Here is a 69,287-nt window from a genome sequence, read left to right as displayed (position 1 = left end):
ACCCAGCCCCTCCAGGGAGCGGCCACTTGGAGGCAGTGACCCAAACTAGCATTGCTCAGGACAAAGCTAGCTCTGGGCAGGCCACCCCCTCCCAGATAATTCTCAGACTGAAGACTGGGAGGGGTTCTGAGGCTCGAGTGCACGAGCTCGGATGCCTAGTGGAGCCCAAGCAAACAGGGCACCTGGCTTCCTCCACCATGAAATCCTTAGGTCTTCACAGCATTTAAAAATCTGTTATAACGTTGAAGGGAGTCTCAGCTGCAGAGCACCCAACATTTGCTCTTTGCTCAGTGAGCGCCCCGTGATGGAAATGTTTGAGGGCCACTGGCCCAAGCTTGCAGATACAGACCAACATAATTCCCCCTCCATCGGAGAACAGCATCAGAGTGAAAAAACACAAAATCAATCTTCTTTCCCCGTTGCTCAGCTAAATCAGTTACTTTCGGCTTCCCTGGTGGCGCAGTGGTTGGGGGTCCGCCTACTGATGCAGGGGACACGGGTTCGTGCCCCGGTCTGGGAGGATCCCACATGCCGCGGAGCGGCTGGGCCCGTGAGCCACGGCCGCTGAGCCTGCGCATCCAGAGCCTGTGCTCCGCAACGGGAGAGGCCACAACAGTGAGGGGCCCGTGTACCGCAAAAAAAAAAAAAAAAGAAATACAGTAGGACAGCCAGAGTGTAACTTGGAATAACCTTGGTACACGTGATGTTCAGACGGTAAGAAGGAAGAAAGGCAAGGAGAGAAAGAGGATGAGACATGGAGAGAAGGGTGGTGAGAGATTGAGAGAGGAGAGGGACGCTGCCTGTATGTTATCTATGAAAGTTGTTAGAGTAAATGCTAAGAGCTCTCAACACAAGGAAAATGGTTTTCTCTATTTCTTTAATTTTGCATCTATATGAGATGGTGGGTGTTCCCTAAACGTATGGTGATAATCACTTCATGATGGATGTAAATCAGATCAATATGCCGTACACATATACAGTGCTGTATGTCAACTACGTCTCAAGAAAACTGGAAGAAAAAAAGAAAAAGAAAAAGAAGCAGAGAAAAGCGAAAAAGAAGAAAGATACCAGTGGTGGTGTGAATACTAGTGTGAATAGCTCTGGCTGCAGGCACACTGGGGAGACGAGAGTTGATGTCTACCCCTGCCCCTCACTCTCCTCACTGCGGACAAGAAAGGACTTTCCAGAGCGTTCCAGATGGGCATCTTTATCCATTTAGAAGATGCCCACTCTGTAGCAGTTTCCTATGGACAAGGGAAAGAATCAAAGCAATGCAATTTCACTTGCAGACATGTCGTTTATTTGTTTTGAGTCCATGGGGAGTCTTCTAGTTAAACTGAAGATAGATTTGGAAATGGCCGAGTTCTCCAAACTGAGTCTTGCTGACTTGCAAGAGTGTGCAGGCAAAGTAATGCCTATTCCTGGCCTGTTCTTTGGCCTTTTTGCTGGGTGAGAGTCCCGGAAGTCTCCCAGCCGGCAGTAGGGGGCAGAAGTGGCCTGTGGCCTGACTGAGTTGTGCCACTTGGAAGCAGAGATGGGCACCAGGTGGCGGCAGCACTCCAGGGACGGGTGTGCAAAGCGGGCTTCTCCAGACTGGGAGGACCTCCACCGAAGCCATGCGCCTGCCTCTACTCAGGACCACAGATACTGCGTTCATGACAAATGAAATTCTCTCCTGTGTTCAAAATTTCCTGAAAAGTGATTTCATTTTCTTATTATGTTACTCCTTCATGGTCAGAGCATTTCTTTTAAAAACCTCATATATCTAATTTGTATTCGCCTTGCTGAATTCTAACTCACTGACCCCCTCACCCCATTAGATTTAAGGGCAGGTCTCCACCAGGGCCATTTAGCTATTTCTAACTTCCTCCATATGGCTTTTTTGGGGGATGAAAGTAAACGAATCATTAGAAAGGATTAAAAATAACAAATATCACAGATTGGATGAGTCCATAACAAATTGTAGGCTTGAAACCCACAGTGTGGTCAGGAGAGCTAATTATTTTTTTTTTCGTAAACCACGGCGGGAGGAGAACTTAGAGACCCCAAATTTTCATTCCTGATGGTTTTAGGTTAGGAATGGACGTACGCTAGCAACCCTCCCCCCGCGCCCCCATCCCTCTGGGAGTATCTGTACAAGGTATAAAGAAGGCTTGCTCTCAGAAGAGTTGGTCGGTACAGAGCACATCTGGCCATGTTCAAGGGCAGAGTACCCTGCTGCTCTCAGTGCCCTGGCTACTCTTGGTGGTCCTGCAGTCTGGGCCCCAGCCAGCCTCCCCTGCCACTGGATGGGGTAGAAGCCCCAGGAGAGGGGAAGGCTGCACTTGAAGTTAGGGCTGACCAGCAGGAAGTGTGGTGACCAGCTTTTAAGCTGTCCTTCCTGACACCACAGCCTCTGACCCAGAGCGACAGCCCCATCGTGCTGCTCCGAGATAAGCATGCCATTCGGAAAACTCTCACTGCCCTGGCCTTGGACCACAAGCCAGAGACCGTCCAGCTCATCACCCGGGACATGGTCCGGGAGCTCATGTGAGTACCTAGTGCCCAGAGCCTTTCCGCTGAGGACCTCTGCGTAGAGATGGGGAAACCCACCTGGTCTCATTCTGTCATTGCGGACCCCACCTCTTTCCTATTCATTTCCCCCCTTTTGTTTCTTGGTTCTCCTTTTTTCTCCAGTTTGGTTTCTTTTGTCTCTCCCCACCTTGTATCTATTACTGCCATTGCCCTTGATTCCCAGCTTCTTTCTCTTCCCTTTCTTCTGGCTGCCGTGGGTCCTATGGGGCTGGTAGAGGGGAGTTGCTTAGGGGTCCTCTCTGAGCCCCCATTAGTGCACTTTCCCATTGGTAAAGGGAAATGTCCAGATGAGTCACTTCCCTTTGGCTGCATCAAGAATAGGAAGCAAAGGGAAACTGACCAGATGCCTAATTAGCCCCTTGGCTTCTTCCCAGGCTCTGAGGCCAGAAGAGGAAATTCCCAAGGGCTCTTGGGTTCCTTTGGGATTAGCTCAGCATGGCTTCCTGACTGGAGCAGCCCCCTTGCTGGGGCCCCTCCTGTGGGGTTTAGGCCCAGCTCAGCCATGTGAAATGAGCCAACACCATCACTCAGTGGTTTAGCTCTTGTGCTAGTGCTTCATTCTCCAAACCATTCTTCCTACTCTGGCTCCACTCACTAAAAACTTGAATTCCCAGAAAATGCAGCCTGTGTCACAAGCTGGGGAGGCACGGCTGGGACACAGCTCCAGGAGCACTGTCTGGTCAGCTCTGGCATGAAATGGCCAGATGTGGTAGCAGCCCTGCAGGTACTCCTGGGGCCCAAGAAATGTCTCCTTCTTGGACTGGTCCAGTCCTAAAAAACACGTTGGAGGTGAAGTTGCTGGTGACTTGTCAGGGCTGCTGAGAGCAACGTGAGATGCTGTCTCAGATTTAGATCATTTTTTGTTATTCCAGATCCCAGATGTTTGGGGCCACGCCACCCAGTGAACCACAAGATCTTGGCTAAGCCTCAAGTCCACTCGCTCATTTGTCCACCTCCTGGACACCTCCCCTACACCAGTTTTTTTTTTTTTTTTTTTGCGGTACGCGGGCCTCTCACTGTTGTGGCCTCTCCCATTGTGGAGCACAGGCTCCGGACGCGCAGGCTCAGCGGCCATGGCTCACGGGCCCAGCCGCTCCGCGGCATGTGGGATCTTCCCAGACCGGGGCACGAACCCGTGTCCCCTGCATCGGCAGGCGGACTCTCAACCACTGCGCCACCAGGGAAGCTCCCCTGCACCAGTTTTATTGGAGGAAGTTTAACTTCCTGCCCCCTAGCCATGTACCTGTTAAATCACCTCACCCAGAAGCATCTTTATCCCCACCCCTCTGCTCCATCTTTAATGTGTGTCATTTGTTTGTAATCTTTATAATTATCTATTGGTTTGTTGAATGTGCTGGGCAGTTAGAAATGTCTATAGACATGTCTCTGACTATTGTTGATCAGAGAGTTTAATTAATATTTAGGGTTCAAAGCTTCTCTCTGGGCTGGATGCACAGGGATGCTTTTGTTTCTCACTGGCATCCACTTCATCCTTGTCTGGCATCCCCTTGCTCTTTTTATGTCATCCTTGAGGAATCATCTATTTTAAAATTTCAATTCAACAACTTTATTATGAGTCCTCAGTCTGTGCCCAGCACTGTGCCAGACTCTGGGCTGCCTGTGGGGTTAAGACAGAGTCCGTATCCTGGAGGAGCTTGTGATCCAGCAAGGGAAACAGAAGTTGCCCACAACACTGGCAGGGAGAGCAGAGGGAAGGAGGTGGTCTATGTATGTATACATGGGGGAGGGTCATACATGGCGACGCAGAGAAGGTAGCATATGAACTGGACTTTTAGCAAAAGTCCTTAAACTGTCCCTTCTTTAGCCCGTGACGCTACTCCACCCTTGCCTGGGACCGCTTTTCCCCAGTGGACCCGTTGCGCAGTTGGCTGTCTCTCCTGCCCTTGCCCGAGTCCCTGCAGGCGGGTGGGCAGTGATGAGGGGCGGGGAGGAGAGCCGAGCAGCCTGCAGTGTGATGCTGAGAGCTTGCCCTTCCCTCCCCTCCCCTCCCTAATTTTGTTCAATCCTTGTGTCAGCATCCCCACCAAGGACCCCTCCGGGGAGTCCCTTATCATGAGCCCTGAGGAGTTTGAGCGGATCAAATGGGCATCCCACGTCCTGACTAGAGAAGAACTCAAGGCCAGGGAGCAGGCCTTCAAGGAGGAGAAGGAAGCCATTGTGGTAGCTACCCCCGTCCCCCATCTATGCAGAGGGGGGTTGAAGAGAAGGGCTGGGGAGAGGCCAGCTTCCCACAAGACTGGGAGCTCTAGTTAGGGGACCCTGAAATGGGGCGTGAACGTGCTAAAGAGGACATGTTGTAGAATTAAGAGTGGGTGTGGGGAGGAACCGCAGGGTGGCGGGAAGGGTGAGGAAGCCAGGCTGAGAAACCCCTGGGCTCTGACAGTGCGGTGGGGTGAGGCGAAACTCATCTGGGGTCAACCGTGGCAGCCGGGCTAGTGCCCAGGGCACAGAGCACAGGGAGTAACCCCCCACTAATCCCGACGTGGCTCCCATAGGACGCAGTGACCACACGCAAGAAGATCATGAAACAGAAGGAAATGGTTTGGAGGACCAGCAAGAAGCTCAACAATCTGGAGGAGGTGGCCAAGGACAGGGCCCAGAACCTCCTTCAGAGAGCCAGGCAGCTGCGGATGGAGCAGGTAGAGGAGCTGAAGGACATGAGCAAGGTGAGCTCTCCGTTCTCCCTCCCTCCTCCTATCTCTCTTTCTCTCTCTTTATTTTGTTTTTTTAATTTAATTTATTTATTTTTGGCTGCATTGGGTCTTCGTTGCTGTGTGCAGGCTTTTCTCTAGTTGCGGTGCTTGAGCTTCTCATTGCGGTGTCTCCTCTTGTTGCAGAGCACGGGCTCTAGCCGCCCAGCTTCAGCAGTTGTGGCTCACGGGCTCTGGAGCACAGGCTCAGTAGTTGTGGCGCACGGGCTTAGTTGCTCCACGGCATGTGGGATCTTCCCGGATCAGGGCTTGAACCCGTGTCCCCTGCATTGACAGGTAGATTCTTAACCACCGCGCCCCACCAGGGAAGTTCTATCAAGCTTCCTTTTTTTTTTTTTTTTTCCCCCCGTTGGCCGTGCCACACAGCTTGCGAGATCTTAGTTCCCTGACCAGGGATCAAATCCATGCCCCCTGCAGTGGAAGCACAGAGTCTTAACCACTGGACCGCCAGGGAAGTCCTCCCTCCTCTTATCTCTTATTCACACACCTGACAGCATGGGCTCCAGCTGGAGACAGGGTGCAGGGGTGAAAGGTCAGGGTCTGGCCTTGGCAGGGGAACGGGGTGGAGAGCTGCACTTGCCACGTGCCTGCTGTGTGACCTTCGGCAAGTCACTTGCCCTCCCTGAGCCTCACTTCAGTTGTAAAATGAGGGTGGTGAAACTACTTAGCAGAATTATTGGCAGGATTAAATATGCTAATATATGGGAGAGGCTTTGCGAACTGTGGGTCGATAAATGCATGTGAGGATGTTACTTGTATCTTTATCCTGCTAGTTCAATTCTGGCCACATATGGTGGTCCCAGGCAATTGGGTTCTTTTTGTCGTGTTCAAAGTGCTTCCCTTAGCTGAGAGCGTAAAGACCAGAGGCTCATTTGGAATTCTATTGTGTAACTCAGTTGCATGTGGCTCACTTCCTGGCCAAATGAAAAATGCTGACTCCCCAGCCCCTTCATCTACAGTTTCTGTCTCTCAGGTAAATCTTCTCTACTTCCTTTTATTTTCCAAAGCTTTTACTCCATAGTTCCTATTGATGGCTCATGGTTTTTCATTCCATTATGTGTCATGTTGGGCTCTTCTAGTTTAAAAAACTAGTGGCTTGGCCTCTGCAAGAATGTTTGTTTCCCCGAAGTGTAGAACAGCGGGTCTTCACTTGGGGTTCATGGGTCTCTAAGGGGGGACCATGAACTTCTGAAGTTTTATGGAAATTTTGTGTGTACAGATGCAAATGAATTTTATGGAGGAGAAAGCCCATAGCTTTCATCATATTCCCAAAGCGTGATCCATGACCCTCCAAACACTAAGATCCAATACCCTGAAAGACGCTATTGTTTTGTTTTGTTTTTTTTTTTGCGGTACGCGGGCCTCTCACTGTCGTGGCCTCTCCCGTTGCGGAGCACAGGCTCCGGACGCGCAGGCTCAGCGGCCATGGCTTACGGGCCCAGCCGCTCTGCGGCCTGTGGGATCCTCCCAGACCGGGATACGAACCCGTGTCCCCCGCATCGGCAGGCAGACTCTCAACCACTGCGCCACCAGGGAAGCCCCGACACTATTGCTTTTCTGGGCTTGTGAGCACACTCAATAGGATTCTGCTCCCATTTCTCCCCGCTCCCACTTCCATATCCCCGTGATGCATTCCCGCCCCCATCCTTACTCCCAGGCCTAGTACCACAACTTTATTTCCACTCCCCAGATCATCCTCAATGCCAAGTGCCATGCCATCCGGGATGCCCAAATTCTGGAGAAGCAGCTGATCCAAAAAGAGCTGGATGCAGAGGAGAAACGGTTGGATCAGATGATGGAGGTGGAGCGGCAGAAATCCGTTCAGAGGCAGGAGGAGCTGCACAGAAAGAGGCGGGAAGAGAGTATCCGGTAAAGAGATGGCTTTGGCACCTTCCTCTCTTAGTCATTTCCATGTGTCTTTAGGTCCATATAGCCTTGCAAAGGGGGAAGACATGAGAAATGGTCATTATCCTCCTCTGTTATCATCTCAAAACCTTTATGGAGTGATTCAGAGAACCACAGAACTTCTTAAAACTTATTTCCAAGATCACAACAGGTGCTTCATAATCTGGCCCCAATTCAGCCTCATTTTGCACCATTTTCTGCCATCCATTCTATGAGGCTTTCCTTCATTTCCCCCAACATGCCAGGTCTTGACAAAAGCTCATGACTTTTGTTGTTTCCTCTCCTTTGAATACCCTTCTCTTTCCTTTCCCCCCGAAAAACGCGCTCTCATCTTTTAGTATGTAGCTTTGCCGTCTCCTCCCCTGAGAAACCTCCCTCACTTCACCTGACAGGCTTTAGGGCTCCCTTCTCTGGGTCCCGCCACACCCTCTTTATACTCTGGCACACCCCTCCTTGCACTGTGGCTCCCTGACCCTCACCAGGCTGTATGCTCACTGAGGACAGGGTCCCTGTCTTATTCATTTCTGTAGCTTCTGGACCTACCAGAGTGCTTGGACTGTAGTAGGTGCTTAATACGTGTTAGAATGAATAAATTCAGTCCCCTTCATTTTGCAGGAAAGGACAAGTCCCAACGCAGGTAAATTATAGAATCATAGTATCCCGGATTTAGAACGCCAACTATATAATTGAAGAATTACCTCTATAAATAGTCCTTGTAAAAAAATAGTCATTGCACCACACTGAGTGGCAGTTCTTTCTCCCCATCTGTATTCCGTTCTCATGTACCATTCATCTTTGTACTTCTAGTAGGTACCTGGCTCACTATAGCAGGCTCCCAATAAAAGTTTATTTCATGGCCAAGTGGCTCTTCATTTTTTGCATAAACAGTTCCAATGAAAGGAAAATCCCTGCCTTTTCAGCAGCTCTAATGATTTGACCTGGCCCTTATATTGAGTCTAAACCTGCTTCCATGTAACTCTTTTACTCATTGCTCTAGTGTATTTCATCTGGAGTCATTCAAGAGGGCTCTATCTTTATTTATTTATTTATTTGCGGTACGCGGGTCTCTCACTGTTGTGGCCTCTCCCGTTGCGGAGCACAGGCTCCGGACGCGCAGGCTCAGCGGCCATGGCTCACAGGGCCAGCTGCTCTGCGGCATGTGAGATCTTCCCGGACCCGGGCAGAAAGAGGGCAGGAAGGCTGGGAGAGTGGGAGAAGACACAGATTACGATAAGAATCTACGGGAAGGAGTACGAGATTGACATTCAGATAGAGCTCTTGGGATTCCCTGGTGGCGCAGTGGTTAAGAATCCTCCTGCCAATGCAGGGGACACGGGTTCGAGCCCTGGTCCGGAAAGATCCCACATGCCGCGGAGCAACTAAGCCCACGAGCCACAACTACTGAGCCCGCGAGCCACAACTACTGAAGCCCGTGTGCCTAGAGCCCGTGCTCTGCAACAAGAGAAAAGTACAATCTATGAAAGAAAAAAATCAATAAAGTAGACTGCATGAAATTAAAAAAAAACCAAAAAACAGTGAGCCCCAGAACCAGGAGTTCAGACGGAAGAGGACCAACCTGCCAGGACCCTCTGGGGAAGGACTTTGGTCTGGGTTCGTGAAGCATAGCCATGTTTAGGGGGCACTTGTCACATTGTTCCTACGATGCCTCCCATCTTGGGGGTTATTTGGGTGGAGGTTAGAACAGAGAGACACAGACCCTTGGTTTCTAAGACACCGTGGCACTGTTTCTTCGCAGAGGAAGACGGCACATTGTGGAACAGATGGAAAAGAAGCAGGAGGAGCGATCGCTGCTTGCCGAGCAGCAGCAACAGGATAAGGAGCAGATTCGGGCGTATATGGAGCAGCTCCAAGAGGAGGATCTAAGGGTAACAGGGCTGCACAGATAATGCCAAGTTCCACCGGCAACAGCAAAAAAGCCCTCCAACACTGTGGGGCTTGAGCGTGTGGGCTGATGTGCCGTCAGGTACATGCTCATTTCACATCGTCGTCACCATCAATTTTTAATTGCCTTATGAAACATTTGTTTGGCTGTGGAGTCATGCTGGGGGAGGAGCAGTGATTTGGATACCGTCCCTGCCTTCCTGGGACTTGGGGTCCAGGACTGACATATCCGTGTGAATGGACACATGAAGGAAAGATATGGCTACATGCTTTGCACAGATAAACATAGGGATGTTTTATTGTCTTCCCTCAATTATCTAGGGATATTATAGACTTTGTAGGTGAACAGAAGCAGTGTCTTAGTTCTAGACTCGCTGCTGTTGCCTCATCCCAAGTACATTGCATCCCAGTGTCATTAATTGTGTTGAGGAGTCAAACCCTTTTTTCCTGTTAGCCTAACTAAAATTAGTAAGCATATCCATTGCAAAAGTAATGATGACACATCTGTTCAGACCAGGTAGACTTAAACAAATCTTCTTCTATTGGCCTCATCTGATCTGTTGCAGTATACAAAGGCCCCTGGCATAGCGAGGTACATGGCAAGCATTTGGGGCATTTATTCTTTTTTCCCCTCAATTTTTCACTTTAAAAAAATTTTATACACACAGACAAGTTGAAAGAACTGTACCACACCCATCAATGCTTCACCTAGATTTAGTGGTTGTTAATCTACCTGAGCCGCTTGTCTCTTTTAGATGTATATACATATTTTGATATTGTTAAACTATTTGAAAGTAAGTTGCCAGCATCCTGACACTTTGCTGCTGAATGCTTCAGCCTGTATCTCTGAAGAAGGACATTTGCTTACAAGTCAACAACACCTTTATCAACAAAATTAGAATCCAATGATTCTATAATATCATTTCATATTTACTCTACACTCAAATTTACTCAGTTGTTACAAAAATATATTTTCTTTCGTCCAAACCAGGATTCAATCAAGGTTCACGCATTGCATTCACTAAGTCTTTTAAGTCTTATTTTGATCTAGAAGAGTTCCCTCACTCATTCATTTTCATAGCACTGATACTTTGAAGCATCCAGGACATTTGACTTGAAGAATGTCCCACATTCTGATTTGTCTGATTATTTCCTCATGGTGCCATTTAACTTGTGGAACACGTATTCTTTTATTGTTCTCCTCCTTCCCCATGTTTATGGGTGATTGAGTTGTCATCTCCCAGTGAATTTGATGGTGAGGAGTGACAGGGGGCCCTGAAGGATCTCATGGGGGGCCTTGTAATTATGAGGGCTTCTCAAGCACTTGCAGTATGAGGGTCTGTGTGAGGGCTGGGAGGCTGATAACCAGATGGTCAGGGAAGATGAGGGGCAGGCAGCCTTGTGAACTGCTTGAGAAGGGGAGCAACAGGGCCACGAAGACAGACAAGACCTGGCCAAGCTCCTGGCTCAGGAGAGAGAGGGAAAGGGACAGGAAGGACAGGTCTGGGGTAGATATGCAGGAGACTGGAAAATCCAAATTGACTGTGGGGAATGGGCATTGGTGGGTTCATTGAGAAAGTTCCAGGTGTCACTGAGTCAACACAATTACTCCAGTGTTAGGTCATTGTCCTTTTCTCGTCCTTCTAGGCACTCCCTGAGTCTCCAGGAAGTATCATTGGGCAGAGGTAGAAACCTCTGCCTCCCCAGCCTAGAACTGCATCATCTCCAGGTGATGCAAGGGCAGCTTTCCCCACCTTGCTAGCAAGATGGAGAGAGCGAAGGGAGTTTTCTGGGGTTGCTTCACGATGGCTTCAAAGATGAGAAGCCGGGGAAGTCCTTTGGTTTCTTGGAAATGAAATGAACCCACAAAAACAACAAACCAAAAAGTAAATAAATAGGCAAAGAAGTAAGTAAATATATGATTATATGTATGTCATAGATCAGAAGTCAGCAGCTTTTCTAGCTTTGAGGGTCAGTGGGATTAAATACTGCCTGGGGTACCAATGGCACGTGTAAAACTGATGGGGAGAAGGTAGGAAGGAAAGGAAGAAAGGGAAAAGGGGAAAAAAGAGTGTGGGAGTTGGAGTGTCAGGAGGGGAACTGTGGCGTAAGCAAGGAGGCAGGTGCTTGGAGGGTGAGGGGATGCTGGCGGCCGTGACTCAGGCACCACGTGGACCTTGGGGGAGGCACACAGCACTGTGCTGGTCTGGTTCAGGAGGCTTCCTGGAGGAAAGAGCCCTGAACTGGGCAGTGAGCCAAGCTGGGGGAGGGTCAGCAGTGTTGCCTGGGATGCATCAGGGCAGAAGCTGGGCTGAGGAGGAACTGGGAGGCCAGGTAGCGGTTAGTCTTTGAAGAAATGGAAGGAGCGGGAAGCAGTGTGGGAGGTGGGGTGAGTTGATGGGTAGGAGAGTTTGAAGCAAGGAGTCCAAGTTTGAGACGGTAGGGAGGCCACTGCCCAAGGTCCCAGTGCCCCTCCACATTGGGACCTGAGGATGTGCTCAGAAGTGGTCTGATCATTGGGAGCTTTCAAAGGCTCAGGCTCATTCCTCAGAAGGGATCTTGTCACTCAGGGAGATTGGGACTCTGATGTCCATCACTCATTGTTTTTCTCTCTGAGGTTTTTTCTCTATCTCACTCGCCACTCACCTTGGCCCCCTCTTCCCTGCCTCATTATTGAGTATTTGCTGTTTCCCTCTCAGTATTGGGAAAGAGAAGAAGTGTTACACATGGTCCCTGTCCTCTGGCTGGGACAGAATGAACACACAGGAAGCGAATGGGATCCTCACGGCAACGTACGATCAAGTCCGAGGAGGTGTGGCACCATCTTAAGTGCAAAGGGAATTCAGAAATGCAGAGAGAATGAAAACTTGGGGCAATCAAGTAAGAGCTCCAGAGAAGATTGGAACTTTAGTTTAGACAGACCAGGTTCCAAAATTCTGACTCTGGAGTTCATTAGCTGTATGGCCCTGGGCGAGTTGCTTAAACTCTGAGCCTCAGTTTTTCCACCTGTACAAGAAAGATAACAAGGACTACCTTTCAGGGTTTTTGGGGTACATTTAGGTGCTAGAGGTAGGTTATATAAAGTGTCTTATGAATAAAAAGTACTCAATTAGAGCAATACTCTATTTGTTTTTAACATCTTTATTGGGGTATATAATTGCTTTACAATGGTGTGTTAGTTTCTGCCCCATAACAAAGTGAATCAGTTATACATATACATATGTTCCCATATCTCTTCCCTCTTGCGTCTCCCTCCCTCCCAAATACTCTATCTATTTTAATCATCACTATTGAACAGAGACCAAAAGTTTGGGTTTGAATAAGGGAAGGAAATTGAAGGCAGGAGGAAAGCATAATGAACAAAGGATAGGATTTTGCCTGACATGGGGGAGACGCTGAGTAGAATTTTAAGAGCCTCCACTTCCTGAGAGTACATAGAGATCCCCAGTGTCAGGGGCTGCTGCAAAGTCAAGGTGAATGAAGACTGCAAAGGGCCATTTGGCTGGAAGAGGTCATTGATGACCCTTGAAAGAACAGCTTTAATCAAGGGCAGTGACTGGAGCTAGACTTCAGAGTGTGCATCTCTCTCCCTGCCTCCATCTGTGTCTCTCCATCCCGAGAGGCCAGTATCTTTTGATCTTTCCCCTTCTACTCTGATGCTCTCTTCCTTCGGTGGCAGGACTTGGAACGAAGACACCAGCAAAAGCTGAAGATGCAGGCTGAGATCAAACGCATCAATGACGAAAACCAGAGGCAGAAAGCAGAGCTACTGGCTCAGGAGAAGCTGGCAGACCAGATGGTGATGGAATTTACCAAGAAGAAGATGGTAGGGACCTGCTTACCGGTGCCTGGGACTTCTGAGCGGGAATGGGGTGTCTGTCTCAGGGATATGCAGGCATGAGAACTACGCTAACGCAACAGAAGGTAGTTACGTCATCATCCTAAAATTCATGTCCTTAGTTCAAGGGCCTGGCTTCGTTTTCTCTTCAACTTGGCCAGTCCCCTTGTTCATTACCAGAGAGTAGCCTGGAAAGGACACCCCAATTAGGGTATTATTGTCCTTGTTAACACCTTTGATCAGAAGTTGGGGTGAGGGTCAGGTGCAGGCAGGGAAGAAAATGAAAACTATTGGTGAAAGTAAAGTTTTCGTGGATTCCTCATGACCTGGATAATTATATCTTCAGTAATCAATCATGGGTCAGCTGCCCCATAAACTTCTTGTGAAAATTCCTATATTGGGCATCCATCCTATACTGGATGGCTCATCCTATACTGAAGGCTCAGAAAATAGAGCCTTCAACCACCACCCCCTGTAGTACTTATAAGAACAAATGCACCTTGGAACAGGGAGCAATACCCTTGAACAGTTATAGGGAGATGCAGCTCATGAATGTGTGGACTCATTCTGGGGCAAGAATGAGTAATGGCATGATTGGGGTCTGTGAGGAATGGAGGGCAAAAGAAAGCTTTTAGGCATGGTTTGGATGGAGTGAGCATGGATTTCTATAAGAAGAGAAGGAAAGACTTGAGCTGGCAGGAAAGTTATTCAACTCCTCATGCGTGGGTCCTGCCTTCCCTACTAGGTTTGAGGTTCCATGATGATACCATACTTCTCTATGGTAGGGATTCTTAATTATGGGCAGGGGGAGGGTGTGGGTGCAATTGGAAAAGGCATATTTGATATACCTCTATACTGCAAATGCAAACGATAGAAAATGAAGCTCAGCAAAGCTCATTTATTGGCTTTGGCTTCCTTACTGGATGCCAGGGATATGCAGGCAACAGAGTGAGAACGCGAGACTGGGGACACGGGGGTTCCAGCATAATAACAATCACACAACTACCATTAATCAAGCATTTAGTCTGTACACAGGCTCTGTGCTGAGGGCTTTGTGTGTTGTCTTATCTAGTCGTTACAACAGCCTTGTGAACCTAGTCACTGACTGATTGAAAAGATCCCGAATGCTTCAATGTGTGTCCAGCATCAGACAGGCTGAATGTACCTAGAGTAATGCTATGTACAACGTACGGAACTCAGCAACTGTTTCTCTGAATGGGCGAAGGTGGTGATAATAAGCCAGTCACGTGTAGGAATTGGTGAACAGTTTCACTGGCTGCAGCAGACAGTCTCTGGTGGTTGTGATGGGAAACGAGGTAGCGAGATGATGGAGAGCTGAGAGCAGTTGTTGGGAATGCCTTGGATCTTGAGCAGAGCTGCAAGTGTGGGATGATGAGGAATTGCCATTGATTTCTGAGCGGGAGAGGAATATGTCTTGTCTTCATACATGAAAATGTCATTGGCAGGAGAACCTGGGAGAGGCAGGAAACTGGCAAAGGGATCGGGCACTTGGGCATGCCCACAGCCCACCAGAAGAATCCAAGTGTATCACAAGCCCTTCCCTGACCTCACAGTGGTCTCTGTTCTTACAGCCGGGGCTGCCGCCTTAGAGCTAAAGGCAGAGATTGGTGGTGGAAGCCTCCAGAGTTCCCTGCCCTGCCATCTAGGGCAACGTGGAGCAGAGAGACCAGCTTGACACACAGCCAGCTGTGCACAGCTCACAAGCTGACAACTCATTGGGTGCACAGAAGTCTGGAAAGGTGGAACAAGGCTAAGGAGCATTCTTTGTGGGATGATCACATTTCCACCCAACCTAAGCCATTATTAGTCTTATGACTAACCAAGAATCATAGTTGGGAAGCGGTGTATAGAAAGCTTTTAGGGATATGTCTGCTTTTTCAGAGAAGTGGCAAAGGGAGCTAATTTTGATAGTTCATTCCTTAGGTATCTGCTAACCACTGGGGGGCCGCACATCGCACGGTTGGCCATTTGCCCAAAAGGACTAATGAGATAACTTCCACCTCCTGTACTTTACAAGACAGACAGGAAGCCACAGTTGTTATTTCTAGAAACTTGGCCCAGCAGCCTTGCAACTTGGAAATTGTGAAGTAGCGGAGAGAGCATGAAGGCTGGGCTCACCTGCATTTGAATCCGTTTGGTAGTTTACTAGCTGTGCCATCTTAGACAGGACCCTTGAATTCTATGCACATCAGTTTCTTTATAATATCAATCTAATGAGATGTTGTGAGGACCACCGGGGATATTACAGGAGAAGGCATTTTGTAAGCAACGAAGCATCTTACAAATGCTGATTATTTTCATGTCAATGCATTGCTAGTCATTTTGCCCTACCTTAAAAGGAGTCAGGAAGGGGCAGGGGGGATATTGAATAGACAAGGGTCTCAGTTTCTCTCTGCAAGCCTGGGGCAATGGGAGCCATGCTGTGAGGCCTTTTCTTCCTGGCAGGCTCGAGAAGCAGAGTTTGAGGCTGAGCAGGAGAGAATCCGGAGGGAGAAAGAGAAGGAGATCGCCCGCCTGAGGGCAATGCAGGAGAAGGCCCAGGATTACCAGGCAGAGCAGGTACCTATTCAGTCTCAGCTTCTCTCGGCCTCTCCCATCCCCTTAACTATTCCTTTGACAGCCTGTAGAATGGTCTCAAGGGTGAGGGTATAGAAGAGAGGATGCAAGTTATCTCGACTTCAGTAGCTGGAGGACGGAGAGATGGGCCTGCTTCCAAGCCCATGGCAAGCAAGGATCGAGAAGTGTATTACGTGCTTAAGGTCCAAGAGAAAGATTTTGGCTGCCACATAAAGAACTTTCAACCTTAACTAACCACTGAAATGTGTCACCAGAGGAAACTGTGCCATCTCCATCATTAGCAGTCATTAAAGTTAGAAGCAATCGCAGGACAGCCGGGAGGTGTTTCATGTATAGGGAGAGAACTGGAATGAGCTGGGGGTGGGGGAAGGACAAGATGACCCCTCAGGGTATCTTCTGACCTGAAAGTTCTATGACAGGATTCCCTTTATTCTTTCCTAGCATAACCCTGCTGCTAGAGAAATTCGGGGGGCTTCTCAAAGCAAGCTGGGGCAGAGTCCGAAGTAGGTGTCTTCCTAAAGGGACCTGAGGTTACTTTGCATCCTCACTGGTCTCCCCGCCCTCTCCTTTCCCAGGATGCCTTGCGGGCCAAACGCAACCAGGAGGTTGCCGACAGAGAGTGGCGCAGAAAGGAAAAGGAAAACGCACAGAAGAAGATGGAAACTGAGGCCAAACTGCGAAAAAGTCGGCAAGAACAGGTGGCTTTCAAGGAGCACGCTCTGGCCGTTCAGGTGCAACGGGACCGGGATGAGTTCGAGAGGATTCTTCGGTAGGAGGAGCTGGGAACCTCTGCTTCCCTTCCTGGTACTGTGGCAGGGATGGTCCGTACTGGGTGGAGAGGCAATTTCTGGCATGTCCACGGACAGGTGTGCATCCACCTTGACCAGGTTGGTGGGGTCATTCTAACTAGATGGATAATTGAAATATTTCAAAGACACTTGAGCCAAGAATTTTATTAAAGAATTGGAAAATAGCACCTACCTGGAAGTGATTAAGGAATTGGTTATTATAGGGATTATTTCCCCGGGAGCATTAAAAGTGTAAGTAAAGGTATAAATCTGGTCTCTTCTGCCCTCCCCACCTCCATGTCCCTCGACAAGTTTGGGCTGAAACTGCAGCAGGGGAGGTTGAAGAGAGAGGGAGAGAAGAACTCACACGCTCAGGGTTGCGAGTCATCAGAGCAGGGCTTTGAGGGAGGTCTTTTGACAAATATGTACTGAGCACGTAAAGTCAAGGCTCTGTGTTGGATGCTATGGGAGATATTAGAGATGAATAAAACACCATTCCTGCCCAGTCATCTAAGAAGGATGTCAGAGACTCGTATTTGGATGGGCTTCACCTGTATTTCTCCATCTTTCTGGCCTTGTCAGCTCTTTATCCTTTTATTTTTGTTCTCTATGTTGGCTTAGTTATAATTCCAACACATAAGTGGAAGTTAAGTGTTCACATCTCTCACTGTCTGTCTCCCTTCTCCTACCCCAAAGCAGTGAGCAGTCTCAGTAGTTCTACTTTCTACCAGTTAGATCTTCCACCACCAGACCTGGCCCCTGGGACGTTCTACTGGCTCTAAGTGTTCTGGCCTAACTGGGAAAGACTCTCTTCTTGCTCTGGTCCAGACTCTATAACATCAAAAACATTTTTAAAGGAAACAAACAAGGGAATCCCCTGGCTGTCCAGCGGTTAGGACTCGGCACTTTCACTGCCAGGCCCATTTTCGATCCCTGGTTGGGGAACTAAGATCCTGCATGCTGTGCAGTGCAGCCATTAAAAAATAATAAAATTAAAAAAATCATAATAAAATAGGAAATAAACCAAACAAAATTTTAATTAGGGTGGAGGGCTACAAAAATTACAGAAGTTATGCTCAGATAAGTAGAGATTGAGTGAGGCAGCCTATCTTTCTTTTTTTTTTATACAGCAAGTTCTTATTAGTTATCCTTTTTTTTTGTTTGTTTGTTTTTGTTTCTTGCGGTATGCAGGCCTCTCACTGTTGTGGCCTACTCCCGTCGCGGAGCACAGGCTCCGGACGCGCAGGCTCAGCGGCCATGGCTCACGGGCCCAGCCGCTCCGCGGCATGTGGGATCTTCCCGGACCGGGGCACGAACCCGTGTCCCCTGCATCGGCAGGCGGACTCTCAACCGCTGCGCCACCAGGGAAGCCCAGTTATCCATTTTATACATATTAGTGTATATATGTCAATCCCAATCTCCCTATTCATCCCACCACCACCCCATCCCTCTGCCACTTTCCCCCCTTGGTGTCTATACGTTTGTTCTCTACGTCTGTGTCTCAATTTCTGCCCTGCAAATCAGTTCATCTGTACCATTTTTCTAGGTTCCACATATATAAATTAATATACAATACTTGTTTTTCTCTTTTGGACTTACTTCACTCTGTGTGACAGTCTCTAGATCTATCCATGTCTCTACAAATGACCCAAGTTTGTTCCTTTTTATGGATGAGTAATATTCCATTGTATATATGTACCACATCTTCTTTATCGATTCCTCTGTTGGTGGACACTTAGGTTGCTTCCATGACCTGGCTATTGTAAATAGTGCTGTAATGAACGTTGTGTCTTTTTGAATTATGGTTTTCTCTGGGTATATGCCCAGTAGTGGGATTGCTGGGTCATATGGTAATTCTATTTTTAGTTATTTAAGGACCTCCATACTGTTCTCCATAGTGGCTGTATCAATTTACATTCCCACCAACAGTGCAAGAGGGTTCCCTTTTCTCCACACCCTCTCCAGCATTTGTTGTTTGTAGATTTTCTGATGATGCCCATTCTAACCGGTGTGAGGTGATACCTCATTGTAGTTTTGATTTGCATTTCTCTAATAATTAGTGATGCTGAGCAGCTTTTCACGTGCCTCTTCGCCATCTGTATGTCTTCTTTGGAGAAATGTCTGTTTAGGTCTTCTGCCCATTTTTGGATTGGGTTTTTTTTTTTTTTTAATATTGAGCTGCATGAACTGTTTATATATTTTGGAGACTAATCTTTTGTCCGTTGATTTGTTTGCAGATATTTTCTCCCATTCTGAGGGTTGTCTTTTCATCTTGTTTGTAGTTTCCATTGCTGTGCAAAAACTTTTAAGTTTCATTATGTCCCACTTGTTTATTTTTGTTTTTATTTCCATTATTCTAGGAGGTGGATCAAAAAAGATCTTGCTGTGATTTATGTCAAAGAGTGTTCTTCCTATGTTTTCCTCTAAGAGTTTTATAGTGTCCAGTCTTACATTTAGGTCTCTAATCCATTTTGAGTTTATTTTTGTGTATGGTATTAGGGAGTGTTCTAATTTCATTCTTTTACATGTAGCTGTCCAGTTTTCCCAGCACCACTTATTGAAGAGGCTGTCTTTTCTCCATTGTATATCCTTGCCTCCTTTGTCATAGATTAGTTGACCATAGGTGTGCAGGTTTATCTCTGGGCTTTCCATCCTGTTCCATTGATCTGTATTTCTGTTTTTGTGCCAGTACCACATTGTCTTGATTACTGTAGCTTTGTAGTATAGTCTGAAGTCAGGGAGTCTGATTCCTCCAGCTGTGTTTTTTTCCCTCAAGACCACTTTGGCTATTCGGGGTCTTTTGTGTCTCCTTACAAATTTTAAGATTTTTTTGTTCTAGTTCTGTAAAAAATGCCATTGGTAATTTGATAGGGATTACATCGAATCTGTAGATTGCTTTGGGTAGTATAGTCATTTTCACAATATTGATTCTTCCAATACAAGAACATGGTATATCTCTCCATCTGTCTGTAACGTCTTTAATTTCTTTCATCAGTGTCTTATAGTTTTCTGCATACAGGTCTTTTGTCTCCTTAGGTAGGCTTATTCCTAGATATTTTATTCTTTTTGTTGCTATGGTAAATGGGAGTGTTTTCTTAATTTCTCTTTCAGATTTTTCATCATTAGTGTATAGGAATGCAAGAGATTTCTGTGCATTAATTTTGTACCCTGCAACTTTACCAAATTCATTCATTAGCTCTAGTAGTTTTCTAGTGGCGTCTTTAGGATTCTCTATGTATAGTATCATGTCGTCTGCAAACAGTGACAGTTTTACTTCTCCTTTTCCAATTTGAATTCCTTTTATTTCTTTTTCTTCTCTGATTGCCATGGCTAGGACTTCCAAAGCTATGTTGAATAATAGTGGTGAGAGTGGACATCCTTGTCTTGTTCCTGATCTTAGAGGAAATGGTTTCAGTTTTTCACCATTGAGAACGATGTTGCCAGCCCTAGCTTTAAGTTCAATCTCACCTTTTTCTAGGTTAGCATCTGGACCTAGGGTCTCCAGGGCCGTGTGACCACCACAGTGGGCATCTCCAAGTGCTAGGAGCATCTCTTCCATGGCCAGCATTCCAACTTTTCTTACTTCAAGAGCATGGCCTCCTCTATGGCCTATATATGGACTTCCTGCTTCTGGACAGAGGGATGCCTTTAACTGTCAGCCTGTTGACTAAGCAGAAATAGCTGACCTTCCCTACCCAATGGCTCTTAGAAATGCCTGGAAGCTTTCAAAGAGTACTGGTGCCCAGGAGCCAACTCCAGAGATTCTCAGTTAACTGGTCTGGGGTGAGGCCCAGGCATCAGTAGTTTTGAAAGCCCCGAGAGGATTGTAATGCAGCCAGCCTCCAGGATCCCTGCCCCAGCCCTGTGAAATTACCAGGCCCTTCCCTGTTTAGATTTCCAATCGCCTGCCACCCCAGGGGCTCTCTAGTGACACATACAGTTTCCCCATTTCCACCCTGTTTCACATAATGTGAAACAATAAAAAAACCTGTTCTCTATATAGGAAAATAATGGCAAGGCAAGGAGGAGAATCTTTCTGCTTTCACAGATGTGTCCGAGCAGTGGGGATTTGGTGTATAAGTACAGAGGGGCAAGGAAGTCAGCAGTTTTCTTCTGATAAACCTGGAAGGTATAGAATTTTAGGAGGTGTCTACATGGTGTAAAAGAGCTGCTGAGCACCGAGAGGACATGCCATGCATGGTGGAGCTTGGAAGATAGCTAGAGGGAAATGAGTCTGTGAAGTGGTGCTTTTGGTTGGGGTATGAGTGACCCCAGCTGAGAGGTCCTGGCCTAAGGTGATTTTACATTTAGTTTTTGTTTTTGATTACATTGAGGAAGAAAGAAGGAGTTAGCTCAGGATGGCCTATGACTGCATTTCCTCTGAGATGTGAATACATTTCATCTGAGTTTTTTTTCTGGGAACATCTGGCCTACGTTAGCCGTTTTCCTTCTGATGTCAGGGTTCGTGAAGTTTTCTTGTGGAAGAGGCTCCTGAGAGTAGTAAGAAAAATCAGAGATAACAGGCTAAGTTCCTTCTTCTTCCAGCAACTAAGAACCAGCATTGCAGATTTTACAACTTCTTTGAACTTCCTAAACATCCTCTTTGTTGGTTTTGTTAATGTGATTATTATTGTTAGTGGAAAGGAAGGAAGAGAGAGAGAAAGAAAGCTATCTCAGAGCAAGCTGGAGAGGAGTTAGGCATCCTTATAGGAGAGAAGAGTAGGAACAATAGCTTCCAGTGGGTGACATCCTGGCCGTAGGGCCAGTTACAAAATTTGCAGGGCTCAGTGAAAAACGAGAATGTGGTGCCCTTTGTTCAACAATTAAGAATTTCAGAACAGTGACAGCAGAGCCTTAGCTCTCCGGGCCCAAGCGTTGGGCCCTTCTAAACATGCCCATGGCATAGAGTCACAAGCCATTAACCCGGGCCTGGCTGGGATCAGCCTTTGGGGCTGATCTCTGAGCCGCAGAAGTGAAGGGCCTGAGTGTGGAGGGCCTTGGTCTCTGCAGCGTGTCCTAGGACGAGCCTACCCAACAGCTGCCCCAAAGACTTCCCTGGGCTGGGACAGCTCAGCCTAGCCCATTCGACCGTGTCCCTCCTCTAGGGCTCAGAGAGAGCAGATTGAAAAGCAGCAGCTGGAGGAGGAGAAAAAGGCCATGGGGCGCTTACAGTATGCCAATGAGCTCCAGCGCCAGGTGCGGGAGAACCAGCAGAAGCAGTTGCAGGACCGGATCGCCACCTTCGAGGAGGGCCGGCGCCTCAAAGAGGAGGCCCAGAAGTGGCGTGAGCGCATTGAAGGCATCAAGAAGAAAAAGATAGAGGAGCTGAGGTGTGCCGGCATCCCTTCCTGCCCAGCTCCTCTCCTCTTCCCCAGGGAGGTGGGCTGGGAAGTGTGGGATTAAGGGAATGAAGGGATGGTGACAGGGGTGTGGAGAGGGCCTGACTCCAGGCCCACATGGGCTGTGGCCCTCTGAAGGGGGCTCCTGGAGAAAGTTCTGGGATGGGGTCTTCCTGGCTCTCTGGGAACTCCTTGGCAGGATGCTGGAGCCTTGACAGGGATGTGTTTGGGGGATGGATTGGGGGACCAGGGTTGGGGTACACATCCCAAGGTTGTGTAAATGCCTGCTTCTGCTGCCTTCTCTTTGGTTTCCTTCTCTATCCCTACCCGTTACACCCTTTCCAGCCCTTACACCTGTGTTTCTCCTGCAGAGCCACCGGCCTTCCTGAGAAGTACTGCACTGAAGCTGAGCGCAAAGCTAACATCCTACCCGACACCTCTGTGGACTGAGGGTGCCTCTCTGCCCCTCGGGATGCCTTCAGAGGGCAGCTTCCTCCCAGGCTCTCGGTGTCCATAACTGCAGCTAATCTAGACACTTCTGAGCTACAGATTAAATCTATTCTACTTCTCTAAGGAACAGTCCAGCTTTCTTGCTGCGGGGATGTGGCTGCCACGGGCACTGAACGAGGAGCAAAATAGGTCATGGGAGCCCCAGGTTGTGGGCCGTAAGATGCTCAGAGGCAGAGAATGGAAGGATGCTCTCTCACGGTCAGCCCTCCTAAGCCAGATGGTCCCTTTGTCCTGGTGTCTCCTGGCTTTTCTGTGACTCTCTGGGATGCTGTCATCATGTCCACTTTCAGCTCAGTCTTATCTCTGTCCCCATTCCACGCCCAGCTCAGAGGCACTTTAGGGCAAGGAGCTAGAGATGCTCTCTCAGGGTGGGGCTGGGGCAAGGGCTGAGTTGGGTGGTGCTGGGGAAGGAGGTGTCAGAGCTCTTACCGGTTGCGTGCCTGTGACCCAGATCATGAATGTGGAGAGGGCGATGTTTGAACCTGTGGCTCACACTCCTGTCTCAACCCTCTCATGCCAGAGCCCTTTCAATGCCAGGCAGTGTCACGACACAGGCACCCACTCCATCCTCCATCGGGGCATGACCAGGGCCCAACGTCTCACCCTGCCAGCCTGGTCCCCTCACCCAAACACAGCCCCCCGCCCCACTCAAGTGGCCGGCTCTCCTTAGTCCACCTCTCTCCAACAAGTGAGGCTCCCCAGAGCTGTATCCCCAAAGATAAAGATCTGTGCGGCTCCCATCACTATGGCAGCCTCCTTCCCCCTCGGTTTCATTTCCCAAATCCAGAGCCGAGTCTTGTCTCCTTCGGTGGGTCCTGCACTAAGAGGAGGCAGAAGATAGCTGCTGGGCGCTTCCCCAGTGTTTACAATGCCAGGTTACAAGGACCTCCGGCAAGAGTCCTCTTTTCACAGGGCCCAGGGAGAGTGGGCAAGCTGCTTCCTGTGCTTCCTCTGCCTCAGGACAACTGCAGCTTCCCCAGGCACCTTCCTCACCTTCCCCACCACAGAAGACTGCAGCCCCCTTTTCCCCCAAACCAGGTGGGCAGCCCCACCAGCTGCTAGGGGAAGAGGCTTTCTCACCTTCCCTGCTCCATACCCCTAAGCGCATACCTCCTACCTAAAGAAGTTAATCCCTTCCTCCCTAGGGGTCTTGGGAAGATGTGGTACCCAGCCTGGGATGGGAGAGAAGACATGGCAATGCCACTGAGGCAGCTGGCATACTTGCTTAGCTTCTCTCTAAGCATTCCTATTGCACGATTAAGAATACCTGCAGGGACCAAGGAGTGAGACTTGACTTGTTTCAGGGGACCCTCTTCCCAGGAAAGCCAGAAAGGACCTCAGGTGCCTGGAGCTTGCCCAGCTCGCTACTGATCTCTTCCATCTCGGGGCTGAGAGGAACAAGCTCCCTTGGAGTACGGGCCAAGAAGTGGACCTCCCCCCAGCTGCCCCCACCTGCCCTGCTCAGGAACAACCAGCCTCAGACTTGTTGCTAGAGGTTGGACTTTTGGGTGGGCAGTGTCTTCTCCTAGGGATGGCTTCAACTTTCCCTCCTAGGGCTCAAGGGTAGAAATAAACTCTGTGCACCCCTCCAAGTTGCTGAATCATCTTCGGGGTATCTAGGAAGCTGCGAGGTTCCAAGCTGTAGAGCAGCGCTGGGGAAATCTGGAGATAAGTAAGAAGTGCTGTTTGGTGCATTGTCTCTGTTGATGTAAGGATATTAGAAGCTTGCAAAAAAAAAGTGTCCAAGCTACTAACTTTGTCGTTTGTGTACCTCATTGACTTCCCAGCTCCCTTCCCAGTTTCTTGGGTCTTCCGGTCCTTTCAATGTCAGACTGGACTGGTGCAGCCTGGTCTATCCAGTGGCTGGGTGCCACCTTGGAGCACTGAGTCAGGTCTGCAGGCAGCTGCCTCCCAGGAATGTATGCCCCAGCTCCTGGCTGGGCTCCATGCTCTCCCTGCCCATGTGTACGTGTTGCCTGAGTCACGCTGCACTGGGGCTTGGAGGCGGTCTCAGAACCTTTGCACCTGCTGCAGAAGTGTGAGTCAGCAGCCCACCCTGGTGGCCCAGCCAGGCTGTCCCTGACTCAGTGGGGGCCTGGGATGTCCTCCAATACCCCTGAAAGCCTCAACATCCCTGTCAATGACTCGGGCCCCCCGCTGGGCATTAACTGGTTTCAGTAAAATCACTCGGATTAAGCTCGAATGAAAGGGGCTCAGGAGATTTCAAAGCTAATCAGGGCTTCTGGGGTGAGGAAAAGTGGCAGCTGTTGAGGTGACAGTGGAGGGGAGACGCTTTAGTCTCAGACAAGAAGTCTGGGTGTTGAGGCCATGGAGCGCCTCACTGTTTTCTCACTCATCCGACCCCACTGCTGCTTCTGAGGAGCTTGGGGCCTTGGAGAGGACTGCTGGGGAGGGGATGGGTCACTCCAGACCAGAGGTCTCTCCCCAATTCTAGGCTGCCGCCAAGGTGACCTGCCCCCCTTTCCCTCCCCCTCCCACACTCTGAGAGATATCCTGGCAAATCACACCAAGGTTACCCGGAAGAAGCTCATGTCCAACATCACAGAAGTCTAGAGTCCCAGAAAGGGCTAAGTTATTCTTGATTTGACTGGCTTTAAATAGCTTAGACTTTCCCTCTGCCTTAGCTCCCAAAGCTCCCAGCCTCCCAGCTCTGCGTTTCTTCCTGCATTTTCCATGTCCTCTTGGGAGCGGGGTAGTCATCACCTCCCTGCCCTTTGATGACTTTGACGAAGTCAAAGCCACACCCAAACATACACGGTTCAGGATGGTCAATCTTAGCCACCTAGTCTATCCCGAGGGTCTGGTTCTGACCCCAGTGAGCACTCAGGAGGTCCCAGAGGTTCAGTTCTCAAGGATCTTCCCTCCTCAGTCCAAAAATACCCATCAGCTGTCTATCCTGACTTCACTCTCTTCTCTGCTGTGTCTGGCAGGGCCCTGGTTTATTTTTCAAGGACTGAGGTACTCTTCCGGCCACCTCTCTCCACTCTCAGTCCTGCTCGACACATCCTTAGTTATCCTTCAGATCGCCGTTTAAAGGTCATTTCCACCAGGCCAGGGGGTCTTGCCAAATATCACCATAGCTCAGCAGCCTGTGACGAGGGGCTGGTGCCCCTTCCCTCGTCTGTCTCCCCCTCCACACTGGGTGCTCTAGAAGATAGAGTTTTGTTAACCGCTGCTTCCCCAGGGCCTAGCACAAGGCCCCGTTGGTTTGTTGAATGAATGAAGGATATGGTTGATCTCAGCCAGGTGCAACATCTTTTATCTTCAGGGTCTCTTAATTCTTCTTCAGGGATTCGCATACTCTTTAAAAGCAAATTCTTCTTTCCTCCACGGTTCCCTTGATAACAGTTCAGTTTATAACATTTAATCAGCCGCCCTCTGCTAAGATGCTTTGCTGATAAGGTAGGTTAGGCCACTCCTTTTAGGGATGGCAACCATTTCAGGGCTGTTTGCTCCTATGAGTCTGGGTCAGCTCCAGGATATCATCACCCGCTGGGAGAGAGCTGGGCATATCCAGGCTCCCTCGTAGGGTCCCCCTTCTTCTGAAGTGGACCAGCAGGAATCACCGAGGCTTGGGAAGCCTAAGCCGAGACCCGGGGAATCCCTGGGTCTCACGTGTCAGAAGCTCTGTCCACTAGCCTTGATCTGGGCCTCAGTCCTTAAACCCCAATCCCATTCCTGAAACTGAACCCCACACGTGGATCTTGTCTTTCTCTCCACAGCTAACTGTAACCCTTCGTCGTCTCAACGCAATTGCTCCCATCACACCACCTGTACCACCTCTAAGCTCCACCACTCTTGTCGTCCAAGCCAGGGCCTCACCTGGGGGTCCTCCAACCCCAAACCTTCACTGAGAGCTGGTGGAAGGGCAGCAGCTGCTGGGGCTCCCTGACTTCTCTGTGACTGTGTGTGCCCTGTGCCTCTGTCCGTCCTCTCTAAGCATGGCGTTGTCAATCCCATGGCCCTCCTACTCCCAGACCATTTCCTCTGAGGTTTTCTCTACATGGCCACTCCAAGGGCTGCTTCTCACTCCATGGATGTTGCAGGGGTGAGCCTGGGTCTACAGGGGGACTTGGGAGAAGGGCTCGGGAGCCTGCTGACTCTGTGTGTGAGGGCTTAGAAAGGGTCAAGCTGCAGATCCGGGGCCCTGGAGGGGAAATGGGGAGCTTGAACCTGAGCCTGGGAGGCCTGGGGAGAGGGGTTGGGGGTAGGTCCAGGCAGGTGAGGGGAGAGCCTACAGGCGTTGTGCAGAGTTGCTGTGAAGGGCACTTTGGAGGAAGAGTAGACGGGCCACATCCTTGGCCTGTCCCTCCCCGCGATGTTCTGGGGTTGGGCTGTACCTCCTCTCAGAAGCAATCTCTGGGCTTCTTTGGGTCCTTGTCTCACCTCTTCTCTCTGCTTCTGTACCTCTGTTCACTCCTTTCCAAGCTTCTGTCTTTGTGTTTCTGCTTCTGCCTTAGAACAGAAGCTAATACAACCCAATCTTGGGGGGGTATGCTGAAGAGAGGGGCCATTCTGCCCCCCGGGGAGCTATGGATTACTCAGGGAAAAGCAAGGGGCCTTTTTGGAAATTGGTGTGCTGGGACCCTGACTGTAGCCTGGGCCCTCTGCCTCCTGTCTCTCTCTCAGCCTCTCGTTGGGCCATTTGGATGGCACATGTGTTTCTCTGCTCCTTTTCTAACGACTGCCTCTCCCAATCTCTTTCTCCCTGGGGGCACAGAGGCAATCCCAATAGTCTCTGAGATCTGTCCAGACCTTTATGGGACCTGAAAAGGAAGTGGATGGGGCAATGGGATGTTTGGGGCTGAGACTGGTGGGGAAGAAGAGAGGGAGGAGTTGGGGACGGTGGCCTCCCAGGAATGGGCCCTCTTCCTCTGCTGAGGATGAAGCCCACAGAGTAATGTGAGCTGTGGGCTGGTCCCAGGGGAGGGGCCATGGGCTGGACTTGTGCTATGAAAACTGAGCTGATGCCCCAGTGCCCTCACTCCAACACTGCCCCCTCAAAACCCTTGCAAGGGTCAAGGCACAGGGCAGGAATGCGGACAGTTTCTTTAACGGGCCCCAGATTGCAAGGAGGTGGCAATTAGACGTAGGTGGATCAAAGGAGAGCAACAACGTGCCCCTGTATGGAGCCCTCAAAAGTGGCTGTTCTTCCGAGAGCATCTAGGCCCTCAGTCTTCCCCAACTCCTGTCTCCTAGGCTCCAAAACCAGGACTCCCCTCCTCTCTAGTAAAACTGCCTCTGATGGACCCCATCTTCCAATTCAATTTGGTGTCAGAGCCCCACTCACTGCTGTACGTTCCTGCATCCCCTCCCCAAATATCCTTCTGAGAGCTTGACCAGGTGGTGAGCTTAGGTCGTGGAGCAGAATTTCAGAGGTTACATTTGTTGTGGGATTCAGTTGCTTCATACCTCTGAGATAGGCTCATGTGTATCTGGAACTCGTGCCAAAATCTTGGGACCCCAGTCAACATGTACCATCGGTATTCTCCCAGAGCAAAGGGATGAAAATTCTAACCAAACTTCGATTTAGTGAATGGAGGCTAAAGTCTTTCTATATCATAAATAAAACCTAAGTTTTGATCCCCATGAATCCTCTGTCCATAAATCTTTAACCCAAGTTCTAACCCTAACCACAGCTTATTCTAACTCAAATCCCAGACTAAAGTCTAACACAGTTATAAATCCAATCCTAAATCAATCTCCCCAGCCTTCAGTTTAGCTCTAACTGTATTCCCAGGAAAAACTCTAAATGAAGCTGAAACACTATTCCTTATCATAACATGAATCCCAGCCATAAACCCTAGCCTCAGTTCTAGCTGTTGTTCTAGGCTTAATCTCAGTGTTAACTCTCATCCCAACCTCAAATCTGACCTCAACCTCATGCATCGTTCCACCTAACTAACCCCAACCATAATCCCAGCTCCAGGCTTCACTCCAACTCTAACATTAGCTAAAATCCAGAACCCAGTTAAACTCCAGCCTTATACTTCAGACTAATGCAACCACGAACTCACTCCTCTCTTTTCAGACTCCCTCTTCCTGGTCCCACCTGTTCACCCCTCCACCCATCACTGACTTTCCCCATGGGTGGGTCTGGTAACACATAGGGTCACCATGCCCTTTTCTTGGTGTACTCTGGATTGAGAGTCAGGACGCCTGCATACCCCCCACTTAGGCCCCAGCAGCATCACCTGTGCTGAATCCTCATGTTTCTCCAGGCTTCTGTTTCCCCATCTGTGAAGTGGGGATAATGATCCCTGCTCTCCTGAGTGCGCAGGGCAACCCCATAATCCTCAAAATAAATTAGGAAATAAGGATCTTCATTGTGTATATTTTGTGGGTCCCAGAGCACCCTGTTATTGTTGGGAGTGCAGCTGGGGGGCTGGAATGCAGAGATGCACGGAGTCCTTGTGCTTCCTTATTGTTCTGTCTTATTTTTTCCTGGGGGTGGGCCCTGGCAGCACCCTGAGCCCCCCCACCCTTCTTGTGCATCTGTCAGCGACGAGGGCAGGTCCTTGATTCCTTTGAGAGGGCTGAGCTGTTGAACAAGGCAACTCATGACCAGACCCCTACCACTGTTTATGGGGCAGTCCTAGAATCCAGGGGAGGCCCAAGGCCTGTTCTGGGACCCCCTGGACCAATGAGCAAGGGCTGGCCCTCCATCTTCTCCCTCTGCCCAGCAGGACCTCCCCACCCCAGCTCCAACCTGCCCAGAACTGTGATGGCTTAGTCACCTGATGCCAGTCCAGGTTATGAGGTTCTTGGTTTCCCTTCCTGTGCATAGAAGCCAGGGCACCAAGCGATTGCTAAAAGAGGGGCACGTAGAGGGGCTTGGCGCTCCTCAACAGAGATGCAAGGACACATCCTGGTGAGGGGGTATACGGGCACTCAGGCACACCCCTTTCCTGGCCCTCCTGGCGCTATTCTTCCTAGCAGCCCCTCACCCACCTGTCCACTCACCTCACTCACTCCACACACCCTGGTCCCTCTCCTCTCAGGCCTCACTGAACTGGTTTTAGATCTGTGTGGGAGATGGGGGTCTGGATCCCCTGTAACACCCCCAGATCCCAGGGATCCCCTGCACCTGGAGGTGACCTCACGTCAGGTATGGGTGGGGGGCACAGTTCCAGAGGGGGCAGCCAGGGGAAGACCCTGTTCCCCTACACACCCCTTCCCTCCTTCTTTGAGATCAGGAGGCCTGACTCCCTTTGAAGTCTTGGGGCCCTTTCATCATCCGGGACCTCCCTTCCAGCCCCAGTGACCCCTTCCCTGGTGCCCTTTCCCACAGACTTTGACCTGGGTGGGAGGGGGTCTGGAGGGTCAGGGATAGGAGGAGGGGACAGCAGTTTGAAATGCTGGAGCCTGCGCTGGGCGGGCGTGTCAGACACCAGTGTCCTGGGGTCAGTGTGAGCCCTTCAAGGCCTGACCACCCTTCCATCCCCAGCTTGGCTTCTCCTTCCTCTTCTCCATTTCCCCTGGGGAAGGAGGCAGTAAATGTGTGGAGAGGGGAGCCCCGTGGACACTGTACAATTGGGCAACTGTCGTCACCCCAAGGCTGGGGCCGGGAGGAAGTGAACGTTTAACAGGTGCCTAATTACATGTCCCGTTGGCCGTCTTGCAGTACTGTCAACAGAGGGAAGAACGTGGGGAAGGGCTGGGTAACTCCTGTGTAAGCCACTCTGTCACCCTGCTAATTAGGGCTCCTGGGACTCCTCCCCAAGGCGGGGACCAGGGCCCACCCCCCACCCCCCCGCATAGTAATAACTGGCCGCTCCCCGGCCGGGCCTTCACTGCACCTTCCTGCCACTCCGGGCAGCATCTGGGCCCTCAGCTCCCCCTCCGTCTACTGGTCCCTACAACACCGCTGGCCGCATAACCACCGGCCCCAGGGATCCCAGCCCAGGAGGACGAAACGCTGAGCCTAGAGACATGAGAGTCCATGGAGCATTCCACCTTCTGCTCGTGTGCCTGAGCCCAGGTATGGGGCTGGGGAGGGGCAGGGGGGGCCTGCATGATGCCGGATGGGCAGGAAAAGGGCAGCAGGAAAAGGGCAGCGAAGAGGAACCTGGAAGGTGGACTGAGATGTCTTCTCACCCTCGCCCTGCTGCTACCGGGGTTTGGATGTTGTCAAGGCGGCCTCTCCCCAGGAGAGCCCTGCACCTGAAAGTTTGGGGCACGTGTTCTTGTATGGCTCTTCATGGTGTCTGTGAACGTGTGGGGCTCATACATGTATGCACGTGTTGCGAATGGGAGCATAGGGCTCGCCCTGAGTTACTGGGGGATCTGGGGGTGGGGTAGGAGGGGCAGGTGAGCAGCAAAGCTGGCTGGGGGTTGAGGAAGAGCCTGGGAAAGATTCCCTTTCCATTGGTCTCTGTGCTTCCAGCAGGAGGGCCTCTCCCCCAACCCTGCTTGCCTTGAGAGGGCAGAGCCTCAGGCTGGTGGAGTGTGAGTGGGCCAGGGAGAGCCGGGGCCTGAGACCTCTGCTCAGGGCCCCAGTGCTGTGAGAGTTCCAGGGTAGCACCCACCCCCTCTCGAATAAGCCTGGGAGGGTGTGGAGGGTAACTCCCAGAGCCCCCTCCCTGGGGCACGTCTGGAGGGCAGGGCTCAGTATTGGACATCATGGCTGCCTGCCTGGGATGGGGCAAGTCCCAGCAAGGGCCCATCTGTGTGGGTATTGCTGGAAATGGCTCTGAGACCCTCCTGGGGGTCTGGGTTCAAGCAAAAGGGGCCTGGGGGAGGAGCTCAGGAAGGGAGGAGTATTTTCAGCCTTGGTGTGAGAGTGTGAGTATGTGTGAATGACTGCATTTCTAGCAGGATGCCTGCAACACCCTCTCTGTCTGGCAAGAGCTGGCCGGGCAGAGCTCACTCAGGAGCTGTGCTGTAGGGACCTGGGACATCTCTGTGTGTAGTGTGTCTTAATATCATAATGCACCAATACCTTCTGTGGGAGCCACCTTTTCTCCCCTCCCTTTTCTTCCCCTCCCTTCTCTTCCCCTCCCTCATCTGCAGAGGGAGGGTTAGGAGCTCTGGAGGAAGCTGAAAAATTCACAAAGGACTTACAAACTTAGAGTAGACATGACTATTGAGGTGTCTCCCTCTTCCCTGGTGAGCCTGTTGTGATTTCCTTCCCTCCCTCCAAGTCTCTGCGCCCACCTCTCTCTCCCACTCTGGTCTTCTTCCCTCCCTCCAGCCTCTCTCTTCTCTCACATGCCCTGGAAATACTTCCTCAGTGCCACAGAAAGACGAATGAAGGTGAGACACCAGGGACGACTTCCCCAGGAGAGCGAGGGGTGCAGAAAGGCTGGAACCCTTGGCAGGAGGTTGAGAAAGCTTTTAGGGAGACGGAAAGGCCAGGGTGAGGCTCCCTGGCCTGGGACAAGGGCAGACACTCTGCCTAGTGCAGGGTGGAGGCACTCTCTTCCAGCCTGTCCTTCCTTCTCAAGCCCCCTTCCCGGAATACTTACCTTCCTGTCCGGCTGGCTCCCAGGGCATGGAGACCATTCTCTTGTTGTGGGTTGCTTTCGGCAGTCCTTCCCCAGGGTGGGGCCTCTGCTCTCTGCTGAGCTCTGGCTCATTCGTGGTTTGCCTTGTGACAGCCCAGGACCTGGCAGATGGCATCAGGATCCTTATCTCAGGAGTGGGCTTGTGTTAGCTTGGCCTGGCGCTGGAGGAGGCATCACCAGGTCCCGTTGAAGCCCCCAGCAGCTAGCCTGCCTGCTCTGGGTTAACCTGGAGCCTAGGGGGGTTAGGACGTGGCTGACGGCCCAGCCAGGATTCCGAGGGGCAGGTTCAGTGATGCCTGAGTTGTTAGGGGTGTTGAAAGGGTGCCTGCTGGCTCTCTAGAACCAGACTAAGCTTCTGCAGGTATGTCTGGTCTTGCATGAATACACATGCGGGGCTCTAAGTGTGCACAGCGGGTGTGTCTTCTGGATTAATGCGCACTTGTGTTTGTGTGTAGATGTGTGTCTGTATGGATTCGACAGTGTGTGTGTGTGAGAAGGTGGGACTGCATAGGTAGGTATCTGCATTTTGAAGGCTTATAAGAGTGTGTCTATGTGTTGATCTCTTTGGCTGTGACAGCGTGCAGCTGTGCGTGTGAGATGCTCTCCAAGTGTGAAGGTGGTCCCAGGAGAGAGCCAGAGAAGGGCAGAGCACAACGGGTTGCTGAGACCAAGGGCTGGGGCTCCAAAGGACTTGCTGCCTCTCACAGGAGGAGAGTGAGCCAGGCTGGGGGAGGGGCCGGCAGAGAGAGGATTGCAGGAGGCTGGGAGGTGGCATGCTGCCAGCCCAGCCAGGGTTGGGGCCCTGGGCACACCTCCACCTTCATATTCCTCTCTAGGTCCAACCGGTTGGGGCTAGCACTTGCCTGGGGCTTCAGGTTAGGGAGGGAGAGATCAGTCCTGAGATTCCAGATCCTGGCTCTTCATCCCAGGCTGACTCAGTGCGACTGAGGCTGGCAGTAGCGGGAGGGGCCCCAACTGGAGCGATCACGTGGAGGTGGCCACACGATCACACAAGGGGAAGGACGCAAAGCGCACAATGCCACACGCCTTCACACGAGGCTCACCAGTCCTACAGATGCGTGTGGCCGTGGTCCCAGCACCATCGTTCACTATCACACACAGACCCAGCTAGGCCTCCGGTCACAGTCACGCACAGGCACGCACTATCTCTCAGAGCACGTACACAGCCAGGCACTCACTGTCACACGGGCATACAGCCAGAGACACACGCTGTCATACACAGACACACAGAGACATAGGTATTCTCCTGCTCCTTGGGCTGGAAAGGGACTCCAGGGGCCACGGTGTCCATCCTCCTGCCTCTAGACACGATCACCTCACTTGGCCCAGACAGAGGTGGCTTTTAACCAACGAGCCTCTTCCATCAGAGCATTTAACAACTCTATGTGCTCCATGTGCCTGTACACACACACACACACGCACACACATGCGCTGTCATGTAAATATATAAGCAGACACTCTACCTGGTCATGTGCATGAATCTCCCTACAGTACACTTAAGCAGCCACAAACACTCGTAAACATGAACATATGTGTACATGTGTACATATGCAATGTACATATGTGTATACACCCATACATGGATACACAATCATGCAAACGTACAAGCATTCTTTTTTTTTTTTTTAAGATTTTTTTGATGTGGACTGTTTTTAAAGTCTTTATTGAATTTGTTACAATATCGCTCTGTTTTATGTTTATGTCGCGGTTCCTTGGCCGCGAGGCGTGTGGGATCTCAGCTCCCCGACCAGGGATCAAACCCGAACCCAATGCATTGAAAGGCGAAGTCTTAACCACTGGACCACCAGGGAAGTCCCCCATACAAGCATTCTTAACAGCTATATATATATACAAACTGTATAGATGCAACCCTACACAATCATACGATACAGACATGCTTACACAAGTCTGCATAGACATGCGTCTATCAATTCACGCACACACCTATGCACACGCTCAGAGCAGCCCCTCCTCGTTGTGGAACCCTCACTGAGCCCTGGGTTGCCACTGACAGCAATGGTGGAGGGAGGGGGGCTGAAGCTGACCACCCAAGCCCTGGTCCTGCTCCCCTTACCCCATCTGCCCTGCCTGTGTCCTAGCACTGCTGCCCGCTGTGCGGATCAGTGGGGATGATAAAGAAGTCCTGAACCTGGCAGAAGGTGACAGTGTGAGACTGAACTGCCCCTACATCCTGGACCCTGAGGACTCTGGTTCTGATGCTCTGGGCATCGAGTGGATGCAGGTCAACCCAGAACCCTCACGTCAGGAGAAAGTGGTAGGTGCTGGGCACAGGATTCCCCTTACTCTACACTTCGTGGTATCCACCTGTTGGGCAGCCAGCACCCTAAGGGGAAAAGCAGGGCAGATAAGAAAACCGAGGCCTTGAACTTCCCCCAAGACTTCTCAGAGAATGAGGGAACAGGGAGGAGCTCTGTAATCACCGATCAAGTCAGCCAGTGAGTCAGATTCCTCCCACCCCACTCCAAAGGGAAGATGGGGCACTGTCCTGGCGCAGACAATAGACTTCCAGCTCTGAGGACAGTCTTTGATTTTGAGTGCCAGCCAGCTGCTCTGTGTGCCAGCAGCTTTATACACCTCATCCCGTTTAATCCTCACAGGCCCCTGGAAGGTAGACGTTAGGTAGAGAGTGCTTGATCTCATCTGATCTCACACATTCTGTTAAAAGTCAGTGGATCAGGCATCATTGTTCCCATTTTTTCAGCCGAGAAAGCTGAGTCTCAGAAAAGTTCAGTGCATTGCCCAAGACAGCCAAGCCACAAGGCCTTCCTCGGCTCTCCCTGTCTCACCATCTCTGTTTTCTTCTCTTCACAGTTCCTTAGTTACCGGGACAAGAACATCAACCATGGCGACCTCCCCAATCTGCAGCAGAGGGTCCACTTTGCAGCCCCAGATCCCAGCCAGTACGATGCCTCCATCAACTTCTCGAACCTGCAGGTAGCCGACGCAGCTATCTATGAGTGCCGGGTGAAGAAGACCACCGTGGCCACCCGGAGGGTCATCATCACTGTCTCAGGTATGACCAAACTCCTCTGAACTCCTCTTCCCCAGGCGTCAGAGCCGAGGGCGGCTTGGCCACCCTGAGCCTGGCTCTGCCTCTTGGCTGGACCCTGGCTCACAACTGCCCCCTCCTCTGCAGCACGGCCTGTGGTGCCCAAGTGCTGGTTTGAGGGCCACATGTCATACGGCCACGATGTGATACTGAAGTGCTTTGTCAGTGGGGGCAGCCCGCCTTTCACCTACAAGTGGAACAAGCTCAGGGGGACACACCACCCCTACCGTGCCAGTTCCTACCAGTCCCAGGACACCTTCCAGTCTGAGTTCTCCTACGACGAGTCCTTCAGCTCCATAAGTCAAGGTGAGGGGACCCGGGGAGAGGGGAAGATTGGGACGCTGGGTCCTGCTGGGGCTTCCCTGGTTCATCAGTGGCGCCAAGTCAAACATAAAACCCCTGTGGGAGACCCCTCCTCTGAGCCTGTTCCAGAAGCTGCTATTGAGGGAAGAGGAGGCAAAAGGGGAGAGTCAGTTGAAAGCAGTAATGGTTAATTTGGAAAGAGCATGGTCTGAGATAGAGCTGGGCTTGAATCCTGGCTGGACCGTAACTGGCTACAAGACCCAGGCAAGTGGCTTCACCTCTCTGTGCCTTAGTTTCATTCTACAGTATATGAAAAGAGAATGATAATGTCTATCTTCCAGGGGCATGTACGGATTAAATGGATGAGGTGTATAAAGCTTCTGGCACAGGCAGAAGCTGCCTAGTACTCACAACCAAAGACTATCGGAGCTGGAAGAGACCTTAGACTTCCTCTGGTGTGACCCTGTACTCGCTGTACAAATGAGGAGACCAAGGCTCAGGGAGGGGACATATTTCCCTAAGGCCACAGAGTGAATTCATGGTTTCTCTCCTGTTGCTGGGAAAGGGTCCCTTGCTTGCCTCTCTGTTTCAGCAGGGAGAAGGTGACTCACCTGGAGAGTGGGGTGGACCTGTGTGTGTGCACACACCCTTCCCTCCTTCCACGCCCCACCCTGCAGTGGCCTAGGCTGGGGTGAAGCTCTCAGAGACCAGGCCCCTCGGCCTCACCATAGCCCTCTGATGTTCCTTCAGTTTCAGGCATGAGCCATGGTGATTTGATGTTGCTGCACCTCTCCCACAAGGATGATGGGCTGTATCAGTGCACAGTGGCCAACCATGCAGGCCACAGCGTATGTGTGGTGGAGGTGAAGGTCTCAGGTGGGTGCAGGGGCAGTGGCCCTGGAGGCCCCGTGGCTGGGAGGGTTGGACTGGAGAAACTTGTGCTGTATATTGGAGCCTCAGCTGGCTCTGCCTTCCCACTGCCATCAGTGCATAGCTCTGCCAGGGGCAGCTGGGAAGCCCTGGGAGAAACATGCAGACATGAGGGGTTAACTTGCATCTCTCCATATATTCCTCCCTGTGTGTCCAGGGGCCCTGAGATCCCCTGGGTCCCCCATCCTCTTTCCCACAGACACCCTGCCCCTGCAACTCCTGGTTAGCCAGGCATCTGCCAGTCTGCAGAAAGCCTGACTAATCTTTATTTCTCTCCCCAGGAGGCTGGCACATAGGAATAATCATTGGCATAGTGCTGGGCTCTTTACTCTTGCTGGGCTGCCTGATGTTGGGCATCTGGGGGCTCGTCTGCTGCTGCTGCAGGCGGCCCCGCGGTGCCTTCTTCTGCCGTGGCCCGGTCCGCAGAAATGCCTGCTGCGACTTGCCTAATGATATCAGGTAAAATCTGATGCATGCTGCAGGGGGCTGGCGCCCTGCCCCTTCTCACCCCTGCCTGCCACCGGCTGGCTGGGACCCCCCCACCCCAACCCTGCCTGCCATCGCCGTGGAGTGCTGGGACCCCAGCATGTTGACCGGCCACTCGTCGTATGTTTTTTCTCTCTCCCCCTTCCCATGTCCAGTCTTCACTTCTGCTTCCCTGCCCTCCATCTCCCTCCCGTCTTTGCACCTGTCTGTCTGTCTTATCTAGACTGTAAGCTCCTGCAGGGCAGGGCCTGTATGTATTTTCTCACTTTTCCCCTGTATTGCACCGGTGAGAACCCTTGGACATGCTTACTTAAGAAGAGTTAATTAATATAAATAATAGCGCTAATAACATATTAGAAACAAACTAGAAATAAAAATAGAACAAGACTAGCAGTGCTAATGATTGCAATGCCCTGGGTATGGAGGAAAAGAGGGAGACGATTAAGAGGCAGGTGAGAAGAGAGAGAGAGAGAGAGAGAGAGAGAGAGAGAGAGAGAGAGAGAGAGGGAGAGGGCAAGGGCAAGGTTAGTTAAGGAAAGGACAGGGAAAGCAGCTCCTTCTGGATCTCCAAGGTGACCTCTCTATCCGAGCCGGTGGTCCTGCGAAAAGATCAGAAGGGGAGTGGAGGGCGCCTAGATGGGGCTGCCTGCCTACCGTGGGCTGTCCGGACACGTGTGGACAAGCCCTGTCTGGAGGGTGGGGATGGTGCCCCCGGGAGTCCTGCGGGGTCGCTGGCCCAGGAAGAGGCAGAGAAAAGAGTAGGTCGAGGCTGAGGTTGAGAGGCGAAGGAAAGCGGAGGGAGGCGCGGGAGAGGAGAGGTTGCCAAGAGCCCCCGGCTCTGCCCAGGCCGTGCCCACGCCGCGCTGCGGAGGAGCCCGCTCACCCGCGCGCCTGCTGTTTTCCACAGAGAGGACGACGTGGCGCCCGGGTGCAAGGCCAAAGGGCGCGGCAGCAGCGTTACCCACATCCTGGGGTACCCGATGCAGAAGATCAGGCACTCCCTGAGCCTCAAATTCGCGCCTGCTCACTGCGAAGGCCCCGAGGACTTGGCCCTGGCGTCCAGCGCCGCCGCCGCCGCTCTAGACTGCAAAGCGGACCAGTCCCAGGTCTACGTCAAGGTCCAGAGTGCAGAGCCAGCCGCCTGCGCCGCCGAGGGGCCGCTGCCGTGCAAGGATGGCCTCCTGGTGTGAGCGCGCGGCGCCCGGCTCCTGCCCGGCCAGGAGGAGGGTGCGGGCTCTCTGCCTGCAGCTGGGGACGCGCTCGGGCCGGCGCCGACCTCGCCTGCCCAGGGCCGCCTGGCGGCAGGGGGCCTGGAAGAGTTTCCCTCGGGAGCTGAGTTGGGCGGCTGCGCCTCCTCCCCTAAAGTGGGAGGGGGAGGAGGAGGGAACAGAGGCCATCTCGGCCCTCTCCGCATCCCCGCGGACCTGAGGCTCGGGCAGAGGGAGGAAGGAGGAAGTGTCCGAGAGCGCTGGAGGCCGGAGACCAGGTGTCCCCAGCCAAGGCAGAGAGACCAGGGGGCCGGGTGGGTGGGGGTCTGGACTGAACTGTGCGTGTGAGGCCTGAGCTCCGAGGCGGCAGTGTTAGCACAATAAAGAAAATTTAAGACTCGAGACTGAGGTGACTGTGGTTCCACGGAGGGTTGGGCATGGGGTCAGGGTGGTGGGCCCTGCTCAGGGATGTGGGGGGGCGTTGCTCCCTCTGTCGTCTCGCATCATTTCTGCACCATTTCCCCCCTCCCCCTCCTTAGATCGGGACCAGCAGGCTTTTTCTTTGACATTTGGATTCCTTCTACTGCATTCCTGACAAAAGATATTTTCTTGACAAAAGACCTCTTCTTGAATACCTGCAGTGGCATCTCACTACCTCCCAAAGCAATCCATTTGGCCTCTGATGGTCAGCGATATATCCGTATTTCTCCTATTCAACCCAATTTTGGACCCCACATAGTTTTTTGTTTTTTTTTTTGTTTTTTTTTTTTTTCATTTATTTATTTTTGGCTGTATTGGGTCTTCATTTCTGTGCGAGGGCTTTCTCTAGTTGTGGCAAGCGGGGGCCACTCTTCATCGCGGTGCGCGGGCCTCTCACTGTCGTGGCCTCTCTTGCTGCGGAGCACAGGCTCCAGACGCGCAGAGCTCAGTACTTGTGGCTCACGGGCCCAGCTGCTCCGTGACACATGGGATCTTCCCAGACCAGGGCTTGAACCCGTGTCCCCTGCATTGGCAGGCAGACTCTCAACCACTGCGCCACCAGGGAAGCCCCCCCACATAGTTTTTATCCCTTGGTCCAAGTTCTACTCTTAGGGAGCCCTAAGCATCACATTTCCAATTCAGCTGCCTCTAGTGGACCGAGTGGCTGTACTCCATACAGGATGACTGCAACAGGCAAAAAAGTGGACCGATGCCTAGTCTAGGGGTTGAGGGTCTTCTGAAGAGCATAGTACTTGAAGGTCACTCTGTTCTACCTGCCTCTGCCCTGTTGCCATCTGCCTGTTGAGAGCCCAGGCACTTCCTTTTCTTTTTGCCTCTTCTTCTCTTGAGGAGAAGCTGGGCTTCCTGATTCTTTCTGCTTCTACCCTGTGGCCATGTGAAGTGTGGGGTATGGATGGACAGAGGAAGCCCCCAAACCCTGCTTGGTTGTACATAACTAGGAAACCCTTCTGGTTGGCTTGGGTATTTGCAAAAGCGTGATGGCATCTCTGGTTCTGCCTTGATAGAGCTTGGGAAGAGAAAGTAGAGATGATGATGGGACAGAGGGAGCCAGGAACAAATGTCTTGGAGTGAGGGTGGGGAGGTGGGGATTACTGAGGATGGATGGGGATACAGCGGGTAAGGGGATTAAGCAGTGAGGGGAACAGAACTGCAGGAACCATCCATCCCCTCACTTATTTGGAAACATTTATGAGCACGTATAGGATGATTTGTTCGTAAATAGTTAGAGCTTTTGGGCTTCCCTGGTGGCGCAGTGGTTGAGAGTCCGCCTGCTGATGCAGGGGATGTGGGTTCGTGCCCCGATCTGGGAAGATCCCACATGCCGCGGAGTGGCTGGGCCCGTGAGCCATGGCCGCTGGGCCTGCGCATCCGGAGCCTGTGCTCCGCAACGGGAGAGGCCACAACAGTGAGAGGCCCGCATACCGCAAAAAAAAAAAAAAAAGTAGTTAGAGCTTCAAGCAGGGCGCTGGGCCTGGCACACTTTTGCCCTAAGGCAGGGGATTGAATAGGGTGACTTGGGGAGGTCTCTCCCAGTCTGAGGAGCCTCCATCTCAGCTTTCTGCAAGGAGGTGAGGGACAGAGTCAGTCAGCTGTACAGGTTGTGTTGAATGACATCATTTTCCCCATTCTAGCAACCAGGGAGCTGGGCTCAGACTTAGCCTTCCTTTGGAAGGTGAGAACATCGAGGCTCTGGCAAGAAAAGCTCATGAAAGAGCCGTAAGAGATTTTAGAGAGACTCTGCAAACAACTTTTGGCAGAGTGACTCAACAGAGAAGCCAGGGGAGGTCCCGAATCCCTAAATAAATTATCACTGCACTTATCACCTCTGGGTGAGGAGGGAGGGAAGTTTCTGCTTCTAAGGTTTTGCTTCAGGGACACCTTGACCTTTTTTCATTTCTCCCACGTGAAACCTTGTCAGTGTTAGAGGAGAACAATTTCTGGTGGTAAATGTTTACCAGCGGCTTTGGGAGCGAGGTTGAGGGTATAGGGGGCTGGGAAGCCCTGATGTGTATCATGTACTATTCCCCTGAAGAAAATTCTCCTATCGTGGCTGCTTTCAGGCTACCCGCGTGATGTCCTGGTGTGGAATCGTGAGAAACGTGCAGTATCACACCATCCCTGCCGAGGTAAATAACCTCAAGAACTGAGACAATCATGAACTATAGAAACTAATTAGGAAGGGATGAATTTTGAGTACTTATCTCCTGTGTCTCAGAAGAATTCACTTAATTGTAAATTGATATAGTTTAAATTTTAATAATGGTAGCCTTTAATGATTGGCTTGCAAAACTTAGGCAGACCATGTCACCAGGCAGGCAGAAGGCTGTGTACACAAATGTTGCTTCAAGAGAGGGAATCTTGGGGCTTCCCTGGTGGCGCAGTGGTTAAGAATCCGCCTACCAATGCAGGGGACACGGGTTCGAGCCCTGGTCAGGGAAGATCCCACCTGCGGCGGAGCAACTAAGACCGTGCGCCACAATTACTGAGCCTGCGCTCTAGAGCCCACGAGCCACAACTACTGAGCCCACATGCCACAACTACTGAAGCCCGCACGCCTAGAGCCCGTGCTCCGCAACGAGAGAAGCCACTGCAATGAGAAGCCCGCACACTGCAACGAAGAGTAGCCCCAGCTCGCTGCAACTAGAGAAAGCCCGCACGCAGCAGCAAAGACCCAACACGGCCAAAAATAAATAAATACATAGAGAGGGAATCTTAAGTTCAGTCTTGATTTTTCTCATTTTTCCAGAGAGACACAGTCAGCACCAAGTCAGTTGTCTTCATCCCACTTCCTAGTTCTGCCTTTTTGTGTCCCAGCCTTGCGGAAACTGAATCCTAGTTCCTCTGGTCGATGAAAACTTATTCAGATAATTTATATGTCCTTGGTAACCATCAGAAACCTAACTTGGCATCCACAGAATTTCCGTGAATGGGTCTCCCAGGGCATCCAACCCTGGAAAATCTACTCAAGGGACATTCTGAGTCCTTCTTGACTCAGTTCCTTCTCTAATCCTCTTGCTTAGGTTTTAGGAAGTAATTCTCTAGTCATCATCTCTTAAACCTGAAATTCTCAAGAGCATGACTGTATGGAATCCCGGTGGTTTTTCTTCTGTGCTCCTAGTAGAATAACTATCCTTGCTGCCCTGTTACATTTCAGTTACTCTAGACCCAGTCACATTGTGTGACTCTGGGGAGGGATTAATTTTTTTTTTTTTTTTTTTCCATGCTTCACTAGAAACAAAGGAGTTTTGAGAATTCATTACCCAGTCACAACTCAGGGAGGTTTAGCCCTGTAGCCTCTGCTCCAAGGGAGCCTCGGGTGAGTCTCTGGAGCTTACGCTCTTTGTCTATCCAGCCCACCTGGAGGAATCATTTCATTTATTCCTGGTGTATGGAAACAAAATTGTTTCCATTCAGTTCCTTGCAGTTAGATTAGGAAAAACATGGCAAAGGGAAAGAATGTTGAGAGATGTGGAACTGTACAGGCAGGGAGATGGTGGCTGCTTTGGAGAATCTGGAAAAGCATGGGCATGGTCTTTGTGCCTGCCAGTGAGAAGAGGACAAGATAGTCTTCTGCCACCCTTCTGTGGCCATTGCCCTCAGCAGTCTTCCCAGGTGTATTTTATTTTATTTATTTTTTTAATTTATATTTTTATTAATTTATTTTTTCCGGTTATATTTTAGAAGGACAGCAGGGTGGGACACTGTTAAGGAGGAGACTGAAGCCCTTGACAAAGGCAGGACATTGAGCAGAGGAGGATGGAGTGAAGCTTTCGAGCTCATTTTTATAGTGGCTGAGTTTGAGGTGATGGTGGGCCCATGCTGGGTGTCTTGGGGAGAAAAGAAGGAAAAGAGGGAGGAAGAAAACTTGTACTAAATATTTGTGATTTAGTCATGCCCACATATGCAAAAGAAAAGTCCTCAGTTTTGGATTCAGACAAACCTAGATTCCTTGCTATTATTAAGCTCCCAAAGCCTTAATTTCTTCATCTTTAAAATGGAATAGTAATAGGGCTGTTCTGTGTGACGTGCTTATTACAGAGCCCGGTACATAGTAGGGGCTCTGTGAATGGTTGATCCCAAGTCCCTAGTCTTCAATGTAATTTCATCTCCCAGAGGAGGGCAGGCCTGGAGGCAGAGATCTAACCACATAGGGGTGGGGGGTGGAGGCTGAGGCAGTGGGAGGTCCAAGGCAGGGAGGGAGTGAGGAGAATGAAGCCTTAGGATTGAATTTGGAGATGGCTCACCACCTGGGGGATGAGTCAAACAGCCCAGGAAGCAGCAACTAGAAAAGTAGGAGAACCAGGCCTTGCTTCTGAATCCTGGGAGCCACGTGAATGTATTAATATTGATGACAGTCCTCTTTAGTAATGGTGATACTAATAATAACAGGAAGCGCCTGAAACACAAGCTCGGCAGGGTCCGGAGCCAGGCATGAGGATGAGCTGCGAGAATTCTCAAGGCCCCTCCTTGGACCAGGGTGTGCCCACTGGGCCCAGTGCCCACTGCGGCGCCCCATGGAGCACTGACCTGACAGCCCCTCCAGCAGGGTCTCCACACAGCTTTCCCAAAGCTGAGGAGAGACCCTCCCAGCTGAGGGCACAGAGATTTTCTTCAACGTTTTTGGGAGAATCAGTTCCACCCTGGAACTGAGCTCCTTCAGTGACGACAGGCCCCACTTGCTGCCTATCAGGCCCTACAGACACCCTTGGTCAGGGCACCTCCCGTTCTGCTGCCTGGATGCCACCTGCAGCCTGTGGCACCTCCCCTTCCTGCCCTGACTCGCCTGAACGTGCTCATCTCCTTGGCTCCGCAGATGCTGGGATTCAATTCAGCTCCCAACCCCGACTCCAGACCCAGTCCCCAGCGGGACTCGGCCCCTTGGTCAAGGCTGTTTTCCTTGCCTGTAACTCTCTCTCCCCGTCTCACGTCCTCTTTCTCACCCAGCATCCGTTCTTCAGAAAGGTGGCCTGACCATATCCTGTTTTATGATTAGTCTCTACCCTGCTCCCAGATAAGGGGAAGTGGTGTTTACTTTGTGATCTTTGCCCTGTCCTGGGAATGTCCTGTCGTCCTCTTATATCCATCAGACTAGGCTTCCACTGAGGGCAGGGCTGTGTCACCTCTTTTCTCAACATCTGCTCCCTTCAAGAGTTCAGAATCTCTTCATGAGCTGACCTTCCCTAAACTTAGTGTGATGGATAAAGATTGGACTAAATACTCCTCTCCTAACTTAGGGTGACAATAGCCAATGCCCGTAATGACTTCAGTGGTGCACGATGGACAAAGCCACACATATCCCCCCAGATCCTTCTCAAATGTACATGTGAAAACTGCCCTCCCTGAAAGGGCCTGGCAGCCAATGAGCAGAGTCATGCAGGACCTGGGAAAGCTCCCACTGATGCTCCAGGCCTCCCTGGACTGGGGCAAGTGGACACTCCAGGCATGGCTCTACTGAGCAGCTCAAGGTGCCCCTGCTCCATTGACTAACAGGCTCCTTAGGAAGCTCTTTCCTGTACAGCATGAAGGCTTTCCATTTGGTATATTAAGGACTTGTGGAAATACCATCTTCTGATCACTGCCATTAAAAAACTGAGCAACAGGCTCTTGGGCAGGAGCCTAATCTGCTATGATAACATTGTTCCTGCGGGGAAATCGGATTCCTTCCTTTCAATACCCATCAGCCGTTCCAGGAATGGAACACTCAGAAAAAGTGAGGAATGAGGATGGGAATCATCTCCTACCTGGCCCCCCACCTTTCTATCTATCCATCCAGCTAAAATGGATATGCCCAAGGACCTCTGTTTAGTCCTGAATGGCTGAGGTTTTTCCTTCAATTACATGGCTTGTCCCTATACTTGTGCTCCTGAGTATACAAAGTTATATAGTTATACCACACCCTAGGTTGTCTCTAGTTGTTGAATACATTGTACCCTCAAAGCTGCCTGTCCATTGATCTTTATATCAAATCTAAATGTAAGGCCAGTATAAGCTTGAGCTCATTGTTTGAAATTTAAATGTTAATAAAAAAAATTGGGCTTCCCTGGTGGTGCAGTGGTTGAGAGTCCGCCTGCCGATGCAGGGGACGCGGGTTCGTGCCCCGGTCCGGGAAGATCCCATGTGCTGTGGAGCGGCTGGGCCCGTGATCCATGGCCGCTGAGCCTGTGCGTCCGGAGTCTGTGCTCCGCAACGGGAGAGGCCGCAACGGTGAGAGGCCCGCATACCGCAAAAAAAAAAAAAAAAAAAAAATAGTGTACCCCCAAATAAATAAATAAAATGGATATGCCTAAAAAACCCGAATTTATGCACCCAGGCCAGGCCTCTCTCCCACATTGCACACTCCCATAACTGCTTCGATGTGTAACAGACACCTCAAACTCAGCATGCCCCAAACCCTGCCCCTGGTCTTCCCCAAAGCTACTGCCCCCACTGCCTTGCCCACTGCAGTTGATGGCCACTCTGTCCTTCTTTAATACCTTTCTTTCTCCCACCACTCTCCCCACAACATCCAATCTGTCAGGAAGTCCTGTTGGCTATATCTTGCGTAGATGCAGAATCTGACCATCCGCTCCTCCACCACTGTCACCTAACGGCTCCCAGCCACCATCATCTCTTGCATGGATTACAGCAGCAGTGTCTCAACGGATCTCCCTGTTTCCTCCCTTGTTCACCTACACTTTGTCTCAACAGAGAAGCCGGGGTGATACAGAATCTCCCAACCGGAGACTTTTGGCTTCCTCACTGAGGGGATGTCAGAACCATGGTCACTTGTCTTCCACCTCTATGTCCCCAACTTCTGCATCAGCCATTTAGTTCACAAGTATGGTTTGGCGATGCACTTACTGTGTGTCTGTGGTAGGACTGCAGGATTAAACCTGATCCTTCCAGGAGCTCCCAGCCTCCCTAGGGAGACCATTAATCCATTTGGAAAAATTAAAGAATGAGTCGCATGATTGTTGATTCAGATTCATGCAAGGCTAGGAGAGGTGATGCTATGAGATCCCTTGAGGGAAGTCTTCTGGGAGGAGGAGTGCCTAGGGCTGGGCTTTGAAAATTTGATTGGAGAACAAGGTGGATAAAGAGTATATTTTAGGCTGAGAGGTAGGGGAAGAGCCTGCAAAAAGGGGCAAAGTGCATGAGCTTGTTAGGTTCAGGGACAGACAAAATCTGGGCCTGTCTGGAATGGAGGGTGTGAGATGGGGCTGCTAAGTGCTGAGTCACCTCCATCTTAGGGCCTCCCAGGGTGGGGTTGGGGGAGTGGGGAGGTGAGGTGTGTGTGTCAGCTGGTATGCTCCCCACTAAGGGGTAGGGGTGAGCGTGAAGGGAGGTGTGTCCTTCTCCACGGTCCAGTCTGAGGGCCCTTATTTCTTTCACTGAAAGTGACCATGAAGCCTCATCTGTCCGGAACTCCAACTTCCTCTCCATCTTTCCGGGACTTACCTGACCCTCCTCTTCTCTTTAGCGTAAGGGACTCAGATGACTCAGTCCTCCAGGAGTGAGACTGTGCTCTGATGGCAGCATTTAAGCTATGCTCGTCGCCGAGGCAAAGAGGGAACTTGGTGATGGGATGTTTGGGTGTCCCTCAAACCGGGTGCTTGGACTGTCTCACAGGAGGCTGTGTGTCAGTGGAGAGGATGTTCACTGCAGTCAGTGATGGCTAGATGACCACAGCTTCAAGGGATGGGACACAGCAGACCACTAGTACATTCCTCTGCTGGCCTGAGAACACCGCCACCCCAAGACCCTGATTCGTGCTGCCTCGCTTCCTCTGACTCTCAGCCCTGCCCTCCCCTCCCCTAAGTACCCATTGGCACTTTGGAAGAATAAGAAACATTCCCAGTCCAGAGCACTGAGTAGCCAGATAGTCTCTGCTTTAGTGCTACTCCAGCTCTGTGGCTGAGAGCCCCCTGCTGGCAGGCACTCGTTTCCATTCCCAGGAAGCTGCACCCTCATTACCGTCCTGCAAGGCAGAGCCGACGACTCTCCTTTCCCCAGCCAGCCTGACCCTGAGGCGGCTCCTCTTGAAGTCCCCCCACGAAAGGATGCCTCAGAGAGAGGCCCAGGGCCTCTGACCTGGCTGGTGAGACCTATCTCTATGTCCCGTAGAGATCATGGTGTCTGACGATGACTCCTTTCGAGTGACTGATGTGCTGCTCTTCTCTGTCTGACCATGACACGGCCTCTGCTTGGAAAGGCTCTCCTGAGACAGCATCGGGGCTCCACCTGGACAATCTAGGTGGGACTTTGAATGCTGAGGGTGTGGGCTGCATTCAGAGGGTGTTGGGGTCAAGGACGGCCCCTCATGGCCAGAGAGGCAGCTCTAGTGTACCCCACCATGATTAACCTCGGATCCTGAATGTTTAGGGGCTCTCTGGGGTGACTAGGCAGGATTCAGGCCAGGTGGCTGAGAAACTGACCAGGACAGGATCTGCTGGGGCAGTTGGCGCCGAGGGTGCTGTGGCAGGACCCCTCTGCCCGAGCTGTCTTGCAGCCCTTTCAACCTCAGGTTCATGTTGGGGGGTCTAGAATGTAATTCTGGAGCTGAATGTAAAAACTTAACTGGTTACAGGCATGAAACAGCTGTCCTGGGTGGGAGTGGGCCGGGGCAGAGGGATCGATGGCTTCTCTTCCTTAAATCGATTTACATTTAAATTATTAGTTTGGGTCGTATGAAATCGCCTATATTTGAGCATTTTTTAACCTATAATAATGACCATTTTCATATGATGCCACCCAATACATTGTTCAGCCTCCAAACGTCTTGCTCCTTTTAAAGTCCTGTTCCCTGATAATTAAGGGCCAATTGACTTTTAACTTCCTCCTAAAACTTGCCCTTCTTTCTGTATTTCCAGTTTGGGTAAGTGGCACCTCCATCTGCTTAGTTACTCAGGTCAGATGCCCCAGTGTCATTCCTGACCCCGCCCAGACCCCCCTTCCCATAACTAAAAGTCCTGTCTAGTCTAGCTCCTAGATATTTCTCGAATCATCCACTTCTTCACCCCGCCCCCGCCCTCGCGCACCTCAGTTCAAAGCTATCACCGAGTCTTGCCAGGATCCCTGCACTAACTTCATCTTCCTGCTTTCACACTCTCCCCGCATCCATCCATTCTCCACACAGCCCCCAGAGCGAGCTTCCAAAAGTGCAAGTCTGATCATGTCATTTCCCTTCTTAAAACTCTTCAGTGGCCTCCGTTTACATTTAGAATTAAAATTTAAATCTTACCGTGTCCTACCAGACCCTGCATGATCTGACCTCTGCTGTTTTCTCCTCCCAGGGCCCCCCTTGCTCATTAAACTCTGGCCATGGGGACCTTCCTTCAGACGTTCGTATATGCCAAGGTCTTTCCAGAAGGGCTTCCCAGCGTGCTCCTCCTCAGTGTAGCAGGCCTCCCTACTTTGCTTTACTAACTACTGTCCCTGCTAGTCTCAGCGGGAACATCCCTCCTCAGAGGAGCCATTGGGGTTGCCCTGCACCAGCTATATTCTGCTCCCTCATTATTCTTGCTCACAGTTTTCAGTTCTTTTCCTCTCTAGGGCTTAGCACAATTTTAATTACATCGTTGTGTGTATTGGTTTCATGCTGCTCTCTCCAACTAGATGGCAAGCTTCCTGGGTGCAGAGCTCCATCTGCCCTACTAACAGCTGTATTCCCTGCGTCTCTGGCCACGGTAGCTGCCTGCAAGAGACACGCTGAGTGATGAACGTTGGAGATGCATGGCTCAGTCCTGCAGGGAATCAGGGGCTGTTGTCCCCCGTTTGATTCCAGAACAGTTTGATTCTGGTCTGCAGTGTGAGCTGGGGGCTTGCTCTTCATCATGGGGCGGCAGGGGGAGGGTCTCAGGTTCAGGAGGTGGATGGGAATCATGACAGAAGAAAGTCCAGGGAGAGGGGTCCCCATATTCAGGCCTGCCCTTAACTTCTGTAATGATAAATCAGGCTAACAAACTGTTACATAAAACATGTCCTGTCCTCCTACTTTGACACATATACCTTCAAAATGGCCTGGAAGTCTAGATTTGGATTCAGAAATTTTGGGCTATTGGAGGTTCTTTCTTTTTTGCGGTACACGGGCCTCTCACTTGTTGTGGCCTCTCCCGTTGCGGAGCACAGGCTCCGGACGTGCAGGCTCAGCGGCCGTGGCTCACGGGCCCAGCTGCTCCGCGGCATGTGGGATCTTCCCGGACCGGGGCACGAACCCGTGTCCCCTGCATCGGCAGGCGGACTCTCAACCACTGCGCCACCAGGGAAGCCCTGTAGTCCATGCTTAACGTCGGAAGGATCTTATGGATTGTCTAGGGCAGGAATAGCATCTTGGCTTCCCGCTTCAATACCTGAGTGTTGTGAACTCAGTGGGAAAACTGTGTCATAATTAGTTCTCCACGGAAGGTCATGGAAGGTGGAAGTCTGGATATACGTACCACATGTTTGTCACTCCTGATCTAATGCAACTTCCCACCTAGTCTGAACATTCTCTGATCTATAGCATTGCTCTGAGATGGTTTCTGACTAAGCACATTCATTGGAACAGCTCACTTCATATTTGGATTTCTCCTTTTGTTATGAAGTTCTTCCCTGGGAGTATGGGGCAGAGTAAGGGGCTGGGTTGATCTAGATTACCTAAAGCTAATTCTGATTGACTGCCACTGACTAGTTATGTGATTCTAGGGAGTAACAGTCTCTTCGGGCCTCAGGCTTCCACCTGAGAAATGAAAAACTTGAACTGAGTAACCACAAAGTTTCCTCCCAGCTTGAAGATCCTATTATTCATGTGAGTCATATCTGCCTCACAGAGACATGTTCCATTGGCCTCACTTACACAGTAGGGCTTACGTGAGCGCCCTTCAAATATTGGAGAACTAATGGCCTTCTGAGCTTTTTGTTATCAGCTAAACATGCCCGGTTTCTTTAATCATTTCTCATATGATGAGGTTTCCAGACTTTTCACCATCTGGTCATTCTTTTCTGGACGCTTGAGTTTTCTAATGTCTTCCTGGAGGTGTGGCTAGCAGAACTGGACCTGGGCTGGTTGTGCAGTGGGGGTATCCCCACTCTTGAAATTTTTTTGATGTGGACCACTTTTAAAGTCTTTATTGAATTTGTTACAATATTGCTTCTGTTTTATGTTTTGGTTTTTTGCCGCAAGGCATGTGGGATCTTAGCTCCCCGACCAGGGCTCGAACCCACACCCCCTGCACTGGAAGGCGAAATCTTAACCACTGGACCATCAGGGAAGTCCCCTATCCCCACTCTTTACCCATGTGATCAGCCTGGCCCTCCTGGCCGATGGGACCTGTGCTGACCAGCCCACTAAAACTTCCCTGAATCTAGGGATATATTGTATATTTTAGAGGCCCTCCTTCAACCTGCATGCAGGACGGATGCGGGGAGCCATGGAGTCAAGTCTGGAAGGAGATGGTGCCTCCTCTGAAGACCAGTACATAACCAAGTGCTGATGAACTGAATAGGTGCTACTTCTTAATAAACATGGAAAGAAGATTTGCCAGAGATATCATTAATGTTTGCAGCAGTTCTTTTTTTATTTATCAATTTTAAAATTGATAAATACTATCAATTTTTAAAATTGAAGTATAGTTGATTTACAATGTTATATTAGTTTCAAGTGTACAAAATAGTAATTCAATATTTCATAGAGTATACTCCATTTAAAGTTATTCTAAAATAATGGCTATAATTCCCTGTGCCATACAATATATCATTATAGCTTATTTATTTTATGCACTGTAGTTTGTACTTCTTAATCCCCTACCCCTATCTTGCCCCACCCTCCTTTCCTCTCCCCAATGTTTTTTTGTTTTTTGAAACGAGGCATTGGGTGCTCATAGCTCCACTGGTGAGAAAATGTGTCTCTCTAACCCTTCTCTCTGGCGATACCCTCCCCGCTCCATTCCCTCTGACATCTTGGCACATGACCCCTTTGCTCGAGCAGCTCTTGTATTTACACAGGACAGGTACAAAGGCTCTTGCTCAAAGGAGATATAATGAAAACAAGGAAAAGCAAACACAGATTTGGAGTGGATTCTGGTCTGACCATGAGCCCACTGGAGTTAATGGTGCCAAGGTCATTATGGGAGGAATCTGACACTCAAACAGAAGGGGTCGCTCCTGGTTTCCCTAACCCCAGGAACGGGGTGTTCTGCAGATCACAAGGTCCCAAGTGCTGTGGCCCCAGACCATCACTATGGTCCTCCCCTTTCCTTCCCCACCCCCTTTGTTTTGGCCCAGTTGCCCTGGTCTCCGCTCTCTTCTTCATAAACCCCAACTATGCTCCCCCTCAGGGCCTTTGCATCCTCTGCTCTCTGGAACGCTCTTTGCCCAGCCACTGCATGGCTCACTCCACTGCACTAGCCTTCTGTTCGCATGTCACCTCATCAGGAGGCGGTGTTCTCTGATCCCCTTATCTAAGACAGACCCCTTCTCCCCAACACACCATTCTCTTGCCATTTACTCCACCTTAGCTTTCTTAATAGAACTTATCCACATGTGACATGTGCTTACTTGCTTATTTATATTATCTAGAATATAAACTCCATGAAGGAAGGACATTGCTTTACTCACTACTGAGTCCCCAGTGCCCTGAAGTGTATGCTTTACTCACTACTGAGTCCCCAGTGCCCTGAAGTGTACCCAGTGCATCCCGCACACTCAATCAATATTTGTTCCTGTGTGACTTTTAAAGCATCAATCCCAATACTTTTCAACACGAACACTGTGGTGGGTTAATTATTCCACTAGTGGACAAATGAGTCATCGGGGATGGGAACCTCCATTGATTTGAGCAGCGTGAATGTGTTCAAAAGGCCCTGGCACAAGAAACCCACCGTCTACATGATGTCACCAAGGGTTACCGCGTGAAGGAGAACTGTGGGTCCCATCCCATCCAGAACTGCTCTGATCTGAGGCGGGGCCCTGGAGATGAAGGGAAGAGAGAAGGGGAGTGGTGTGTGTGTGTGTGTTTCCCTCATTCAACCACCATGGCTCATTTGCTAGACCCTGGGCTTTCTCTTTCACATCAGTTTTAAAGACTAAGGCCAGTTTTGCCTGGTTCATTGACCAGGCCTGGGGAATGCCTCTGATGACAGGTGGCGGCAGCATTAGCTACTGTGGCCATGTGCACTGTTCAGGTGGACTTGGAAGAAGGTGATGGGAGAGAAGTGGATGCAGGGGAGGCATAAGGACTAGGTGAAGTCAGGTAGCCAGCAGGGGACCTCTGAGCAGAGCCAGCAGGCAGGGAAATTCCGGGACTAGTCGTGTGCAGGAGTGGCCATATGAATCTGGAGGCCAGCTGAGCTGACCATTTGTCCAAGGTGAAGTGGCTGCCCAGGAACTGGGGAGAAGAGGGAAGCCCCTTGCACAGGGCTGACATCCTGGGTGGAGGGATTGAAGCTGCCCTAGGAAAATACTTCAAAACCTACCCCTGTTTCTTCAATGCCTCCTTCCTCTATCATCAAGACTTGAGTGAGGTCCCAGAAAAAATCCAGTTATACTTGGGAGGGAGTAATGCTGGACCATATCATCTACTAATTCTTTTTTTTTTTTTTCATCTACTAATTCTTAAGTGTAAGTTTGGCTCATCAATTATTTTTTCCAGTGGCAATACTCCAGAGCTTTTTAAGACAAAATCGCTCAGTGACAGATTGTGTTTTGCAGAGATGGCCACAATAATAATACCTTCCATCCCACATGCGCTCCTTTCAAAGTGACCTTGAACATCTTCCCATTGAGTGGTGGGTCCCTTGAACTTGGGTGGATCTTCTGCACTTGCATCTGAAAATGAGTGTGGCAGATATTAGGATGCCTCAGCTCCTTTCCCTCCATAATTTCCCTTCTGTTTAGCTTTTCCTGGCTCCTCCCTCTCTCAGTCTCAGGCAGAAACTCTCATCCTGAGCTGAGCTGATTTTCTTGAAGTTGTGCAAGAACTTCCTGTTGCCTGAGGAATTTAATCTCTCTTTTTCTGGTCACTGTGCTAGACAGTGAGGAGAGAATCTCAAACCCAACTCCAGCTCCTGTGGGAGGCATGATGCTCGGTGCTGAGGGTGAAGATGTCAATTAAAAAGATGTTACCAGCAAAACGGCACCCATCCCAGCCATGAGATGTCAACCATCCCTTGATTGTCTAGAACTGTAAATTACCTTTGAGGACCATGAACTTGCAAGTCCTTCAAGCAGGAAAGAGAAACCCTTGACCCCCATGTCTCCTCTTCATCAGGTTCTAGACCTTTTCTTAAAATTCCTTGGTTGTGGGAAACATCAGGGTCTCAAATGACAGGGGCTGGGTTTAGGACTGAAAGTGGGTGATTGTCTAACGTCTTTCAGAGGCCAGGACCCAGGCTGGAAGTAATCCTTTGATGCTGGTTGGTTAATAGTTGTGTTAGTCTGCTAGGGCTGCCATAACAAGATACCACAGAATGGGTGGCTTAAACGACAGAAATTTATTTTCTCAGTCTTGGAGACTGGAAGTCCAAGACCAAGATGTTAACAGGTTTGGTTTCTCCCAAGGCCTCTCTCCTTGGCTTGCAGAGGGCTTCCTTCTCTCTGTGTCCTTCCATGGCTTTTTCTCTCTGTGTGTGCATTCTTGGTGTCTCTCCCTCTTCTTATAAGGGCACCAGTCATATCGGATTAGGGCCATCCCAATGACCTCATTTAACCTTAAATATCTCTTTAAAGACCCTATCTCCAAACACAGTCATATCCTGAGATATTGGGGGTTAGGATTTCAACATGTGAATTTAAAGGGGACAAATTCAATCCATAACAATACTTCATGAACAATGGTGGAGGCGTGAGTGCCCTGGACAACCAATCTGTGGATCCTGGAGAACTTCCAGTGTCCTTGAGGGGATGTCCTGCTGGGCCCACGTTTCCCAGAGCAGATCCAGGACATGCAACCAGGGGAGAGGGAAGGGGGAAGGTGTGGAAGGTTGTGCCAGTGTTTCCTGTCCTCCCAGTGTGACGGCTGCCCAGGCTGCTCCTGAGCGGTGGTACAGGAGTCTTACAGGAGGTACGAGGTCCGTGGTGGTTTCCAGGTACCAGCTACATCCCAGAGCATCATGTCGCTAGGCAGTGGGGTTCCTCGTGGTCCAGGCATTGCTCATGGTAGACCCTAAACAAGGGGGTTCTCTGTCTCTGGAGCCACTTCACCAGCACTGACATCCTTCTTCTTTTTCCCTGGCAAGGAGATCAGAACGAAGGTTACCCCTCCAAAGTTTGTACCTAAGGCCTCTGAAACCTGATGGTCCTAGTTCAAGATCACCTCAGGCAAGGAATAGCTCTCCTGGTTTTCTAAGACCCTGGAAAAGGAGCTGCTTCAAGGACAGGAAGTTCTTCCTAATGTCTAGACTTTCTCTGCAATTATAGCACGCATTTAGCTGTAGAAGGTATAGAAACTTAGAGCTGGGATGGACCCAGTTAAATGACTAGGCAGAAGCCACGTGTCAGAGCCAAGGGTCAGCCTCCAGATGCCCTGGGTAGAGCCTTCCCACTATCCCCGGTCGTTGGATTCTCTCTACCCTTCTCAGTGTCCAAAGCTGCTCTTTTCTGAGCCTTGAAAACATTAGGCGAAGTGAAAGAAGTCAGTCACGAAGAATCACACAGTGCATGACTCCATTTACAGGATAGACTGTCCAGAAGAGACAGTCTAGAGACAGAAAGGAGATTAGTGGTTGCCTGGGGCTGGAAGGGAAAGGGGGACTAGGGAGTGATGGCTAAGGGGCTTGGGAATTTCCTTTTGGGGTAATGAGAATGTTCTCAGATTGAGTGTGGTGATGGATGAACAACTCTGTGGCTGTAATAAAAGCCCTTGAGTTTTACACTTGAAATGCGTGAATTACACGGTATGTGAAGTATAATCCAATAAAGCCATTAAAACAAAAAGCTGCTTGCTTCCTGGCTTCCACCTTCTTACCACAAATCCTGGGGGCTGTCTGAGGCAAAGGGCCTGGTCAGACCCTCTCAGGAGCAGACAGGGCCCTAGGTGGAGTGTGACCCCTGCTGCTCCCTCTTCCCTCCCTTGCCTGTGGAAAGAACATACAGGAGCCAGCCAGCCAGCCCAGCTGCATGCTCAGTGGCTGGGCCAAGACTCTTGCCTTTTAGGACACATCCACTGAAGTCTTATGCCTCCTTCTCCTTGCTGACCCACTTTCTCCATCCTGGGACCAGCCAGACAGCCTAGGATGGACATGTCCACGAATCCCAGGTCAGCTGGGGTAGTTCTTTCAGGAGCTGGATGGAGAGCACAGAACCCAGCTTAACCTCTGAGTGTCCCCTTCCCTCTTCTCCTGGGGGAAGGAGGCCCTATCAGTCCCTGGCCAGAGAGGTGCTTCTCTCAGGAAGCCTCTCCTAGGATGATTGGCAAGAGGGAGTTGGGATTCATCTAGATTTTCACTCAACACACCTTTATTGATACCAGCTATGTTCCAGGAACCCTTGCTAGGTGTCAGGGGGTGGTGACTCAGCCTTTATCTTTCAAGACCTGAGAACTCCGTGGGAGAGTGAGGGCAGTAAGTGCTGTGACTGAGATGAGCACTGGAGAGTCAAGGCAGGACACAAACCCAGCCTGGGTGTGGGAGAGAAGGTCGGGAAGGCTTCCTGCAGGGGGCACACCTTGAAGACGGTGGAGGTGACAGCCGAATGAAGAAGGCGAGTTGGGTGGGAAGTTACGGAAAGCGTGTTCCAGACAGAAAGAGTAGGATGTGCAAATGCCTACAGAGGCACGCAAGAGAGTAGCTCATTTGAAAACTGCTAAAGGAACTTCAGGTAGTTCAGTCTGACTGGAGACCAGAATGTTAGATGGAGAGGGCCAAGAGATGACATGGGAGAGGTAAGCCTAAATAGGAGGAGGTCCAAACCTGGCCCTCCTTCCCAGAAGACCTACCTCCTCCAGCCACCCCTAGCCCTTGCAGGACTCCTACCTGAGCAGGGGCCCCAGTGCCAGGCAGAGAGACCAGCCAGGATCACAAGCAGCAAGACAGGCACCACCACCAGTAGCACATCTTTGTAGGAGGCCATCCCTGGAGCTGGACATGGAGGGGGCAGGGTCACAGGTGGACTGGATGCTTCACAATCCCTCAACCACTGATCCCTAGCCCTTGGCATACCTGCCTGGTGATGGCAGCTCTCCCAGGGGGTGACTGTGGCCAAGTCCCAGCTGACAGGGTTTGAGACAATGCAGGAATAGGCCACACCTTTGTCACCTGGTCCCAGTGACACACTCAGCACCTGTCCGTCCATGAAGAGGCCACCTGGCTTGATATCAAGGTCAATGGTTCCCTCCCGTCGCCAGCTATAGGTTATGTCGCTGATGTTGGGAGCCCAACAGGACAGGAACACTTGGCAGGTCTTGGGAGGCTGAGCATCCCCTGATACAGCAATGAACACTTGCACCACGGGCCTGGGCACTGCACCTGAGCAAGGACAGCAGAGCCAGTGTGGGTTATAGGGATGCTGGGCGGGGCCCATAGCTCCAGCTCTGGGATCCATGCAGGGCTAGGTGACACCTCTGACTAGGCCACTCTGGCTCTAGAGCCACATCAGTCTCCCATTGCCCACAGGACAGAAGCTGAATTTCTAAGTCTGGTATTCAAAATCCTTCATTAAATGGTTGATGTCAACCTCTCCAGCTGTACCTCCTGCTCACCCTCCCCACCCATCTTAATTAATTTCCTGTTCTCCCAAACGTGTCATGCTTCATATCTTTCATATGGCTCAGCTGTACACATATGCTTTTCTCGTCTCACCCTCCTAGAAAACTCCTACTCATCCTCCAAGGCCCAGCTTGGACACACTCCTTACTGCTCTGATTATGAAGCCTTCTCTGATATTCCAGGTATGGCTCTGAGCCCTCTGAGAACTCTCTGTATCCCTTGTCATCAAATTTCCCTGATACGTGATACATCAGTCAGAGAGACAATAAACGTCTGTTAAGGTAGGCACAAAAACAACAAACACATTCCTGGACTTTTGGAGATTTTGGAGTTTGGTGAAGAAGACATACTAACAAGTGATTATGAATAACTAAGAAAATTATCACAAGGATGCAAAATTCTGTGAAGGAGCAGGCCAGGGGGTAGGGGCTCTACCTTGTTATCTCCATAACCCTTGCTCTCAAGGTGCTCAGCTACCTGGGCCATTGGACAAATCGGTGTCCTGGCATCCCAGGCCATGGCTGCCCTTTCCTACATTGGTTGATGAGTAGATCATGAGTCTCATGGCAAAGGGGGCCAGCGGGAGAGCATTCTGGCAACAGTGGGAGGGCTCAGTCTCTGAGAGCATTCCAAAGTTAAGCTGAGTAAAACCTCATTAATGCCAGCTCAATCTGGTGGGATTTGTGATATGAAAAAAGAAAAGATTTGCTGGGTGCCCTAATAGTATAAACAAAGACTACAGGGGAGGGAGATATTTACACTACTTCAGAGGACAAGCTGCTTCCAAACACAATCAGTCAGAGCAGAAACACCCATTGACATTTCTAGTAACTGATCTGCTAATTCAAATCATCCTTATCTATTGTCAAAGCAGAGCTCCTAAGGACGGCTGCTTGGCAGCTTTGCGCAATTAGTTCTAATCACGCTACGTATTTGGAAGCAATAAAACAGCAATTTCCTTCAAATCTGTAATTCAGATGCTGAGAACAAGGCATTTTAGAGCTTAGTGGTGTGGGTGCTGCATGTATTATCACATTCAACGTCCTCATTTCACATATGTGGCAGCTGAGACTCAGAACGGGGGAGAGCCTCCCTAGCTGCCTGGATGGCTGTGAAGGCTGTTCACTGTGCAAGGGCGCTGGGCTCAGGGGGTAACAGGTGAGAGCGGGGTGCTGAATTCCAGCCAGCACTCTGCTTGCCAACATGGTGCAACATGGATCCGGGTCGTGTGCATCGAAAAGGACACACATTTAACTGTACACTGGCAGCCCGTGTGGCTCACCTAAGTGATGAGCCAGTTATCTTCCTCTAGGTGTGGGAGGGTCTCTCTCTTTCCAGTTTGCTACTGCCTTTCTCTCCCTCAGTGTTTCGCTCTGCCCAGCTATCACCCCTACTCTCCATTCTTAAATTTGGACCTTTTCCTCCCCTTATTCTATCTCGATTTCTGAGGTTTTACTGAAATAGAGGTCACTGACATATCTTTTCCAAGCCACTAGATACATGAATAGGAGCTCAAAGGCCATTTTATCTTTACCAGCAGAAATACGGTGGCAGTGGTAGAAGTGTAGGTGGTGATGGTGGTGCAGGTGATGGAGGGCATGGTGGCGGTGGTTGTGGAGGTGCTGGTTGTGACAGAGGTGGAGGTGAAGTTGCTGGAAACAAAGACCCATCCAGCCTCCAGTGGATTCAGCCACCGCAGCTGAGGTGCTGAGAGCAGCTTTATGAATGACCCTAACAAACCTACGCAGAACAGAGGATCACCTCAGCTGAGCCCTGCCAAGTCAGACTTGTGAGAAACAAAAATATTTGTTGTTTTTAACCAGTAAGTTTGGGGATGGTTTATTTTGCAATAACAAATAACAGAGAATACCCACGGATGATGTAAATTTAAAATCTCTCAATACATCTAAAAGAGCTCTTTTAAGAAATATGACATAAAAATTCTATACTTTAGGGGGCTTCCCTGGTGGTGCAGTGGTTGGGAGTCCGCCTGCTGATGCGGGAGATGCAGGTTCTTGCCCCGGTCCGGGAGGATCCCACGTGCCGCGGAGCGGCTGGGCCCGTGGGCCATGGCCGCTGAGCCTGCGCGTCCGGAGCCTGTGCTCCGCAACGGGGGAGGCCACAACAGTGAGAGGCCCGCGTACCGCAAAAAAAATAATAAATAAATAAGTAAAAAATCTATACTTTAGTTGAAATGAATTTTTAAATTAAAAACATTGTGTCATAGTTTAATTGCAATACTTATATTTCTTTTTGGTGGTGCATAAAATAATGGCACGTCTTATAACCTGTTATCTTAGAATTGATGATGCCTAGGCCAGCCTGTATCCCAGATGCTTTCGCAAATGCCACTGATTTTACCTTTATTGGGATTTTCATGGTAATATTACTATACTGGTTTTACAAGTGAGAAAGGTCAATGTCAGGGAGTAAGTATTGTCTCCAAGGCCACTGAGACAAGAAAAGACCAAGCTAGAGTTCAGACCAGGACAGTAGGGCGGAAGAGCCTGGCTGCCCCAGCCAGAAGCTCACCTGCGAGAACCCGAGGAGTTTTCTTACCTGTGCCTGTGAGGAAGCAGCTGTTCCCTGAATCAGCCATGAGGTCAGAGGCCAGAGGTTTCTAGACCCCAGTTCTCCCCAGTTTCCAGGACCCAGGATGCCTTTCCGGAGCTTTGTGGGAGGAGGTGGGTCAGAGGGCCTGAGTCAGGCGCACTCACCATACACCTTGAGCTGTAGGGTCTGGGTCCAGGCTCGACCTTCCTTGTCCACCAGCAGCACGGAGAAGTTACCGCTGTCTCCAGACTCCAGTGGCCGCAGCTCCAAGCTGAGGTTGCTGTGCAGCTGGGCTCGGCCCAGGAAGCGGGAGTGGTACAGCGTCTCCAGAGACCCCCGGAAGAACGTGGCCAGGAGCTCCTCTGAAGGCCAGAGGGATCTCCAGATGGCCTCTCGGATTTGGAAGCCGGGAGGGCGCTCTGCCACCAGCAGCACGGAGCCCCCCACCTGGCCCTGAACTTGGGCTCCGGTGACAATGAAGGGAAGTAGTGCTGAAAGGACAGAACCCCATCACTCTGCCTGCCCCAAACGTCCTCATCTCTCTCCTACGCACAGCTGAGAGAAGGCCCTTCTCTCCACACTCCCTCCACCCAAACTGAGAGCGCACTGCGCCAGGGACTGGGAATAAAACAGTGAGGGAGGGAATCCAGTCCCTGTGCTCATGGAGCTCAGACTCTTAAGACAGCCATTTGCCATGGTGGCAAAAATGGGTGCCCCGGGAGAACACAGGTAGGCTGATAGGGTGACCTTGTCAGGCCTTGAGGGACTCAGAGAAGAAAAGGTTAAGCTGAGACCGGAAAGAGGAATGGGAATCAGCCAGGTCAAGCAGAGGGCGGCCTGGAGTGGGGATGGGGAAGCGTTAGAGACGAAGTGGGTAGCACACACAAAGGCCCGGACGGTGAGAGAGCCCGGTGCACCGTGGGGAACTGAAAGTAGTTGTCTGCAGAGGGAGTAAGAAATAGCACTGCAGAGTCTGCGGGAGCCAGATCCTGCAGGGCCCGAAAAGCAACTTTGGAGTTTGGCCTTTATCCTTAGAGCGATGGGGGGCCTTGGATAGTCTTTAAGTAAGAGAGTGACGTGATTAGATCCATGGTTAGAAAGACAACTCCAGCAGAGGTGTGCAGGCTGCACGGGAGGTGGGGCAAGACTGAGGCTGCGTCTATTAATCCCAAGGAGAGTGGGGTTGTACTTGTACTGGAGGTACAATGGAAACTTGTACTGAGGAAGTGAGCAGCTGAGACAGGCAGAAGTGGGAGGAATGGAGAGATTACTGTGTGTAGTCAGTGGGGTCTGGTAACAGATTAGATCTGGGGAGTGAGGGAGTCAGGAGTCAAGGATGGCTCCCAGGTCCTTGGGACCCACTGGATGCCATTCTCTGTGATCCAGAACAGGAGGAGAAACAGAATGGGGGTGAGATGTCAAGAGGCTGTTTTGCTGGGAACATATTCAGTGTGACTCGTGTGGGTGACACTTCTGCTTGAAGTGCCCCTCTGACTCCTCTGCTGACTAATTTCTGCTCCTCCTTGAAGCATCACTGCCTCCCCTGGCCTCTGCCATCTGTCACTGCAGGTTACAAACTCTGTGTTCCCACAGCGGGCTGGGATCACCACTACAAATGCTCCTATCCCTCTATTGTGACCACTTGTTTATGAGTCCCATGAGACTGTGAGTTCCTCTTCTCATGTTTGTACTTCCTGTGCCCAACACAGTTTAGGAGTGGGATGTAGGAGAAGCTCGGAAGATATACTGAATGCATGACGAAATTGGCTGAGGACTTCCCTCGTATCCAGCGCGGTGGTGGGCGCGAGGGTTCAGAGCAGAATAAAAGCAGATGGAGAACACACCCAAGTGCTGGGAGTTTAGTTAGGGAGCCGTGTTCTGGATGATCGCTCAGCCAGACGCTGGTAACTCCAGTCTCCCGTCCGTCTCACTGCCCTGCCAGCCCCAGTCATCTCAGTCCTAACTGGGGATGGCTTCAGGGTTAAGGCACAGTGGAGACGTCCCATAAAGAGAGCATAGCACTGGATGTCAATCAAGACTCCTGCTCTATCCTGCCCTGGCTCTGCCGTTAACAAGCTGTGCAATTTTCAGCATACCTCTTCCCTCTAAAGGCTTCCGTTGTCCCATTCGTAAAGCAGGGGGGTGCATTCAACCAGTGGTACTCATCTCTTTTACCACTCAGAAAAATGCTTTTTTCTTCCCATGTCCACGGGTTTGAAAGATTTGTGAACCAAACAGATTCCCTCTTTTTGGCAGGATTTCCTTCACATGTTTAGAAATGTTGAAATCTGCAGACTTTTGGAGCCAGGAACTCAGGTGGGGACATCAGACAAAATCATCTTGAAGTCCCTGTGAGCTTCTGACACAAACAACAGTGTCTGAGTACTTGCCACACCCCATGGCTCCCATCCCCTGGCCTAGCAGCGCTGGCCCTTGTCATACTGACCACTTGTTAACCAAGGGAGGGAAGTCAGGCATTGGACAGGATGGGAGGGTGGTGTCGCCCAGTGTTGAAGAGACCTGATTTGTCTCTTCTGACATCACACCGCTATCGACCACCCCAAGTCCACAGGCAATATATTAACTTGCTTTTGTCTCTCATCCCTCCTGAATGTCCACTTCCACAGACCTGCAGGGAGGAGTCTCAGCTCTCCCACAGGCTGTTGGAAAGACATCCTCAGATTGTAAGAGGCCTGCCCTCCCCTGCTCTCCCCAGACCACATTTAGAATTTGCATGTGTTAACACTGCCAGACCCTCACATTCTCACGACCATCTCTTTCAAAACCAATGGGGGGCTTCCCTGGTGGCGCAGTGGTTGGGAGTCTGCCTGCCAGTGCAGGGGGCGCGGGTTTGTGCCCCGGTCCGGGAGGATACCACATGCCGCGGAGCAGCTGGGCCCATAGGCCATGGCCGCTGAGCCTGCGGTTCTGGAGCCTGTGCTCCACAACGGGAGAGGCCACAACAGTGAGAGGCCCGCGTACCTCAAAAACAAACAAAAAAAACCCAAAAAAAACCCAACAATGGTACCACCAGCCTCAGTTTTAACCTCCCTGGGCCACAAAACAGCTTGTGTCTCAGGGACATGTGCTGCCATCCTTCTATCCAGGATCCTGCATCTCTTTGCCTCTGCCTAGCGTTTAAGGTTGCCCAAGAACTTGTTTCAGTCTTCCCTACCCCTCCACAGCTCCTGGGTTCTCACTCGGGTTGGGGAGAGGATCCTGCCAGGATGTCTGGGGAAGGGACTTCAGCTCTCTGAGGCCAGGCCACCCGCCCGCTCCACTTACCTTCCCAGAGAAGCAGACTCCACAGGGACCACACGACCATACTCCGGAAAGGCAGGCAAAGTCGCTCGACAGCCAAATCCAGAACATCCCAGGTCAAGTGGATGCATGGAAGGAGCTGTGGTCCTTCTGGGAAGTCCCATGGTTAGAAGGAGGAATGTTGACTCAGAACAGGACGTCCTGAAAGTGAAAATATCCAGAGGAAAGTGGAAGTTGGCCTCGGGTCCAGCTGGGTTCTTTCAGGAGCTGATTCTTGTAAGTCAGCCTCTTTCAAATGCCTATGGTTGGCCAATGCAGACGGCAAGTCCCCCCTGCACAAGCCCACATCCTCCTCGCTGACTTCTGCCAGGCATCCCCACATCCCGCTCTGCCCGGCTGCCCCCTGCCTTTCCTGTTGTCACCACAGAGAACCCTCTTAAATGAGATTCCCATCATCACCTCTCTGCTTAAAATTCTTCCGCAGCCTCCCACTGCCCTCAGGATAAAGACTAAACTCTTGGCTTAGCGTACAAGGTTCTCCTAAGTCCAATTCCAGCCTGCTTCTCCAGCCTGCCGTCCTACGTCCATTCCGCTCTCCAGCCAGGCCAAGCCCGGACTGCCCCTTCTCAGAATTGCCAATTCCACACTTCCGTTCCTTGTACTTGTTCCATTCATCCTTCTGGATGTGGCATGGCTATGCAGCTGGCTGGACTCCCGTTCCAGGCTTCCTGACCACAGGCAACATGAGAAAACTTCCTTTCTGGGTGCCCAGGGCCTGCCCGTTCCTGTCATAACTCTTAGCACGCTGTTTCCCAACAGTTTTCTCATCTCCACAGACTGTTTGTTGCCAAGGTCTCATATTCATTTCTGTGTGCCCCTCGGTGCTGGGCATGTCATGGATGCTTAATGGACATTTGTTAAACCGGGGTGTGAATTCTAGATTGCTGCTTCCTGGAGGCCCTACAACTCTCCTCTGAGAGGATCTGATTATCACCCTGTTAGAGATGGGGGAGGTTGAAAACCAGAGTGAGGTTAGCACCTTTCGGAGGTCACAGAGAAGCAGAGCTGTGAGCTGAGCTTCAGCCTTCCGAGTGTGGTCCCTTTTGCCAGTCGCTCCATCCTAACTCCGTTTCTCTTCTCACTTGCGGCGGTAACTTGGTTTCTTTAGTCAGGGAAGGCTTTGCGAGAAGATAAGGAAAACCTCCGAGCTTCCTGAGTGTGGCTTGTGGTATCTAGTCCTGTCAGAGCTTCTGACCTGTCAGTCAATCTGAACGCTCTGCTCTGGACCCAGCTGGGCACGAGGCAGATGTGGTGGCAGGTGGGCAGGAGGATTCCAGAACAGGGTTCCTGCCCTCCAGTTACTCACCACCAAATTGTAGGAACAAGATATGCCTGGGAAGGGAAGGCCCACAACAGACAGACACGGCTCTGTGCAAAAGAGCAGCACAGGGCTTCCCTGGTGGCACAGTGGTTGAGAGTCCGCCTGCCGATGCAGGGGACACGGGTTCGTGCCCCGGTCCGGGAAGATCCCACATGCCGCGGAGCAGCTGGGCCCGTGAGCCACAACTACTGAGCCTGCGCGTCCAGGGCCTGTGCTCCGCAGCAAAAGAGGCCGCGACAGTGAGAGGCCCGCACACCGTGATGAAGAGTGGCCCCCACTTGCCACAACTAGAGAAAGCCCTCGCATGGAAACAAAGACCCAACACAGCCAAAAATAAATAAATAAATTTATTAAAAAAAAAAAAAAAGCAGCACAGACAGTCCACGCTGCAAGAGGGCATGGGAAGAGGTCTCTGTGGATGTGGGCAGGGGACACTTCCTTAAAAGGTGGAATTTGAGCTGCATCTTGAAGATAGACGTGATTTGGATAGGCTTAGAAAACAGGGAGGGCCAGAGGTTGGGGGTGGGCTCTGAGCATGAGGGGAAAGCTTGGCAGTGGGGAGGTCCCGTGTGGGCTCCAGAGACAGTGAAGGAGCAGAGGGAGGGATCCTTTAGGGCTGTCTTGGGTAAAATGGAAAGGGAGGCTGGGGGTCACATTATGGGGTCCTTGAGTACTGGGTTAAGTTTAGGCTTTCACTCTGGAGGCCAGCAACTCTCACCCATGCTGAAAACTCGGATTCTCAGGGATTCTGGTTCAGTAGGGCTGGGCTGGGGCTCAGGAACCTGTCGTTTTAACAAACACTGCACTCCAGGTGATTCTGAGCTAGTGAATGGAGGGAGGGCTCTGAGAAGCACTGCTTGGAGGGAGGGGGCTGCTGTCCATTTGGGGCTAACTTGCTAGTGGGAGGACAGCGTGCAGGGTTGATTGGGGGAGAAAAAAGAGGCAGGGAGGTCTGGGTAGCAACTATTGTGATTGTCCTGATTGGAGTAGAAAGGAACTCTCTAGAGAGAAAGGCGCAGAGCTGGAGTTGTGACAGAACTCAGACACCACCCGCCTATGGGACACAGAGGCCAAGGGAGAGGACTGATCTACGACTCCACTGTCAATTCCATCATCCATGTGTCAGCTATTTATTGAGCATCTACTTACATGTCAGGTGCTGGGGACACAAGGATGAAAGGCACAGCCTCTGCCCTCAAGGAGTCTGCAGTTTAGATGAGAAGACAGACGTGTAACCCAGTAATTACAATCAGTGTGGTCAGAGCAATGCCAGCTGCGTGCATGGGATGCTATGGGAGCCCCAGGGTGGATGGGTGGGAGCCAGCTGGGGGGCTAGGAGGCCAGGTGGGCCTCATGGAGTGGGTAGTGTTTGAGGTGAGCCTTAGGATATAAACAGATGAGGGTGAGGGTAGGACTTAAGAACTCAAGCTCTGGGGTCAAGCTTCTTGGGTTCAGGTCTTGGCTGTGAAACCTTGAGCAAAGTGGCTGCTCTGTGTTCGGCATCTTCATTCACGAAACGGGGATTAATAACAGTATCCACCTCTTCGTGGTGCCGTAAGGGTGAAACCACTTAAAATAGGGTCTGGTGCACAGTCAGGTAAAATAAAGAATGTGGCCCACCATCCAGTTCTACAAGTTACTGGCTACTGCAGTTGTTGACCTACAATACATCTTGAAAGGAATTCAGGGTGACAATCAAGATGAGCCATTCTGTGCTCTGGGAAAACAGGCAGAACAGACCCTCAGATATTTTACGAAGCCAATTTCTTGCATCTTCCCGTACTTACAAAAGCACTAAAATCATTAACTAAGATAGCTGTGCCTCGTGACAAGCAGTAAACCTTCTACCAAAATGTGGGCTCTTTCTCCAAAATCACGTATATGCTGACCTCCCCCTCTACCTCTTCAGAGCGGTTCCTCAGAGCTATCTGAGAGGCTGTCTCCCGGGCTCTAGTCCTCCGTAAGTCCCCAAATAAAAAGGAAACTCACGTTGTGCATTTTAATTTCAGTTGACAATCAGCTCTCAAAAAAATTAACCATTGTTACTAAGTGGCCAGAGAGAGGGAAGAAGGGAAAGCTGGGCAAATGCAGGTAAAGGAGTGTGGAGGTGCCAGCAGCCCTGCTTCAACTCGCTTCTCCCAGTTCCTGAGGGCGGGGATCAGATCCCCTTCATTTCTGCACCCTGTATATCGCCAAGGACAGGATTTCCATGAGGTGGTACCCTTCAAGCCTGTGTTGAAGTGGACTGAATGATTCTGAAATGTCAAGGCCAGGTGTGGGGTGGCCGTGGAATGCAGGAGTCTGGCTGGTGTGTGAATGCTGGGAATACGGATGCTGAGCTCCTTTGGAGGAGACAGTGGGCAGTCACACTCCCTCTCAGCAGAGAGGGTGGTCCACAGTGGTCCATCCAAGCAGCAAATGAGTTGCAATCTTCTATGCACCACCCCAGCCCTTTTCCTTTAGGGGAATTTCAGGGAGGCTGAGAAAGTGGGAAGGGGGAGGTTGGGTGAGGACCTGAAAATATCCCACCCACCTCCCCTAAAAGAAAAACTTCCAGCAGCCCTGTGACAGCTGGAGAAGAATGGACTGATGGAGGCACAGGAAGGGTTAAGTCTGCGGTGGCAGGTTCCCCCCCCTCCAGTGCTAATTACTGGTTCAGACCACATTAATAACCCAGCCACAGGGGGAGTGCATGGAGTAAATTAGCTAGTAAGTTCAAAGGGGCCACTCCCCACCTTCTTTAATTAAGAGAGAAGCTGGCAGCCGGGGCTGCGCTCAGCCTCCCTGGGGCCTTTCTGGGAAGCCGGGAGCCTCTGCCGCAGCCCAGGCAGGTGCAGTAGTAGCCCCATCTGCCAGGCAGAGCGGCCTGCACCTGCCATTAGCCCACCTGCGCTGTGGGCTGGGGTGGGGGTAGTGGGGAGCAGGTGTAAAATGTGGCCAAACCAGCATCTGAGCTCAACCCTTAGCCCTGAGAGCAGCGTGGTGCAGAGATTCAGGGCTGGGTGGAATTTGATGGGGTGTGAAGGGTGGTCCAAGTGATGCCCTGTCCCTGTCCACTCACACTCGTCCTTGTTCCTTGGACTGGCCTGAGGGCAGAATGGGGCCTTGCTTCTCCTGGGATGGGGGGAAGTGGAGAAGGGAAAAGAAAAGGTGAGATGTTTGGGGAGAGAAGGGAGCTGGCAGAGAAGGAGGCAGAGGGACAGCACCGGGCAGGAAGGAGGGGCCTTCAGCAGGCTTTTGGAAGGCAGGGGTGAGGGAAGAGGGCGGAGTGTTGCTGGAGGGTGGGTGGGCCTCTGGGTGCCACTTCCAGGGAACTGTGCAGGATGGGGCTGAGGGAGCAGGTAGGGCCCCACCTGAGCCCTGTCTTTGTGTCTACCTTCACCGGCACGGTTCCCATAGAGTGGACCAGCTGCCCGCACCATCTGCTAGCCGACACCATGCCAGCCCCAAAGGCTGCCCTGGGCGGAGGAGCCCATGTGCGCCCCTCCCTTGGCAGCCAGCTTGGGCAGTGGTGCTGCCGTGTGGATGAAGACTGGGTTTGAGGCAGTGCATGCGTGTGTGAAATGGAAGTACTTTACCTGCCCCAGAGGACACTCTCATGTATGCACAGCCCCGAAGATAACTCCCTCTTCAGTATTTGTGCCCGGGGCACTTCTCCTGCCTCACCCTCATCTTGGCCCTGCTGGGAGTAGTTAGAGGGAATGGAACCTTCGATGGACCAGGGGCATGGTGCTCACAGTTGCAAGGGGGGAAACTGAGGAGGGGGGAAAAAGAAGGAGCCTATGAGATAGCTCATGGGAGACTGGGTGGGAGGCATCTGAGGCTTTGGTAGGGTCTGCTTTTGAGGCAAAGTCACGCCTTCCCAGAGAGTCAAAGGAAGGCTGCACAAAAAAGAAACAAAGCCACAACTGTGTTGTGTTGAGGTAGAGAGCTGGAGGCTGGAAACTCATTTCTTCATTCACTCACTTACCCAGCATTTGTTGGATTCCCATCTTGTGCACACGAATGTACCGAGCAAACGTTTATTGAACACCTAGCATGTGTAAGCCTCGCGAGATCAGGAACACATGCAGGTGATGACAGTGATCACGTTCCTGACCATGAAAGGAACAGTCACGATTCATCTGTACGTCACATGGGAGAGAATTCCGGAAACGAGTACAACATAGGCTCTTCACTCACAGAGAGCGGTGCGTGCCGAGTGAGCAGCCTTAGTGATGCTCCAGGTCTGCTGGGTGCAGCTTCTTCTGGCCTTGTAGACAGAGATATGATATGGGAAAGCCTGGGTCTTTCCCGTGCTGTGCACCTTGTCTGTACTTACCGTCATCACAGTTGATACAAAGATGAAGGACACAGAGCTGTTTAGTGGATGCTTATTTAAATAAAAAGTTAGGAGGTCTATTTCCTAGCCAAATTAAAAATAACAAACCTGGAACTGAAAGAAATTCCAGTATGTGCAACCTGCCTGGTTCAGGAAAAGGCCATGCTCCATTTTTTTTTTTTTTCTTTTAAACATCTTTATTGGGGTATAATTGCTTTACAATGGTGTGTTAGTTTCTGCTTTATAACAAAGTGAATCAGCTATACATATACATATGTTCCCATATGTCTTCCCTCTTGCGTTTCCCTCCCTCCCACTCTCCCAATCCCACCCCTCCAGGCTGTCACAAAGCACCGAGCTAATATCCCTGTGCCTTGCGGCTGCTTCCCCCCAGCTATCTACCTTACTACGTTTGTTAGTGTGTATATGTCCATGACTCTCTCTCGCCCTGTCAAAACTCACCCTTCCCCCTCCCCATATCCTCAAGTCCGTTCTCCAGTAGGTCTGCGTCTTTATTCCTGTCTTACCCCTAGGTTCTTCATGACATTTTTTTCCCTGAAATTCCATATATATGTGTTAGCATACGGTATTTGTCTTTTTCTTTCTGACTTACTTCACTCTGTATGACAGACTCTAGGTCTATCCGTCTCGTTACAAATAGCTCAATTTCATTTCTTTTTAAGGCTGAGTAATATTCCATTGTGTATATGTGCCACATCTTCTTTATCCATTCATCCGATGATGGGCGCTTAGGTTGTTTCCATCTCCGGGCTATTGTAAATAGAGCTGCAATGAACATTTTGGTACATGACTCTTTTTTTTTTTTTTTTTTGCCGTACGCGGGCCTCTCACTGTTGCGGCCTCTCCCGTTGCAGAGCACAGGGTCCGGACGCGCAGGCCCAGCGGCCATGGCTCACAGGCCCAGCCGCTCCGCGGCATGTGGGATCTTCCCGGACGGGGAACGAACCCGCGTCCCCTGCATTGGCAGGCGGACTCTCAACCGTTGCGCCACCAGGGAAGCCCCCATGACTCTTTTTGAATTTTGGTTTTCTCAGAGTATATGCCCAGTAGTGGGATTGCTGGGTCATATGGTAATTCTATTTGTAGTTTTTTAAGGAACCTCCATACTGTTCTCCATAGTGGCTGAACCAATTCACATTCCCACCAGCAGTGCAAGAGTGTCCCCTTTTCTCCACACCCTCTCCAGCATTTATTGTTTCTAGATTTTTTGATGATGTCCATTCTGACTGGTGTGAGATGATATCTCATTGTAGTTTTGATTTGCATTTCTCTAATGATTAATGATGTTGAGCATTCTTTCATGTGTTTGTTGGCATTCTGTATATCTTCTTTGGAGAAATGTCTATTTAGGTCTTCTGCCCGTTTCTGGATGGGGTTTTTTGTTTTTTTGTTATTGAGCTGCTTGTAAATTTTGGAGATTAATCCTTTGTCAGTTGCTTCATCTGCAAATGTTTTCTCCCATTCTGAGGGTTGTCTTTTGGTCTTGATTATGGTTTCCTTTGCTGTGCAAAAGCTTTGAAGTTTCATTAGGTCCCATTTGTTTATTTTTGTTTTTATTTCCATTACTCTAGGAGGTGGGTCAGAAAGGATCTTGCTGTGATTTATGTCATAGAGTGTTCTTCCTATGTTTTCCTCTAAGAGTTTGATAGTTTCTGGCCTTACATTTAGGTCTTTAATCCATTTTGACATGCTCCATTTTTATTGTTTGTATCTAAATGGTGTAGCCACATACAAGACAAAGATGGGGTGTCTAATGATATCTTACAAAGAAGCTGTCCGGTGAACGGATCAGACCACAGTGCGGGCTGGTGCTCAGATCCCTGACTACCCAAGAGGGCCACCAGAGGGCAGCCTTGAGGCT

The 69,287-nt window shown here is 50.8% G+C and overlaps 3 protein-coding genes across 5 annotated transcripts in view; 2 read left to right on the top strand and 1 right to left on the bottom strand.

The window, feature by feature from the left end:
- The window catches only part of CFAP45 (cilia and flagella associated protein 45), a 28,470-nt gene extending 6,221 nt beyond the window's left edge, over positions 1-22,249 (top strand). Inside the window, exons 1-11 of one of the 2 annotated variants that reach the window (XM_065886333.1) lie at positions 1-21; positions 2,405-2,529; positions 4,611-4,755; positions 5,091-5,261; positions 6,997-7,175; positions 8,968-9,097; positions 12,793-12,939; positions 15,418-15,531; positions 16,125-16,318; positions 21,443-21,667; positions 22,048-22,126. The exon at positions 1-21 is cut by the window's left edge and continues 129 nt beyond it. In XM_065886333.1, coding sequence (XP_065742405.1) covers positions 2,513-2,529; positions 4,611-4,755; positions 5,091-5,261; positions 6,997-7,175; positions 8,968-9,097; positions 12,793-12,939; positions 15,418-15,531; positions 16,125-16,318; positions 21,443-21,667; positions 22,048-22,126 — 1,401 coding nt within the window. In that variant the 5' untranslated portion in view covers positions 1-21; positions 2,405-2,512. Of the gene's footprint in view, positions 22-2,392; positions 2,530-4,610; positions 4,756-5,090; positions 5,262-6,996; positions 7,176-8,967; positions 9,098-12,792; positions 12,940-15,417; positions 15,532-16,124; positions 16,319-21,442; positions 21,668-22,047 lie in introns of both variants that reach the window. The other variant, XM_065886327.1, reaches the window with a different exon arrangement.
- A 7,890-nt stretch (positions 22,250-30,139) lies between these two features.
- On the top strand, positions 30,140-37,713 carry VSIG8 (V-set and immunoglobulin domain containing 8). Its single transcript, XM_065896270.1, has 7 exons — positions 30,140-30,188; positions 33,834-34,009; positions 34,567-34,768; positions 34,892-35,110; positions 35,864-35,983; positions 36,319-36,496; positions 37,431-37,713. The coding sequence occupies exons 1-7, from the start codon at positions 30,140-30,142 to the stop codon at positions 37,711-37,713; spliced, it is 1,227 nt and encodes a 408-aa protein (XP_065752342.1).
- A 15,637-nt stretch (positions 37,714-53,350) lies between these two features.
- SLAMF8 (SLAM family member 8) lies at positions 53,351-61,767 on the bottom strand. 2 transcript variants are annotated; one of them, XM_065896691.1, is made up of 5 exons: positions 61,728-61,767; positions 58,607-58,933; positions 55,344-55,649; positions 55,158-55,262; positions 53,351-53,415 (listed from the first exon to the last, which is right to left on the bottom strand). In XM_065896691.1, the coding sequence occupies exons 1-5, from the start codon at positions 61,765-61,767 to the stop codon at positions 53,351-53,353; spliced, it is 843 nt and encodes a 280-aa protein (XP_065752763.1). The 2 variants fall into 2 exon arrangements, with proteins under 2 accessions (XP_065752763.1, XP_065752772.1); XM_065896700.1 differs by lacking the exon at positions 58,607-58,933.
- Positions 61,768-69,287: the final 7,520 nt, after the last annotated feature.

This window comes from Phocoena phocoena, chromosome 1 (assembly GCF_963924675.1).
Source record: "Phocoena phocoena chromosome 1, mPhoPho1.1, whole genome shotgun sequence".
NCBI classification, from domain to species: Eukaryota; Metazoa; Chordata; class Mammalia; order Artiodactyla; family Phocoenidae; genus Phocoena; species Phocoena phocoena.
This window is presented reverse-complemented; position numbering and strand designations above follow the sequence as displayed.

Excerpts from the sequence above, each read along its gene's own strand:
- SLAMF8 (XM_065896691.1), bottom strand. The coding sequence starts at position 61,767 with ATGGTCGTGTGGTCCCTGTGGAGTCTGCTTCTCTGGGAAG. Across the intron at positions 58,934-61,727 it reads GAGTCTGCTTCTCTGGGAAG|CACTACTTCCCTTCATTGTC; the intron begins GTAAGTGGAGCG and ends CTGTCCTTTCAG. Across the intron at positions 53,416-55,157 it reads GCACTGGGGCCCCTGCTCAG|GGAAAAAGAAGAAGGATGTC; the intron begins GTAGGAGTCCTG and ends TCTCCTTGCCAG.
- VSIG8 (XM_065896270.1), top strand. The coding sequence starts at position 30,140 with ATGAGAGTCCATGGAGCATTCCACCTTCTGCTCGTGTGCCTGAGCCCA. Across the intron at positions 35,111-35,863 it reads CTTCAGCTCCATAAGTCAAG|GCATGAGCCATGGTGATTTG; the intron begins GTGAGGGGACCC and ends CTTCAGTTTCAG. Across the intron at positions 35,984-36,318 it reads GGTGGAGGTGAAGGTCTCAG|GAGGCTGGCACATAGGAATA; the intron begins GTGGGTGCAGGG and ends TTCTCTCCCCAG.